This window comes from Brachypodium distachyon, chromosome 4, assembly GCF_000005505.3.
Source record: "Brachypodium distachyon strain Bd21 chromosome 4, Brachypodium_distachyon_v3.0, whole genome shotgun sequence".
Taxonomy (NCBI): Eukaryota; Viridiplantae; Streptophyta; class Magnoliopsida; order Poales; family Poaceae; genus Brachypodium; species Brachypodium distachyon.
Window position 1 is genome coordinate 25,852,775 of NC_016134.3, and position 62,836 is coordinate 25,915,610.

At 46.4% G+C, this 62,836-nt stretch overlaps 3 protein-coding genes, 4 long non-coding RNA genes and 1 pseudogene across 9 annotated transcripts; 6 read left to right on the plus strand and 2 right to left on the minus strand.

The window, feature by feature from the left end:
* Nucleotides 1-6,521: 6,521 nt before the first annotated feature.
* LOC112272502 lies at nucleotides 6,522-8,203 on the minus strand. The gene is made up of 2 exons (XR_002966416.1): nucleotides 7,790-8,203; nucleotides 6,522-7,700 (listed from the first exon to the last, which is right to left on the minus strand). It is a non-coding gene; the product is annotated as an uncharacterized LOC112272502 (long non-coding RNA).
* LOC100820937 lies at nucleotides 6,704-11,658 on the plus strand (annotated as a pseudogene).
* A 2,054-nt stretch (nucleotides 11,659-13,712) lies between these two features.
* On the plus strand, nucleotides 13,713-15,689 carry LOC112268952. 2 transcript variants are annotated; one of them, XR_002960535.1, is made up of 3 exons: nucleotides 13,713-14,632; nucleotides 14,703-14,961; nucleotides 15,032-15,689. It is a non-coding gene; the product is annotated as an uncharacterized LOC112268952 (long non-coding RNA). The 2 variants fall into 2 exon arrangements; XR_002960536.1 differs by having other exon boundaries at nucleotides 14,703-14,795; nucleotides 14,901-15,688.
* A 103-nt stretch (nucleotides 15,690-15,792) lies between these two features.
* On the plus strand, nucleotides 15,793-18,201 carry LOC106866779. The gene is made up of 4 exons (XR_001407658.2): nucleotides 15,793-16,316; nucleotides 16,417-16,498; nucleotides 17,161-17,270; nucleotides 18,103-18,201. It is a non-coding gene; the product is annotated as an uncharacterized LOC106866779 (long non-coding RNA).
* A 3,801-nt stretch (nucleotides 18,202-22,002) lies between these two features.
* Nucleotides 22,003-25,714, plus strand: LOC100821535 (probable non-inhibitory serpin-Z9). Of its 2 annotated transcripts, none has more exons than XM_024455324.1 (3): nucleotides 22,003-22,752; nucleotides 23,161-23,937; nucleotides 24,834-25,714. In XM_024455324.1, exons 1-2 carry the CDS (start codon nucleotides 22,093-22,095, stop codon nucleotides 23,929-23,931), a joined length of 1,431 nt encoding a protein of 476 aa, XP_024311092.1. In that variant the 5' UTR covers nucleotides 22,003-22,092; the 3' UTR covers nucleotides 23,932-23,937; nucleotides 24,834-25,714. The 2 variants fall into 2 exon arrangements, with proteins under 2 accessions (XP_024311092.1, XP_003576152.1); XM_003576104.4 differs by having other exon boundaries at nucleotides 22,006-22,713.
* Nucleotides 25,715-28,955: 3,241 nt separating this feature from the next.
* LOC100821845 (serine/threonine-protein kinase-like protein CCR4) lies at nucleotides 28,956-32,840 on the plus strand. The gene is made up of 2 exons (XM_003576105.4): nucleotides 28,956-29,366; nucleotides 29,436-32,840. Exon 2 carries the CDS (start codon nucleotides 29,717-29,719, stop codon nucleotides 32,225-32,227), a length of 2,511 nt encoding a protein of 836 aa, XP_003576153.1. The 5' UTR covers nucleotides 28,956-29,366; nucleotides 29,436-29,716; the 3' UTR covers nucleotides 32,228-32,840.
* Nucleotides 32,841-37,951: 5,111 nt separating this feature from the next.
* LOC112268842 lies at nucleotides 37,952-38,444 on the minus strand. The gene is made up of 2 exons (XR_002960335.1): nucleotides 38,386-38,444; nucleotides 37,952-38,298 (listed from the first exon to the last, which is right to left on the minus strand). It is a non-coding gene; the product is annotated as an uncharacterized LOC112268842 (long non-coding RNA).
* A 16,298-nt stretch (nucleotides 38,445-54,742) lies between these two features.
* LOC106866783 lies at nucleotides 54,743-55,975 on the plus strand. The gene is made up of 2 exons (XM_014902583.2): nucleotides 54,743-55,529; nucleotides 55,630-55,975. Exon 1 carries the CDS (start codon nucleotides 54,801-54,803, stop codon nucleotides 55,527-55,529), a length of 729 nt encoding a protein of 242 aa, XP_014758069.1. The 5' UTR covers nucleotides 54,743-54,800; the 3' UTR covers nucleotides 55,630-55,975.
* The last annotated feature ends 6,861 nt before the right edge of the window (nucleotides 55,976-62,836 follow it).

The window sequence follows — 62,836 nt, forward strand, 5'->3', positions numbered from 1 at the left end:
ACGAAACAGGGACGTGAAGAAGCGAGCAGTCGCGTGAGAACGCTCCCCAAAAACCTTTTCGACCGTCTCCCGGGCAGGATCTCGAAGCTCGGGGTTCCGGAGGCCTGCTCTCCCGGCGATCTGTGCACGCAGTCGACGGGATGGAGTAGTAGTTGGTGGCGAACAGCGAGATTGGATCGTGGGCATCACGGCTAGGGTTGTCGTGTGTTGCGTCCGGAGGCCGCGGTCGTCTTATTATATAGGCATGCAAGCGAACTTCGGTTTGGTTACGTGTCCGCAATGGATTCCGACTGACCCAGCTCGAACTCGATCCACGAAACGCGACGCGACGTGCGGCGAGGCGAGCGGAGGAGGAGGAGGAGGAGCGCGCGTGGGGATTTCTCTTGCTCACTTGCTCAAGAGGTGAGAACCAACATACCTTATATATTGGTCCAACACCCCCTAAACTAGTAAGGTGGGACTATTCTCACTTCCTCATCCCACTACATGAATGGGCTTTTGAGATTTTCCAGGAATTAATTTCAGATTGAGCCTTGGGCCTAACCCAAAATTCCAACAACGAACCCTGTGGCCATGGACGAAGCTGGTCTTGGTTCGGACGCCGGCGCGCCTCAGCATCAGATTGTCGATGTAGTCCTCGATTTCATAGGAAAGTTCACGGACCTCATCCATCCAGTATTTCGCCATCTTCTTGGGGGGATCTACCATTGACTGCTCCATCAGGGCGGCGCCTATTTCTTCCAGATCATCCCTGAGGAGCTTGATTCCGACCTTCAGTGGATTTGCCAGACGGTACTGGAGATTCAGCAGTAGATCGAGCTTCCAGAGAAGATGGCCCATGGCACCCAGGGAGGAACTCATCGGAGCATCGATGGCGACCATGGAAGAACTCATTTCTCTCTGTCTCTCCGACGAGAATCACTGCAGGTGCAGACTTTATGGGAAGAACAAATTTGCCAAGATAACAAGAAATTTATAGTGATTGGCCGAAACAATCGAACAAGACAAGCTCTTTCATGCAAGGTTTGGGAAACTCCGTACCTCTGTCCAACCAACCACCATTTTCTCCGGACTGTGAGTTTGACTTCTTCTTCCTAGGACTCTTCTCCTTGCCAGAGCATCTCGGGCTTCTCGGCATTACTTCAAATCTATCGTCGTCTCGTTGCTCACGCCCCTCGAACGAGGGATGCGGATCCAGACATCCGGTGACATGCTCGAGACACGGAACGGCCGGCCGTGCCCGCAACATATGTGTCATGGGATGTGGAATACTCTCTCTATTTGACAAAAGTTGCCGATTTTGTTTCGTTAAGACAAATCTTTGACCAACAAGTACACTTTTTATTTATCAACCACATAATTCATTAATAGAAAATCAAGTTACATGAACAAACATAATGTGGAAATGAAAAGAGACTATCCATGGAAATGAAAGAACTCAACGGATAGAAAAATACAAAACTATTCATTGGGGTTCCTGCACTTGCTGATGACAGCGACTCCCGCCAACCTCCAACGCCGTCCAGACGCGCGCTGGAAGAGACAACGAGTCTCCACCATTGACAGATCCAAAGAAGCATCATCGCCAACGATGCTTTGTGAGTCGATGAACAGGCCCGCTGCAATCAGCAAGGCACATGTCGTTGTGGCATGTCGACCAGGGGACGTCCCCGTGATGCCTTGGACTCAGATCCGCCGCATCCCATCAACGAAGTTGGGGAATAACGACAGACCCACCACCTCCTGACCAACATCCTCGCTCCAGAGCAACCACCTCGCCCCGGCTTCCGGCGTCGTCATGGAAAACAACGAACGCTAGCGACACCCCGAGAAACAAATCTCGCACGATCGGAAGAACGGCGAGAAGACCAAGTTGCCGATCTAGAGAACCGACAAGCACACATCGCCATCAACTCCGAGACGCTGCCATGAAGGTCGCTGCCAGTGTGGGAGTAGAGTTGAGGCAGATTTATTTGCCTGAGCGCCGCTCCCACCACTCCAACGACGCATAGCAGAAAAACCCAAACTCTAAACATTAGGCCAAGACGAGGGATGAGGTCCCCTCTCCATCCTGCCGCCGGAGCGGCAAGCGGAGCAAGAGGGGGCGAGGATTCACCGGCAGAAGCCGCCGCCCTTGTCGCCTGTGAGAGAGAAGAGAAGAAACCGTCTCACGGGAGCGGTTCACAATTACACTATTAATATGTAACCTATATAATACAAAATCATGATTATTAGAAATAAATTTTAAAGACGAATCAAAACACATATGAATAGAGTTATTATTAGTCAAAGCCTTGTCTTAACGAAACAATATACACCAACCTTTGTGAAATGGAGAGAGTAGGAGCAAATAGCCTTCCGGAGCTCAGGTGTCTCGTTCATTGTGGTGGAACCAACCCACCCAGGTTCAAAATCCTAGATTTGACATGGGTGTCACATTTCCCTGACCAGGATTTAAGCGACAATATTCTTTCAGTGGTAGGTGACGTACCTGTCAATAGCGAGGCGCCTGCGGTGACTTCGTCAATCTCTCAAAATCTGCCGGCTCGGTTTTGTATTGTGTTCCTCAAAGAAAAAGTAAAGTTGTGCCGCGCAGAACTAAAATTGTCACTCCCACAGGTTAAAAAATTGTCGTTCCCTTGCGATCTCATAAACTAAACGCTCACTCCCTAGCCTTATAACGTAACGGGATAAAGTTGTCAATCGTATAGAACTAAAGTTGCCACCTTCACAAACTAAAGTTGTCACTCTACATAACTAAAGTTGCCATCCTACATACCCAAAGTTGTCACACCCACGAGACACGTGGCACGATCCCAACCACAGTCTTTCCGATCGGATGGCTAACACAACATACGTTTCGGGACACTAAAGAGCGAACATTCGCTTATTATAAATGTTGATCTGTCGTTTCTTACCTATCTAACTATCCACTGTCGAAGTTTCAACGATGCATCCAATAAATTTCATTGATACACACGTCAGGTATTTACTAAAGGGTTTTGAAAACATTTTACATCTATATGTTTGTAAATAGGAAATACCGTGTATCCGTCGGATATGAAGTGTAAGGGTATGGTATGTAGTTTTAAAAACCAGAACGAACCAGTGAGGCGCTCGGTTTCGGTTTTTAGCGGTCAAACCGCCGGTTCCCTGGTTTACTGCCTTTTTTCAAGATATAAAATATTGTTCATATGTTTCAATTTGCAGTGTAGAATGTGAAACATTAATTAACCCCACAAATGTCCATCTATGCTTTTTCTTGAGTCAACATTAATAATCTGCACGACTACTAGCCCTGGACAATTATCTAGGCTTCATCCAACTTCGGATATCATCCATTTTTATCTACATGTTGCATGCAGCCCACTAGCCTACACTGTTCATCTCAGGAAAGTCCATATCGTCATAGTATATCCTAATATAACTTACCGGACATGATTATAGAGCCACACATGATGCATACGACGCTGAACTTTCCAGTCCTGCACCGCCCTGCTATCCCGATAAGTTCTGATATATTCCGCATTCGTTTCCGCGTCCGAGTCCACATGCACAGCATTTCCGCATCCAATAATAATACGGATTAAGATATGGTATGATGAGTACTATCCGACTAAATTCAATCCGGTTTCAATCTTAATATTGTGAGACACATACCCTTCTACCCACCAATTTACATGTGGGTCCTACTTGTCATAAGTAAAGATGTTATATACTCCCTCCGTTCTATAAAGAATGACATATTAGTTTTCATTAAGACAATGTTTTGATAACAAATTACTATATCAAGATGTGTTTTATATGACATAAAATTAGTATTGTTAGATTTGTTATAAAAAATACTTCATGATACTTGTGGTTTCATGACATATAAACCACACTTTAATACAATAATTTGGGATCAAATCATTGTCTTAATGAAAACTAATATGCCATTTTTAAGAAATGGAGGAGAGTATCACTTAAAAATTAATCTTGCAGCACCAAAGTTCAAGGGCATCATTGCCGGCCTGAACAGCCCAACCCCCGACTCGGCCTCTCTTGACTATCTCATTCCCAGCCGCGACGCACAGGTGCACAAAGCACCCTCGTCTCATCTCCTCCTTTCCAAAAATCCTAGTTTGATCTTGTAAACATGAACCATTTCTGATTGCATGAAGCTGATGTAGTACTGTTATAATGGTGAAGTATCAACTATCTTCAATTTTGCTACCTTTCATGCAGTTTGGTTGTGCATGTGATGTATTCTTATTACATGCTCCTGCGGGTAAGGGTTATCTGTCAGGTGTTGTTTACCCCGCGGGTAGAGCGTATGGCAAACAATGTTCACCCATGAGCGGGTGCTACCCGGGTGATGGGTACAAATTTCACTAGAGGGTATGGTATGGGTGAGCTCCAGCCGTCCCAAACCCTTTGATGCCATCCATATTCATGGATATATTACTGAAATTTCATTGAAAATATATGATTTCATCAGTTTAGGAAGGCAAGGATATATGCATGATACGAGCGGCCATGTCGTGCAAAACGGCGATTTCCACCAATCAGAGCCCGCCACCCCACATGCTCGGCCGTCAGCAGGGAAGAGCAAGAACGGGAATGGGATTGGACTTTGCTATTTTTGTACTAACACATTTTTTTGTTTGTACAAATTATTTAATGGTACAAACAAATTCAGAATTTTATGAAAATTTGAGGATACTCTTAAGATGGGAAAATCCAATTTTAGTAAAAGTTTCAAAAGATTAAGAGCAAATTTGAAAATCTGGCATATATTTTTATTGGTATATGGCATGTGAATAATATATGTCATTGGTTGGTATGTCATCGGTATATAATATATTTACTGGTATATGATAAAGGAATGGTACGTGATATGTGTTATTGGTGTATGATATATATATGATGTATGAATAGTATATTTCTTTCGTATATGATATACGAATGATATATGTCATTGGTATATGGTATATCAAAATTCAATAATGGATTTTCAATCTTGCTCTGAAAATTTTGGAACTTTATTGAAGCTGGATTTTCCCATCTAAAACTACCTTCGAATTTTCATAAAATTCGGAGTTTGTTTGGACCATTAAATAATTTGTACAATTAACAAAATGAGTTAGTACAGAGAAATAGCAAAGTCCAATCCCATTTCCATTCCTTCTCTTCCCTGCTGACGCCCGAGCACTTGGGTGGGGGGAGGGGGGCTTTGCTTTGAACAGCACGTGTGTGGGTTGCTCAGGTTGTGCCTCCAACTAGTCACTGGAGTCGCGTTCGTCGTCAAGCTCTTCGGCATAGGGCACGCGGCATGTCCCAGAATTTTTCTTTCCTTTTTGAGGGAATTCCATATTGTCATTCAAATTTTGTCCAGATGCACAAATGTCACTCAAAATTTTTCTGTTTCAAATGTGTCACTCAAATTTTGCATAGGGTACAAATATACCACCACCATGAGTTGATATTATATGGTTGTGCTTCAATCAAGGCTGGACTTCCTTTTCGAAAAATTCGAATCCACGCAACTAATTTATTGCAAAGCGAGGAGTCATTATTCAATAGAGCCCCTCCCCAAACTCAGAAGGGTAGGATGGACTTTCACGTTTTTCCTTCTGAGCATCCTTTTGCTCTCCAGTCACCTAATCTTTTCTTCCTCTTGCCTCCTTCCTCTCTGGCAAGGTATCTGCTGCCTCAAGTAATATTTTGACGATCTGTCCGGTGAGATGTTCGGAATTGTGTCTTCTACGACACTTTGAAATTTCATCACGGTCCAACGGTGAAATCTCTGGCCAATTACAAAACTCCACGTGTTGTTTGGATTACTCGCGGTTGTGCGTGACAACACGAATGTCTAACTTGTTCGCATGTTTTCAGCTGATTCAAGCATTGTTTCGATGATTCCTTCGGTGGAATTTGCATAATTTAGTCTACTACAACAATGTGAAATCTCCCGATAACTTCAAAACACTGAGTGCTGTTTGGATTTCTCACAACCGTGCGGACATCACGAACATCTGACTTGTTCGCATGTGTTCGCGCTGCCTCAAGAAAGATTCGCCAATCCCTTCGGTGATATTGTACGGAATTTTGTCTACTACAACAATTTGAAATTACATCGTGATCCCATGATGGAATCTCCAGAAAACTTCAAAACACGGAGTGCTGCTAGGATTTCTCGCGGCCGTGCGGGACAACATGAACGTCCGACCTGTTCGCATGTTTCCCGCTGCCTAAAAAAAATTGTTGATCCCTTCGGTGGGATTGTGCGGGATTGTGTCTATTACGAGCTCGTGAAAGTTCGTCGTAAACCAACGGTGCAATCTCCGGCTAAATCAAAAACACGACTGTTGTTTGGGGTCAGGTGCAAAGAAGAGAAGAAAATATTATTAATGCCAATCGTGCCAATTTTCGGAGTGATCTGGACCGTACTTGTGTTTTTTTTAAGAGAAGGGGTGTATAGAATCAGAAATGCAAAGTAAATATTTAGTGGTTTTTGTTGTCTTACCATCGCTAAGCAGTAGATTTTAAAACAGTAGATTTGCATTGGAGACGGTGATGCTTATGTAGGTGCTTACATTGTCATCTTTCTTTAATGTCTGCATAGGCGGGGTCTCAATTTGTTGTTACTGCTTATTATGTAGGTGTTTTACATTGTTCTCTAGGACGTTGATTCCAATCCATATCCATTGCACTAAAAACACAGATGCAGTGCGCTAGCTAGCTGATATCCCCAGTTCCCATCCTGCTCAACCCTGGGTCTGAAGAGAGGTGTTGAGATAGGCGGGAGAGGGAGATGGAGGCCACCCTTTTGAGCGGATTCATAGAACTCATCCTGCCCAAGCTCTTGTCGCTGGCATCGGCGAGATACAATCTGCAGAGATCCATCAGAGACGACATCAGGTTCCTTGAGAAAGAGCTCTGCATGATCCATGGCGCAATCGACGAATATCACCACCGGCTGCTCCCCTCGTGGAGCGGCGGCGGCGGCGGCGGCGGCGGGGGTCAAGGAACGGTGCTGAGCCTGTCCATGGGAGAGCTGCGCGACCTGGCTCACCACATCGAGGACTGCATCGACCGCTTCGTCTACCGCGAGCAGCAGGAGACGTCGTCCTGCTTCCTCCGCCGCGTTCTCCGCTACCCGAGGGAGATGCAGTCCCGGAAGCGGCTGGCCACGGATCCGCGACTCCTGAAGAAGGTTCTGGAGGAATCGCACCAGCGGAAGGAAAGGTACGCAGCCTTTGCGGTTGCCGGTCAGTCTTCCTCTTCCTCTGCCCAGTTGGAGGAGCCATCCTCCTCCTCCTCCTCCTCCTTGTTTGCGCATAGTCCGCGCATCTTCGAGAAGGATCTGGTGGGGATCGAAGTTTCCCGGGACGAGCTCCTGGAGCAGCTGGAGGAGGGCCAACGGAAGCAGCTGAAAGTGATCTCCGTCGTCGGATTCCCTGGCTCAGGGAAGACTGTTCTTGCGAGAGAGGTGTACAACAGCTGCGTCGGCCTGCAATTCAAGGTACGGGCATGGGTATCTGCTCCGGACAGGAGCTCAAGAGAGGTGCTACTCAAGGTACTCGACGAGCTTGGGTGTCTGCGGGTACGCGATGCCTCCGATGTGGGCTTGCTTGCTGTGGATATCAGAGAATACTTGGATAAGAAGAGGTGAGTTTCTGCAAGTACTTGTTAACTGAATCTGCTATTTGCAGGTCCTGAAAAAAAAAACATAGTGCTCATTGAGCTCAGTTAGTTGACCTGACCCAATCTGGTCTTCCGTTAATTTTCCTCTGACATCACTTACCACTATGCTTAGTTGCCAATTGCCTGTGGTTCAAGTTCTGCACGCCTTTGCTTGCCCCATGGCGAAAGCAAACAACTTCAGAGCTCAAACCCCTGGAACTGTATCTACAATTCACTTACCACGAAATAATGCACATATATGCAATTCCAAGTGTCTTTTAAATATGAAGGGTTTCTTTAAGGGGTGCGTTTGCTTGCCTGGGTGCGCTTGGATGGGATAGGGATATCCATTTTTTTTATGAATGCCACTCGTTTGATATTGAGGGCATCCAGCAAAAATGAATATACTCCAAATGTCCTGGCTGGCCATATCCGAAAATTTTGGCCGGATGGGCTCATCCAGTGGCGCGTCCTCCGCAAGAAGGAACCGTTTTTCTCTCCCCCCCCCCACGCCTGTTCTTGCCGGCAACCTCCCCCAACGGTGCCCCTCCCGCAGCAGCCCTCCCCCGCTGCCTGCCCCGCCGCTCCCGCGACCTCCCGTGGCGCGGCTGCTCCTCCCCGCGATGCCGCCGACCCATCCCGCGACGTCCCTCCCGCGGCGGCCCTCCCCCGGCGGCCTCTCCACGCGACGTGCTGCTGGAGTGCTTCTTGGCACAACTCCAGACCCGATTCCCGGCAGCGCCGGCGAGAAGATACAGGTCCGCCTCCACGTTCCTGCCGCATGGAGAAGAAGATGAGCCGCTGCGTTCCTGCCGCCCGGCGAGAAACGAGCCTGCGTGTCCGCGAGCTGCTCCAATATTTGGCCGAGAATCCATGGATTCCATGGAATTGCTACATGTTGCTGCTACTTTTGTGCCTCGCAACTTCCAGTGGATTGATTTTCATGGATTGTTTTTCTCTCATCTCAACTTCTAGTGAATGGATGGAATCAATGGATTTTGCTAATGAATTTATCACTTTATTATTTCCTCAACTCGTGCGCAACGGCTCTGCTTCGTTCGATGCCCTGGGCGGCGATGGCTGATATTGTTAATTACTGTTGATTTCACATCTATAGCCATAATATGTGTACTGATCTCAAATTAATTTTGAAATTGCAATTATCAATATCATATCCATCCATCTTTTGTCCATTCTATCAAACAAAAACCCGGCTCATCCAACTTAAACAACCAAACACGAAAAATGGATATCCCTATCCATGCCATCCATGGCTATCCCTGTCCATCTTAGCTCGCCCGCACCCTAATTCTGACTGAATGCTTCTGCTTCTGTTCTTCATGTGGATGAAGATTGAGGGCACCTCTTTCTACATGGATTATGAAACCATTTCCCTTTTTAAAACAAACAGATCTTCTGCATGTTCTAAGCACACGATGAGAATAATTCCCCAATTTATAGGGTAAATGGTCTTTACTGTAAACATTGATCGTTGACAACAGACGTTTTGTCTGCTCGGCACATTTGACAATCTGCGGTTGCGAAATGACTGTACTAATTATTCATTCCCAATACGTGTTTCAGGTATTTCATTGTAATCGATGATATGCGAACAGACCAGTGGAGTACCATGGAATCTGCCTTCCCAGCAGATAACGGTGTAAGCAGCAGAGTAATGGTGACAACCACTATGCAGTCAGTAGCTAATTCTTGCAGCTCTGAGAACGGATATGTGCACAAAATGAGAAGACTAGGCAAAAAGCACTCAAAACAACTGTTCTTGAAGAAAGCCTGTCCGAAGGAATATTCAGGTTACATGGAGCCAGATACAGCAGAAGTTCTGAAGAAATGTGATGGCCTACCACTTGCTCTTGTTAGCATGAGCCATTTTGTACGAAAAATGGGTTGGCCGGTGCTATCCAGATGCCAAGATGTATGTAGACAGCTAGGCCGTCATCTGGAGAAGGACGACACCTTAGAAAGAATGCGGCAGGTGCTTACCCATAGCTACGCCAGTTTGACTGGCCATGCTCCCAAGGCTTGCTTGCTTTATTTTGGTGTGTTCCCAAGTGATCATCCGATCAGGAGGAAGATTCTGATGAGACGGTGGTTAGCTGAGGGATTTGTAGATTCACAGCCTTCATCTTGTGCGAACTTTGACATGCTCCTAGATCGGAACCTCATTGAGCCCATCAATGTAGGCAACAATAGCAAGGTGAAGACATGCTGAACTTACGGCATGATGCGTGAGTTCATTTTGCACATGTCTGCTTCCCAGAACTTTAACACCGTACTTTGCAACGAGGCAGTGGGGTGCAAATATGTCCGCCGGCTTTCTCTACATCATAACAGTCCTACATATGGAATTTGTTTGGACATTGATCTATCCCATATCAGGTCTCTTACAATCTTTGGGGAGGCTGGTGACTATAATTTTGATCTCCACAAGTATGAACTGCTGAGAGTCCTAGATCTTGAAGAATGTACGGACTTGGGAGATGATCATGTCAAGTACATATGCAACCTGCTGCTTCTGAAATATCTGAGCGGGAGTGCTTTTACGCGCATTCCAGAGGACATAGAGAAACGGAAACTTTTGGAGACACTAGATCTAAGGAGAACCAAGGTGGAGGCACTGCCCATAGAAGTTATTCTGCTACCGTCTTTAGTTCATCTGCTAGGGAAGTTCAAGATTTCAGACAAAGTAAAGAGAACGAGTGACCTGCAGAAGTTTTTATTGTAAGGACAATGCAACTTGGAGACACTAGCAGGATTTGTCACTGACCAAAGCCAAGGATTTGCACAAATCATGAATCACATGAAAAAATTGAGGAAGTTGAAGATATGGTGTGAAAAAACTGCAAGTCGCACTAACTTGTCTGATCTTCAGCGTGCCATTCAAAAGTTCATTCGTGATGAAAAGGAGGACAGCAATGAGCCCCATTCTCTTTCACTTCACTTCGACGGACACTGCTGCGAAAACATCCTGAATTCCTTAGAAGCACCACCCTGTTACCTAACATCACTGAAAATAAACAGCCAGTTGCTTGAATTGCCTCAGTTTGTCAAATCTCTGCGTGGTCTCAGAGAATTGTGCCTTTCATCAACTAAATTGACAACGGGTCTACTCGAAGCTTTGACCGAGTTGAGATCCTTGCAATATCTTAAGCTGATCGCGGATCATCTCGAGGAATTCGTCATTAGAAATCAGGCATTTCCAAGACTGTTGCACATATGCTTTGTACTGCAATGTCCCACGTTACCAAAAATCGATGAAGGAGCTTTGTTGTATCTCGTTTCACTTCAGTTGATCTGTAAAGACCTAGTTGGTCTAGCTGACATGAAAATCAAGCGGCTTCGATGTCTTCAAGAAATCACTCTTGACCCTAGAATCACTCCAGAGACAAGACAAGCTTGGGATAAGGCTGCAAAGGAACATCCAAATAGACCAAAAGTTTTGCTGCTCAAGACTATTGATCCAACCGAAAGTGAGCATAAAGAACATTCAGTTGACGCAGAGCCAGTCGAACGTGATACGGCACAAGCTTTAGTTTATTCAGAGCAGCCAGACCAGGTGGTTGACACTCAAATGCTAGTAAACAAGGGATCAGGATCCCTTGCCATGACAAAGAAACGGAAATACTCTGCAGGCCAGCCTGGTTCAAATGATGAATTGAGCTCTTCTTTCGAAGATATGGGAACAGCACGATGCCTTCTTGTACCCATTAATCCTGGTCTGTAACACTGGTCAGTTAAGTTCACCCCTGCGTTCACCTGTCCCTGTTCTGTTTTGCTTCTAATGTTCAGCAATTTTACCTTTTCACAAGCATCTAGATCTTAGTCTTTTGTTCAAGGTTTTGGTTACCGGGCAGTATTTTCTGTCACCGCCCGATAACTGCATATTCTAGAAATGGGTTTCTCGATGAAATTTTGAATGCAAGGCACACATGAACTCGTGACCCTTGAATTAGGAGAGATAGTTCTGTCGTATACCATTGCAGAATTATATGTGTGCAATACATAATGATCTTTTAAAAAATAAAAATAATTTAAAAATCATGTCCGGTAAATGGCCAGGATTTTCCGGTTAACGTTGCTGCCACATATCCAGATCATGAGAATTTATGAACTTGATGTCATTTTTATTGTTTTCTAATTTTTATTATTTATCTACATGCAAGAAGTTCTAAGTTTGTCCAGAGTCAAAGTTTCTTAAAGTTTGAGCAAGTATATACTATGAAAATATATATCATGATGAATTTAATTGAACTAATTTAGAGTCGTAGGTGTTGGTATATTTTTTATAAACTTGGTCAACGTTTTAAAAGTTTTACTCAGAACAAAACTAGAACTTTTTACATTTAGAAACGGTGGGTATATTTTTGCTCAAGTTCAAACAGCAAATAGCTCACAACTGCCCCAAGAATTGCTCCTTCGAGACCAAAAAAACAGAATGAATACTGGGCCCTTAACTTTGAAGTCAAGAACAAACCTTCAATAGCCTGACGGTGATCCAGGCGAGGTGACTTGATTTCCTCTTGGAAAGGTCCAAGATTTATGTAATTCTGTTGTCCCGACCCCGATCGAGGCAGCTTTCCTTGGTAATAGTTGTAACAATGAGACAGACAGGAGGCGGCCAGGAGACCCTGAAGCGTGACTTCTTTGCCATGTCAACGCATGATGCGATGATTTTTATGAGATGGGATAGTGGGGTCCTCAAAAGATAGCCACATCATGCCCCGACATGGTAACGAAGCCACCAATTCATCTGTCAGGTCAGGCCAAATCTGGATTTGACCGTCCTAAACCGTCAAATTTACCTGATATTAATAGTTGAGAGATGAAATCCGCACAAAAAAGACGAAGTTCATAGGAAAACGTTGAAACGTCTAAGTTTTGTTCTGAGTAAAACTTTTAAAACGTTGATTTGATTTGATTCAGTACATTTTTTTGCTCTTTGATTTGATTCAGCGGAATTTCATAGGAAACTTAGACGATTCTATTTCTAATTAAAAAAATAATCCTACACGGCATGTTTGATTTGCAGGTTTGAAAGCATAGAACTTTTTTTTTCGTTCTATGTTTTCGAAATCCTACTAATTAAAGAGACCCTAAATAGTGTATAAAGACGTTTGTGAAGTAAACGCTGCATTTCTACCACGGAGGAGTAGAAAATAAACCGTCGTTTGGCATAGAAAACATCGAGACGGCGCCAGCGAGAAGTATTTTTGAAACACGAGAAAGCAAATTAACATGCTACGCCCTAGTAATTGAAAATCAACCGATCGATAGTGGTTCTTTTCCTAAAGTTTTACTCCTAGCTACTACTCCTTTTCCGTTCCATAAAGATAAAGATTGACATGGCTCTTGTTAAAAGTGGTGCCAATCTTTACGGAAGAACGGACGAAATGCGCTACTTATGTAGTAGCAAGCCACTGAAAAAAGAAACTTAAATCTAGTTTTAACCATCCAGCAATTAATCGATCCTATACGCCGGTCGGGCCGTCGGTAGACGGACACGGAGAGATCGATCATCGCTTGATGCATCCTCAGCACCGGGGCGAGGAGTTGTAGACGGAGAACTCGAGCGCTTGTCGGCGGCGTAGGTGAACGTCACCGGCGCGCACCTGGCCGCGATCGGCCACCCGTTGCCGACGAGGCACAGCCCTTGGTCTCGATCTCCTCCTTCTCTGTTTCCCTTGCCGTTGCCGGCGTGGTCCGCCACGACGCGGATCTTGGTGCCGTCCAGCAGGGCGCCCGCGGCCGCCATGGCCGCCGGGCTGCAGCGCAGCACCACGCCGTCCTGCGGGCACGCCGCGGCCGCGCACGCGTTCTCCACCGTCACGGCCCGCTCCAGACGGGCCGAGACCACCCGGCCCGTCAGCGCCGTCGTGATCCGGATGTCCTCCGGCCCACACGCCGGCTCCTCGGCAGCCCGGCCTGCAAGAAGAAGAACGAGAACAATCAGCATATATATGTTCTTCAGTGTAAGATTAAGCAGGTTTATACATATGTATTTTTTACATGTGTTGAGAAGGGCGGCGGCAAAGAGCGCGAACAGGAGGAGGATGGCCTTCGACGACGACGCCATGGATATCGATCGGTCAGGAGAATGGCAAATCAAGAAGAGATGCAGGAAAGATATCTCCTGAGGTACTGTGTGGAATTATTTGCTGGTGGCCAGAGACATATAAAGAGCTGACACACACGGCTGCTCGATCGTAGCCGCAGACGGTGCAACATATAGCAGACGCATATCCCGGGATTGGAGCATGGAATTCATCTCCTTCCCAGCTCCTGTCCGTCCTCTCCAGCGAAAATTAAGGATGCGGTGATCTTAATTTGATCGGCATGGACGGGACTCCCCAGATCATACATACCTTTCTAAATTGCTCTTTCCTCTTATCATAGCATCTTTTTTATGGTAATTGTCTTCGCTTCATTTGATCGGCATGGACCGTAGTTTGTCTTCCGGAGCCAAAATATCTAGGGTACTAGTTTCCGTTTTGCTATACACCAGGCGCCTGGTGTTTTTTTAAAAAAAACAGGCAATTTTTGGACCGTGCGATCGTTGCGCCAAGATCCGTAAAATTCTGGTTGTGTTTTCATTCTTTTTTCTTTTTTGCTCGATAGCTTCCTTCTGCATTTCTCAGTCCGCCTCCCGTGACCCCGTCCCAACCACTCCTTCCTGGTGCCTCACTCCGGCGCTGCACCGGCCGCCGCCGTCGCCTCTGCTGCTCCATCCTCCGTCTCTTCTGCTGTGCCGCACTGACGCGGGCTCGTTGCCGCCGCCGACTCTGCTGCGCCATCCCCCGTCCCTGCTGCTGTGCCCGGTAAGCTGGTGCTCCACTTGTGGCCGTGTTCTTCGTCGGCCGTTTCTGTGCACTTTGCTCGCGTTTCACGGTGCTTTCTGCTGTTGGACAGAGGAGAGGTCAGGGGAGTTCGTTAGCGGCAGCTCCTCGTGGTGAGTTTCTGGCCTCGTTGAATACGTATGGAGCGGTCACGCGGCTGATTTTGCTTGCTTTTATCACCAGGTTGGTGGAAGGAGGATGTGGTGAGGTATTGGCTGCAGAAGCTGTTGTTCGTTTCTCTTCAGTCACCTATCATCTGGTTCATGGCGGGGCATGGTGAGTTTTTGCCTTGCTCGTACCCTTGTTCGATGTATGGGCCTCATCGATTTTGGAGTGTATGTGTTGATTGGCGTCATGAACTATAGCTTGTGTTGGCTGTAGATGGCAAGGGCTGTGATGCGCCTGGTCAGATGGATTTGTACACTTACTCCACTCGTTTCTGGTGTGAAAGGTTGTCTTCTCATGCTGAAAGATTCAGACTTTTTGTTGCCTCTAATGAATGATTGGGGCAGATATGATTTGTGTTTGTTTTGGTCGTGGCGGGGGTTGTAATGTATCCTGACTTTTCATATTCAGATTTCTTAGTGGAGATTTGATTTTTGTGTCCATTGTGTTGTTCATGATATGTTGTGGATCTGTCACTGTGCTTGCAATGGTTTTTAGGTAGTGTTCATTTGTTCCCTTATGTGCTGTGAAACCATTTAGGGGTAGTGGATCTGTCTCTGTACCACCATTTAGTTGCCCTAGCTGTTCATTTTTTCTTGAAAATGCTTTTAGGTACTGCCAATCTGTTCACCAGGGAATGCTCGTTTTGTTATATCTGAAGTGATTTAGCTCCGGCAGTTGGTTTATATGGGGGTTTCATGATTTAATTTAATTTATTTTTATTCCTTTAATGCTTGTTATCAGGGATGACTGTAGCATATTCTGCATGAAGTTTATGGAGTTGTTCAGTCGTCAAGTGCTGCTGCACGACAAGATTTCTCATAGGAACATTTTCAATTTTCGCGTCAAAATTGCGAATGGCATGCTCATTTCTTCAACTTAGTCCATAATGTAAAGGAAATGGTTCTTCAGTTGTCTCAATAGTTACTACTTTCTTATCTGGAGTCTGGTGTCTTTTTTTGCTTGTGCTTGATTATTCTATCATCTAGAAACTGTTTATTATTCTTTTTTCCGTTTCTGTAGATTGACTTGTCTAAGCATCTAAGGGGGCGGGTTCCCAATTGAACATAATCATCATCATTTAGCCCTTATGTTATCTGTCTAGATAATTTTGTAATTAGCTTGATCCATGTTTGCTCTAAACAGTATCTCTGAATTTTGTAAGGATAATGAACGTATGAATGGCTCTGAATGTCAAGTTTGTGTTGTCCATCAATTTTAGCAGCGGTATATAATCTTTTTGCAATCCCAATATCATCAGCTGCCATTCGTATCTTAAGATCTATTTTCCTTGCTTTTAATATCAAGTTATGAGTTCCATTTCCAGATTGCAACGCCTTTGGCCGTTAATTGCAGCAACTTTTCTAATGCAATCACAGACATACCTAGCTGCAGTTGTTAACCAAAGATCTTTTTTACTTGCTTCTCCTAAGCAGTCCTTCTTGCATTGTTCTAGCTATCTCTTTTCCATTTTAAGGGTTATGATGGTGATTGCTGCTTCACTTGCTAGCCACTTTTTTTCCACTGGATTTTTCTTTTGCTTTTGCTCGGTTTTGGAGAAGCAAAAAGACAACATCGTTGAGGTGGTTATCGATCTGTACTTGTCTGTGGCGAACTCTAGCTGACTGTCCGGTGAGTTGTTCATTTCCTCTTTTTTTCCCGGCAAATAAGTCTACTTGTTCGCTTACTCGAGCTTTATTTTTTATATCAATGAATTTGCTTCCCGGTGCAGGGTGGACGCTGCAAGGCGAAGGCTGTAGAGGTGAGGGTTCCCATCTCTTGCTCTATTGTGGCGCAATCTATTGTCTCATATGGTGAGTGCTTCATTTTCCTTGTCACTGCAGTAATGGTAGTTCTAGCTTGTGTCATCTAGCTGTTGTGTTTCATGCTTCTCTTGCTATGCTTTTTTGTTTGTGCATATGGGAGTATGGATCGTAGTGGCTACTTGTAATATGGGATGTACTTAAGATCTAACGTCATAATTGTCTATAACTCTATGTGGTCATTGTTGCTTTCTCATTTTTCTATACAATGGCATGCAGGAAATAGAAATTGGAACTACAATGTATTTTCAACAGCAAATAACATGTATGTAATCCTTGTTTGATAAGCATCATTGCCATAGGAGACATAATTTTTTTTTTGTTCTCCATACAAACCGCAGAATATAAGTTAGCTAGTGCTCTGTTCTGAATCCATATACTTTGCAGTTATTAAATTTTTTATTGTAATTTTTCTGAACTTTGGTACTGCTCCCCCGACTTGAAACTTGCCTTATCTTATCTTAGATTGTCAGCTTAAAGTCGTACTAGCAGCTTATATATATATTCAATTGCCTTGCAATCATGTTTCTACTTGATTGCACAAACTTAATAGTGCAATCACAACATTGGTGGTTTGCAATTGCACTCATGTTATTGTCCCATCCTGCTAGGTTATTAATTTGTCGTTTTGTTCTACACTTCTTTGGTTGCAGTGGCCGGCACGAGAGGCTTGATCATGTTCAAAATGTGTTATATAGTGAAACAGAATGTGGTTTTGGGTTCTATTCTCACTGGCTGGATTTATCATGAACGTGAGCAGCAGGTATATGTGGGTTTCAGTTTCTGTCTTTTTATGTCCCTTTCTGCATTTAAATTTGCATTTTTGTAAACATTGCAATCACTACGCAATTTTGTTACAATTGTTGTTGTTTACCCAATGTTTTGCACAGGGTCATTTCAGATTCAATAACTTCTTTTCTACCCTTTTAACCACAGATTCTGACTATGAATTGTACTTCTCTTTATAGCGCAATCTAGATTGTAAACAGGTGCAATTGCAGTTTCTGAATTATCAAATTCAAATTCCAGCATTAAAGGTTTTTGTGTTGCAGTTCTATCCGTTTAAATATGATTTGCTCTTTGCAATATAGATTATAAACAGGTGCAATTGCATCTTGAGTTTAAATCCATTTGCATCACAATTTAATTGAATTGCATTTTATTCCGCACTCTTTTACTTCAATTTTTTTGCACTCTCTACCAAACTTCAATTGCACAGTTAAAACATGTGCAATTTCTATTGAACGCAGGCGCAATTCACCAATTCTTTATGCATTCATGCCTTTTTTAACTCCAATTTTTTTGCTTTTCCGTCAATTTTAATTGCATGTAAATCTAGGCCCTACTAGATGCAATTAACCAACTAAACACTCTTATACCATAGTGCACATCAGCACTAACCCATTTTGTTGGTTTTGTTAACTTCTAAACCTCAAAAACTTAACAACTCTTCTTATATATGCTAAACCTATTTTTTGCAATGTCCACCAGCTTCAATTGCACAGTTAAAACAGGTGCAACTTATGTTAAACACAGGCGCAATTCACCAATTCATTTTGCATTCATCTAATTTTGACCATCCTTCAATTTGGCAGGGGAGGTGCGGAGTTAATAGTGGTGCTTACGGACCAGGTGCAACTATGTGGGTTTGCAACTCTTTTGCATTAGATACATGATGTGCAAAAGACAATTTCTCATTTGAAAGTTCAAAAATTCTGATGGGAACATGTCAATTTTTGCATGTTTTCTTACTTTTGCCTTTTTTTTTGTCCGTCCGGTCTTTGCCTGGAGAACCGTTCTTGGTGTGCGTATATTTTGGGCATCCCTGCCCTTATCGTGGGCCGCCCCCCTGTCTCTTTTCAAAATTCATGCCACCGCTGATTTTGTCCATTCCGGCTTGTCCTTAGGCGAAAGGGGGTAGCGGCGTGCTTTTGTTTCCCTCATTTGATTTGAGTCTGGCAGAGGAGGGCATGGGATGGGATTGTTTGTGATAGGTGGTTTGGCATTCAGGAGATATGACAGATCGAGCGCTGCATGCAGTGGAGTTGCGATGCTGTTCCAATTTATGTGCTGTGTGCGGCGGGGGTGTGGTGATTCAGTTTAGTTGGCTCATTTTTGCGGTGGAGGTGCGGTGATTTGGTTGGCTGAATTTTTGCTCCTATGTTTCTATTCTTTTAGAAAGGGTATGGAGATTTTTGTCAATGTGTGATTTATAATTGATGTCAGTATATGATTTTATCCTAGGTTGCTGTCCGTATGTGTGCTACTGAATTTTTGTGCCGTGAGCAAAATGTTTCTAATCGCTTTGTGTGGTCGGTACTGAAATTGCAAGGTATAGATGTGTTTGTGCTGCACCTAGGACCAAGTTCTCTCATGCATTTTTATTTGATGATTTGTTTTCCTTTTCAAAGAATAATTTATGCATGTTTTTTGCTTCCTTCCCTCAGGAATGTCTCTGCCACAAGTTTACAAGCATTAGTATGTGTATCAGTGTTTATTTGGCTAACAGTGTCCAGTGTTGCCTGATAGTCCAGTGTTGTTTTGTTTTGTTTAGGAAAGTTCCATGTAAGTATAATGCTCCAATGAATGCAGAAACTTTTAGCAGAACCGAAGGTTAAATCCATGATACTACATTGGGATCAAGAGAAAGCTTCAGACATGTTTAACTCTTTTGACATCATTCTTGCAAGTGACTGGTATGTTATAACTCTTATCACTTTACTACTCTTGAATACTAATCTATCAACCACCTGTGTGAAGTGTCTTTCCATGTATCCATGATATCCTGTAGTATGGAACTCTGAGTGAGCTTCACATTACAAAATGCTTGTAACCAGCTAGTGTTATTGTCTAGATGAAAACGTGAGAGCTCCTTTTATTGTGAGGAAAACTCCTTTAGAAAATGCATCTTAAAAATGTTTGTTAATTGCATCTGCCCTTCGACCGGACCCTTCTTTGATATGAATTCGATCAAAATAAAGAAATGGTTATACTTGTATTTCCCCATCTGAAGAATCACTTTTCAGTGCAAGCAGGCTAGCTGCAAGTCAAGTCAGACACCAAAATAAAAACAACAGGCATTGACAGATTTTTGTTATTGTCATATTCACATTTCACCTGTCCTGCAGCACATTTTTCAAGCACTTCCATCAAAGTCTTGCCCGGCTCGTCAAATCTTTGTTAAGCATTCAGAAACCTCACAGGCAATTTTTATGAGCCCGAAGAGAGGTGACTCACTCAACAAGATCCTGGAAAAACAAATTAGTGTGTCTTTCTTTATTTAAGTCATCCTATCATATCTTTGTTGAGTATTTTGGCTCTCTTTATTTCTGCCTAGAGTACTTGCATCATATGTAGTTCATTTCAGGCATTTCTTGGGGGCCAGATCTACGTCTGTTCAAAGAGAAGCAGGTTTCATATCCAGGTGTTCTTTTGTTATTGGCGCCAAAAAGCACGTCCAGGCATTCAACGTGTTTGTTGGCTCGCACCAAAACTGACTGTTTTTTTGTTAACTGGCAGGCGACTGGTTTTTAGCAAAGTAGCAGGCGCCTGTTTTGTAACAAATTCTGAGGTGACTGTTTTGTACCAAAATTTCAGGCGCCTGTTTTAATACACAAAAACAGGCGCCTGTACATTAGGCAGACCCTACTAGTTTTGTGTAAATTAAGTGTCGCAATTTTGCGTAAGTACACTTGTATTTAAACGCATTTTATTAGGTACATGTGTTTTTAAACATATTTTATTAGGTACACGTGTATCTAGACAAAGTTGCGACACTTAGTATGGTATGAAAAGAGTACTACATGAGACGATAAGTCTATCTGCAACGGATTTGAGGAAAATGTTTGCCTCGACTGATATGGACATGCTAACCATGGATACGACCATTAGAACCCTAATTGTTGGTGTATCTAATAACAATTATAATCAGGTGAATTCAATTACAAAATGTTTTCAATATGTTACTTGCAAAGAGGCGGAGCTACTATCTTGTGTAATCTTATTATGTAGGCATCTTATTGAACTTTACAAGTCCAAAGTGAAGATGAAGTGTGATAGCTTGCAAAGGGAGATTCAAAGTGAAGCCTATCAAGTCTACTTTCCAACAAATCAAACGGCACATGATTCGGAGCTTGCTAGAGAAAGATATCACGAGTTAAAGTTGAATCTGATTCGGGTCGGAGCTGTCAGGAGATCCGAATTTGTTTTAATCACCCAGGTCGCATCCGGAGTCCAAATCAAGCAAACAAGTACTTGTTGGAAAGGTAATTACAAGACCTTTCCAACGGATCTGGCCCCATCAAAAGATTCGACTCGTGCTGACCGTGGTGGACAAAACAAGCTGACGGATCTGTTTTTCTGTTTCCTAAAAAGTTGTAATTTGTTAGGAAAGTTAGAGATAGAGTTGGATTTCGGCCTCCTTACTCAAGATGGACGAAAATATCTCTCCCTCCTCCTTTATATACCCCATGAGCCCCCCTAAGGAGCCTTGGATTTTGATTAGATAAAGTTTAGCCATCTTTGCTACTTTCGTGTAATCGCGTGTGTCGGTTAGACCACCTGTTTTACCGTCGTCAAAACTCCAACTTATCGTCTCGTTGAGACATTGGTTTGATATAATATATTCGCAATTTGAGATTGCATCCGCTATTTATCTTGTTCTTGCTTGTTCTTCGATTGCTTGGAGGAACAAAGACCTTCGTGGTCAGGTTGATTGTGCCCCGCGTGATCAATAATCTTCTGGAGTTGGTGTATCGATTGCTAAGGCACTGCCTCCTAGACCGTAGTCGGATCGTCAACGTCACCTCCTACCCAAATCGAGAGTTATCAATCTCATCGAAAGATCGGGCCACCCCGACCCACATCATCGACAAATTAAAATGAATCTTATTTTTTTTAAGAAAGAGTGATTTTTCGTATGATTTCTTTTTAGAACAACGAATCTGGCTTTATTTGTTCAACGAACCAAGTACAATTGACCGAGAAAAACTAAAACAACAACAAAGATTTCGGATAAACCAAAAGACCTTTGAAAACCAACTTCTCTAGCTGCGACATTCGCATCTTACAATTCTCCAAATTTCTGGTGACAAAACAGCAATAGACCAATTCTGCATTAGTTGAACTAACATTTTTAGGTTTTATAGAGCGGCATGAGCCGCTCATCCCATCGGATGAAAACTTGATATTGTTGAATGCGTGGTGGCCGGGGATACACCCTCTCACAAATCATGTTGTCAAACCATTTGTGTAAAAAAAACCATTGAGTCGAACCGACGAGCAAGATAACAAAAATCACAAAATTACGAGCCCGTGGATCCACCAGCCTAACAGTGAATCACATGGAGCCGGAGACATTCAGTTCCTGCGTCACCGACGCTGTCGTCCAGGATAAAAAAACCTAATTGGTCCAATAAGTCTTACGAAGCCCATACCCAAACGGGCTTATATTTAGACGGCCTTTGTCCATAGGGGCGGAAGTCTGGATGGCCCTTTTTGATTGATCGTTGAACCCTAACTAAACCCCTGTCTAGGCAGAGGGCGACAGGCGCCGAGAGCAGAATCTTCTTCCCCTCCGTCCCAAAATGCGGCAGTTCTCCTCGCTCGCGGCGAGAGCGCTCCGCCGGAGCACCGCCCCGAAACCCCAGACGCCGAGCGCGGGCCCGAAGCCACACAAGCGGAGCTCCGCCCCGAAGCCCAAGCCCAAGCCCCACCCTTCCTCGTCGCCCCCCTCGCCGGTCCCCGACACTCCGGTGCCCGTGCCCGCGCCCGGCCCGCCGGCGCCCGCGCCGATGCCGACGAGGCCGTGGGAGGAAGCCCTGGACGCGGCGCAGCGCGCGTTCTGCCTGCCCCTCGCCGGCCGCGTCCTCGCCGCCGCGGGCACCGGGAACGCGGCCGTCTCGCCCGCGGGCGTCCACGCCGCGCTCTCCCTCGCGGCCGCCGGCGCGCGGGGCGCCACGCGGAGGCAGATGCTCGCCACGCTGGGATGCGGCGGCGGCGGCAGAGGCGCCGCCGCCGACGCCGCCAACGTGGCGTCGCGCGTGGTGAAGCGCGTCCTCAAGGACCGGGCCAAGTCTGGTGGCCCGCGGCTCGCGTTCGCTTGTGGCGTCTGGGCCGACGCGTCGACGAAGCTCTCAACGGAGTTCGTGGAGGCGGCGGGTGGGTTGTACAGCTCGGTTGCCAAGACCGCCGACTTCAAAGACAAGGTCTATGTCACTCCATCTTGTAAGAGCTGCACGGTAGCGGTAATTGCGGACAATGTTCATCAGCTGCTCGGTGATATGCTTGCATCATGAGTTAATGTTATGAATGTGTCAAACATCTGAATTTCTTTTGATGCTTGTTTGACTGGCTGCCTTTTTATCTTTGCTTGAATAAAATTGTTAATATGCATAAGAGATCTTGCATCGGAGGCCTTTCATACCACTATTGCATTGAAAAGTATATAGTATTGCTGGGTAGTATTGCTGTAAGATCCTTTTAAAGAGTTCCTCTCTATTTATTCCGAATTTGAGCAGTAAGACACTACTAATCTTTTCCTGTAAGAAATGAAACTCAGTATATAGTATTTCTTTAGGTGAATGCTGTAATTGAGATGCGTTTTGGTTCATACTTTTGGTATTCTTCACATACTATTTTCTTGTTATTTGCAGCCAGAAGATGCTGCTGAGCAAATTAACTCATGGGTCAACAAGTCCACGAAACAAACCATTACCTCACTCCTTCCAGATGGATTAATTGACCAGAATACAGGGCTTGTACTTGGAAGTGCACTGTATTTTAGAGGTAGATGGCTGGACAAGGCTGATACAGGGAAGACTGCTGAAGAAAAATTCTATTGTCTGGATGGAACATCTGTCGTAGTTCCTTTTGTAGAGTATGACAGAACTCGTCTTTTTGCTGTGCATGATGGATTCAAAGTTATTAAGCTTCCTTACAAGCAAGGAAATAATGAACGGAAGTTTTCCATGTACATTTTCCTCCCAGATGCTCATGACGGCCTGTTTGAGTTAACCAAGAAGATTTTCTCTGAACCAGCGTTTTTAGAACAACATTTACCGACAGAGAAGTGCCATGTGGGGATTGGGGTGCCCAAGTTCACAATATCTTTTCAGATTGACATGAAAGATTTTCTGAAAGACATGACTCTTGAATTGCCATTCCTACGTGATGCAGATTTCAAAGATATGGTCAGTGAAGATGACTCAGGGGAACCTTTGTTTGTATCTGATGTACTTCACAAAGTGATTCTGGAGGTAAATGATAATGAGATAGAAGAAGCTTCTATGAAAAAGACCATAGGCAAGCCTTTACCAAGAGATCAATTTACTGCTGACCACCCTTTCTTCTTTGTCATTCGGGAGGAAGTATCTTCTGCAGTTGTCTTTATGGGCCATGTGCTTGATCCTTCTTCACAGTCGTAACATCAGGTTTGAGGCTAATATCACCAAATTACGATTATTTTCTGCATAGTCTCTAACTTTGCTGATCTACCTGATCTAGACTTTAATACATGAATAATTCATGTACTGTTTGAGTGTGTGTCATTTATAGTTTTGTGCTGTCATTATCACCAAATTACAAGTATTTGCTACGTGATCTCTAACTTTGCTACCTGATCAAGACATAATACGTGAATTGTCAACTTGGGTACTCAATTTATAGTTGCAAGCTGTCAAGTAATTATTGTATTCGATTTTGAGTTTACTTTAGTTATGTATCTTCGCTTTGGTGCTAAACTATCTGAACGCATTGTTACAGTATATGCTGATTACAATATAGTTCAATATGCATACTTTGTATTATTTTCTATGCATGCGTACAGTTTATAGCAGAAATTGTAGTTTCCGGGTGTCTACTGTCTACATTTGCTCTTCTCCTAGTCCTACGTTGGCTTGTGAAGTATGGTAAAATGTATTCATTGGTATTGAGTTTATGACTCTGAGAACTGGGTGGGTGCACAGTGGCTTCACTGCTGTCCAGGGTTCGGACCTTGTTAGTAGGTTTCTTCCCCTCTCTGGTCTGTTCTTTTCTTGTTATTAAGTTTATGACTTTGTAAGTACTTCCAGTTTGAAAATGCCAGGCTTTAGTGCTTTACATCTAACTGCTGTATCAATACTTTCTTCGAAGATATTTTTCATTGATTTGGTTGCCTGTAAAGTTCATATAGCAGAGTGTTGTTTATCAGTTTATGTGCCTTTTTAACTTCCAGGAATAAGCTGTTACTTATATAGAGCCCATTGTATAAATCTGTTTACATTTCAGAAGAAAAAAGCACCTCGCTATGAATATTTTCCTTTGATGACATTTCTTTGGTTATCAACAGGATTATCTGATCTTTCTTGGTGCATAAAGCATAAGTGTGTGAATTGGTGCATTCAACACTTGTTTTCCTCACGTTGATGAAAAGAGAAGAATTTCCTTGCCAATGTGTATAGGAAAGGAAATAACGGTATCATAAGCTCACCAATTAGGATTCTGTCTGCACTAAGAAGTCAAGAACCCTGAGGGACAGTTGTCACCTGTCTGAGAAGCACGAGTAACCCACCGACCAAATAAGACTAAATCAAACTTTTCTATAAGAAATGCTCAGATGTGGGAATGCCCTTTGAGATGACGAGGCGAGCCATTCCCAGAGTGGCAAGCAAGCTGGTTCTTCAGCTCTCTTACGCTTAATGCGCAAGGCAATGGTTGCTTCTTCAGCCTCAACGATGGCTACACTCTACTGATAGTGTCGGTTCCCTGTTCGGTTTTTTTTTTCTGGATGGCTACACTCTACTGACACTGTTATATGTGCGTCGATAGCCTTGTGGCTGTGCAAACATGATTTGTGCGTGCATCTGCCGGGTTGCTATTTGTCCTGCTCGTCTGTAGTGGTGATGCAGACCTGTGATGAGGTTGGTGGCCTTTCGGCCTGGAAGAAGAAAAGGATGTCTCCAACGCTCTCCAAACTGCTCCTCTTTCTGCCTTTTCTCTAACTACTAGTTTGTCCCTTGGTTCTGTACCTTTTTGCTGTTCACAGCAATCTGACAGCACAATAATTTTGTTTCCACTAGAAAAAAAGAAGTCCAAGGATTTAGGGATCCATCTTTCTATCATTTGGTGCTTTCCGTCAGGCAAATTGAGGGTCCAACCCTGCAATTTGTGCAATTGTTACAAGTTGTTGAACAACTATATATTACAAGTACAGCAGGGTTTCAGAATTTATACTGCATGCTAGTTTAATAATCCTTGGACACATCAAATGCGTCTTCTTACACATGAATGCGACGTTGTGTCTAACTCTTTGCGTCCGTGGCAGATACAGCAGCGGGCCGCACGTTTGTCCAAACGGGAATACTATGTTCCTATAGACTATAGAGAAAGAATGTAAATCTGTGGCCACAATTTTATTAACTAGATGGTGTCCTGCACGTTGTTGCGGAAATTTTTAGTTAGCATACGTGAGTGAAATTAAGTAGCAACGAAAGAGTATTCAAAACTAAAACTATATATGAAATTGTATGATGATTCTTTACTTAGTGAGGATAGCTCGATAAAAAATAGCATGCATGTACAAAAAATATGAGTTTCCCACTAAACTGATGTGAACATATTAATGACATGATGATGTGGCATGCTTGCATGTTGAGAGAAATCAAGTAGTGGATTTCTTCTACTTAGATATAGAAGATTGGACTGTTAAGGTGTGCTATAGCTTTATGCAGTGTGCATTTTTTTCCCGCAATCACAGGAGCCAGGAGGCCAGTCTGGCCAAATTGGCAGAATAATACACATACTTCCAAGTTCAAACCAACCAGATGACCCATGGTGCAGATTCTGTAGGCTCCATTGCTCGTGCCTACTACACGACCCAGGTGTATGGGCTGTGCTTTTTTGGCCTAGCTTCAGTAAGACACGCTTCTGTGCAGCTGGAATAATGGAACATGGGACCGAATTAGGTAAGATCCACACCTGGAGGTGCCGAGGATCTGTTTCGAAGGCAATGCTAATTTCTGATACTGACTGACAGCATTTTGAAAAGTTGTACTCCTTCCGTCCCATATTAAAAGACTCTAATTTGTCTGAATATGAACGCATTTATACCAAAAAACATTTACATACATGTAATACGAGTAAGTTGCAATTTCAAAAGTTGCATCAGCCTCCTCAGTCCAGTCTGTCTCGGCAACTAGTAGCCCGTAGCTGCTAATGGCATGGGCACATTCTCTGATTCCCACAAAGATCTGTCAGGGCAGATGTTCAGGGTAGCAAGTCAACAACCAACATTCTGCTCTGGCTCCCATGTTACTTCTCCTTTTGAGGTAGGTAATGAGTACAATAATGGAATTTTCCCATGAGGATCAACCAAAAAACAGTGATCGGTTGAGTAATAACGGTATGGCGCCAAATCATGACGGAAATTCCCCCCAAAAAAGATCAGAAATAGCACTACTTAATTAGTTCTATATCGTGATTTTATTTGGAATCATTCCCTTGTCCAATCAGCGATATTGAGGGTATAACCAAACAATACCTGCTACCCAAAAAGGTACCACACCAAAGTTCTTATAAAATGTCAAAAAGGAAAAAATAAATAGAAAAAGGGGCATATTACAGGACCCTTGATACACTTTCAACAAGCTAAACAGGAAGAGCTAGCTAGCTTTGTTGAAATCCACGAAATAGACCGGGCCGGGGCGATTTAACTCTCTACATCAGTCCATGCAGAGCAGCAGTAGCATAACAATGATGTGATTTTGGTGCTGTCGCATCCTTCTTGATTAACTTTTCCTCCTAACTTTACGTTTGCAATTTGGCCGCGAGAGGATTGACCTGATGATCGAAGGCTATCTAGCTTAGCTAGGTCAAACTTATCATAAACTTGTAGCCTAGTACGAGACAGAAACCAAATGGAATCAGACACTACAACTGTTAGAACAGTACGGTGAATTGGTGAGTGGCCAATCGACCCATCCACCTTACCAAAGCCGACACGGCAGCCGTCTCGATCCCTAGGTTAGCTAGGCCAGTAGGCCTTCCCCAAATAATTATGCTAACCCTTTATTAACAGTATTAAAGCTTGATTGTGTCTGGGCTTCGCTCGAAAACTAGCGATTCAGCCCAAGCAGCCACGTAATGCCTAGGCTTTGCTGAAAAAACAGCATCCATTTTTTTCTCCGTTCAAAAGGTTTATTGCTGGAGAAATACATAAACACTTCTTGGTGTGGTGGTGTAGTCGTGAGTAAATGACTTAACCCACCAAGGTTTGAATCTTGATGCTCACAATTGTGTTTTAGGGTTTCCATATGAGAACGGGAAATAACATGAGACAAGGGCTAAATTATTAGGAAAAAAGAAAATAGGTTTCGACACACCATCAAGTGGAGATTTTGATCAAGTTAATTCCTCTGTGCCAACTTCAGAGTTCCAAATGTAAGATTTGCAATTTCGTTTTGTTCCGCCAAAACAAACGTGCATGAAGGCCCTTTGAATTAGAGCCAGAGGATGTAGCTATTGAGATTGTAGCCATGATTTTCTTTTGGTTCAAAGGAATGGTTCTCAGGCAAGTAATTTTCTCATGCAACCTAGCTATATTGATTCATTAATTTGAGCAGACATCCGCACGCATCGCTCGTCCACCTGCTCCACACGAAATGCCTAGGGCCCAAAATATATCATTCTTCGCTACTGTAGCATCACACAAAAAACATGTAGCATCTTAAAAACAAAAAACTAATGCACGGTTTTCTTCGTATCATTATCTGCGCATGCAGTTGCTTCCAATCAAGGTGCTCGGTCCATTTGATTAACGAGGAAATAAAAGGGACGTGTCTAGCTTGCGACTTTGCGAGAGCTAAGCCTCGGACTGACGGGGCACACACATGTCGCCGTCCTTTAACCCCTGTCGCCAACAGCAGCTAGCAGCAGCACACAATTAGCCAAGTCGTATTATGCGTATATGACCCTCGCCCGTATTAATTACTGCGGCTGCTAATTAAGCATGGCCATGTTTTTATTGCGTTGTATTTGATTCCAATTAAGTTGATCATAGTTATTATAGCTTAATTTACAAGTGCATGTGTGCTAAACTAAACCAAGTTGAACACTACCATAGACCATATAGTCCATAGTGCCATGCATGTAGTAGAAGATGATGTGCTAGCTAGCTGGGGTTTAATTCCCATTTTTCCATTCTTCTCGTGGGAACGCGATCTTTATCTTTATAAGACGATGTGCTCCACTCTGAAATTCTCAAGCTCAATCTCAATCTCAATCTCACTGTCAGCATGTGGCTGTGTGCATCCAGAGGTCCAGGTCAGGTGTCACACTGTCGTCTAAGTTACCTAAGAATCTCACTCACGAGACATCTCTGTTCTTTTGTTCTGTATATATAAGCTGTGAAAACCTGCAAAGATTAATTACTTTTCCATGTACACGTGCAAGCAAAACAAAAGGTGCTGCCAATACCATTCGTTGGTGGATAAGTTAACCATGGCGCACGCCTCCTCGGCTGACCATTCGCTGTTCCTCCCTCAAACCAATTATCATACACTAAAAGATACAATAAACAGAGCATTGAAAAAAAAAAGATCAGATCGATTGGGTTCGTTAGCAGATGCCTATCCTGACTGAGTGGGGGGTAGCTTAGCTAATCGGCTCATCACTCGCACTCACAAGTGTACCAACTCTTTTACAATCTTCTCGTGGGGAATTCATTTTCTCCCCAATATTAATCCTGGGTGGCGGCAAGCAAGGAAGTGAGCAGGCACTTTCATCTGTCCAGAATTGAGGCGAAATCTCCATGCACAGCACACACATCCAAAAGGCCAACTGCACTTTCTCCCCAGTCTGTTTGTTGTTAATCAGATGGTGGCAGGTAGTTTTCTTCCCCTACAGCAATCAAACCAGCAAAGCAAATCCCTAATCTCCCCACATGCATCTGCAGTGTAATCCTGTCTCGGCAGCAGCATGATGAGCAAGAGAGAAGGAGAGAAGGCTAGACATTTGCTTCCACACTTTCCAAATGCTCTAGTAGAATTCTTCTAGCTCATCATCAGCAGAATTAAGAGAAAAGTTGGCAGATTTGGTTCATTTCGGCGGCTAATTAAGGGAAGCCAGGATAGAGCTAGGGAGCAAGATTGTTCGCACACACTGGCTTTGCCGCATGCTTACCATGTCCACCCGCTTCTTCTTCCTCCTCTGCTTCTCCTCCTACCCTGCTCTCCGATGCGGCCGCGCTCTCAGCCCCATGGCCGCTGCCGGGTCCTCTTCTTCGTCGTCATCGTCGTCTTCCTTCTTCTCCGGGTCCAGCCAGGAGCGGCGTCGGCGCTGGCGACGTTCGCCATGGCCAAGGCGGGCGACACGACCGTCATCTGCGGCCTCCTGCCGTCGTCTTCCTCCCCGCTGCTGCTCGACCTGAACTGCACGGCCATGGCGGGGGTGGCCCACGAGAAGCAGGAGACGTACCCGTCCACGCACCCCTTCTCGGCGCTCGCCGGCGGGGAGGACTTCCTCTGCGCCGTCGGGCCCTCCTCCGTGCGCGCCGACGCCGTCGACATGCGCTGGTGGGAACTCTCCCCCAAGAACTCCACTGCTGGCCATGGCGGAAAGGGGAGCTCCAAGCGGGTGTACCTCGGCCCGCCGCTCCGTGCTTTGGCTTCCAGCGGGTACCGCGTCTGCGGGGTGATGGCCGGCGGCGAGCTCCACTGCTGGCGCTGGCACGGGAAGCTGGCAATCCCCGCGGAGCTGCGCTTCGTGTCCGTCGCCGTCGGGAAGGGGTTTGTTTGCGCCATCGTGGATGGCGAAGCCGCCGGGACCCCTGTCAGGTGCTTCGGGAACGAGGAAGACGAGGACGCAGGCAAGGTGCTCGACGCCGTGCGCGACGCGCCTCGAGGCGGGAGCTACGACGTGGTGGCCGCGCACGGCAAACGCGCGTGCGCGCTCTCCACGGGCGGCGGCATCTCCTGCTGGGGCGCCGACGCGCCATCGCTGGGCTGCGACAACAACGGCACCAGCGGCGGCGGGTACGCGGCGCTGGCGCTGGGCGAGGGCGGCGTGTGCGGGCTGCGCACCAACGGCACCATCCGCTGCTTCGGCGCCGCGTCCCCGCCGCCGGGCGACCTCGCGGGGCTCCAGTACATCGACGTGCAGGCGCAGGGCGACGAGTTCTGCGGCGTGCTCATGGCGAACTACTCGCTCGTCTGCTGGGGCGGCCATGGCCATGGCGGCGATGCCGGGCTCGGCATCACCACGAGCCGCGTCGTGTTCGACCGCGTGCTCCCGGGCCCGTGCGCGCCGATGTCCACCTGCCAATGCGGCGTGCTCCCGGGCTCCGCCAACCTCTGCCCCGCCGGCCGCTGCATCTGCGTCGACTGCGCCTTCGAGCTCAACATCGCCGTCCCCAAGCCAGCATCCCTGCCTCCCGCACCAAACCCCAACAGGAAGAAGAACATCATCTGGATCATCATTGCCGCTTCCGGCTTCCTCGTCCTGCTCCTGGCATCACAACTTGCTCTCTTCTTATGCTGTCGTCGCCGCCGCCGCGAGCGCCGGCGCAAAGAAGACGAGAACAACGACCTGGGCGCGCTCCAATCGCTCATGATGCCGCGTCTCGGTTCAAGCCGCAGCAAAGGCCCCGGAAGCATAGTGGAGCACTTCACGCTCGACACGCTCCGGGCTTCAACAGACGGCTTCGACGACGAGCGCCGGATCGGCTCAGGCAGCTTCGGCTCCGTGTACCGGGGAACACTCCCGGACGGGCGAGAAGTCGCCATCAAGCGCGCCGAAGACCACGCCAAGAAGTCCTCAAGCTCGGCGGCTAAGCCGGCAAGGCGCCGGGACAGGGAGACGGCGTTCAACTCGGAGCTCGTGGCCCTGGCACGCGCCAACCACAAGAACATCGTGTGTCTCCTCGGCTGCTGCGCGGAGGCCGGGGAGCGCGCGTTGGTGTACGAGTTCATGGTGAACGGCACTCTCCATGACCAGCTCCATGATCGGACGCCCATGGCGGCGCCCGTGCTCTCGTGGCGCGGGCGGCTAGCAATCGCGCTGGATGCTGCCAGGGGGATCGAGTATATGCACGTCTACGCCGTGCCGCCGATCATACACCGTGATGTTAAGAGCGCGAATATACTTCTTGATGAGACTTGGACCGCCAAGATCGCCGACTTCGGGCTCTCCTCCGTCCTCGACCCCGCCGGCGACTGCAACGAAGACAACAACAACAACAATGGCGCCGATGGCGGGAACAATGACCTTCAGCAACAGCAGCGGGAGAGGCCGGTGTACACGGGGGGCACGGTGGGGTACATGGACCCGGAGTACTACAGGCTGCAGCACCTGACGGACAAGAGCGACGTGTACAGCTTCGGCGTGGTGCTCCTGGAGCTCATGTCCGGGTGCCGCGTCGTGCAGCGCTACGCCGAGAGCGTCACGCCCAAGAACGTCGTGGAGTTCGCCGTGCCCTGCATCCTGGCGGACGACGTGGCCCGGGTGCTCGACCCCAGGCTGCCGGCGCCGGGGGCGAACGAGGCCGAGGCGCTGGCCTACGTGGGGTACCTCGCCGCCGACTGCGTGGGGCCCGTCGGATGCGAGCGGCCCTCCATGACCGAGGTCGTCGACGCCCTGGAGCGCGCTCTGGCCGCGTGCTCCACGGCGCCGGTTTCGCGCTCCGGCACCGCGCGCCGCGTGCTTTCACGCTCCGGCACCGACCAGTTTGACCTCACTGACACCGACTAGCTGCAGACTACAGTGGCCGGCCGCCATTGACTCTGCCCGGGGCCGGCACGCACGCAGAGTGACTAACGAAATGTCTGCATCGGCATTGCGTCAGCAGCCACCCGGGGAAGTCGGCATTGGACACATCACGCGCGGCCAAACACTTCATCGTGCTGCTCTGGGCCCTCGAGAACGAGAGCATCAGAAAGGGGGAGAAGGAACGAAGAAACCCCAGTTGAGTGAAGCGGATCATCTTCTTCGATTTCTTGGTGCGACGATCTTCTCGCCTTCCTCCATGATCGGGATCTGGGAGCAACGACCGGTCGTTAACAACTCCACAGCGACGTGCCACCGGTTCATTCAACGTGCAAGTGAATTGGGGCGAAAATGAGACGAAAAAGACAGGAGGCACCATGGAGAAAGAAAGAAATGAAGCATTCTTTCTCCTTACTTTTCGTTTCTTCCTTACAGCGTGCACGCATTCGTGCTACATTTGTTCTACAGTACTCTACCTTTTTGTTCTTTACTCTTTGGTGGTATCTTTCGGCATAAAGATTCTTTATTTATGGTGTAATTGTGTATAGACTATTCAATCATTCACAAAGAGGGGAAATTTCCTAGTTGCTCTTGCTTATCACTCGTGAAGATTTGCATCATGTTTTGCAATCTTGTAAAATATTCTGGCGGAATTCTGTGTTCCCGACATGCCAAAATGGGTGCCGTGAGGTCGGCACACGATGCCAATATAGTGTGGAACAATTGAGTACGTCCTTGAACAAAGGTCTCCCTGCTCATTTTGATACGGTCAAAGGGAGAAAGTTGAACCTTTTTTTTTTGCAGTGCGTGCTGACCTTAGCTGAGAACTTTCGGGTGCAGGTCACTTTGCCAGGTTAACACCACATCTATGGTAGAGCTGGTAGTTACTAGCTCACTGCTCGGTTTTCTGTTAATGGGGAAACATCTCCTCGAGTAATTTTTTAATGTATGGGAGACAAAGATTAGTTTTGCTGCTTCTTTCTGGAACATATGCATGCCATCTAGCTGCAGGAGCAGAGCAACGGTTTAGTCAGAAGAAGCGGATTCTTTTATGCCTACCGAAGCAGCTAGGATCCTTGTTTTAACAGCTAGGAGTAACCTTTTGCTGTCAAAAAGAAGAAAAGAATCAGCTAAAAAAAAGAAGCTAGGAGTATTCTTTTAGTAGCACAGCTTCTAAGTTAATCGCCCTGCCTAGTTCTGAGATCCAATTGTAGCCTAGCCACCGTCAGCTTAAGAAAAACCACGTAAACGCCGTCTCACAGATAGTACAGCAGGAATGTGCCGAGGCGTCATTTAGCGATGACGATGTCCCTAGTCATCAAAGGGTGAAGATCTTTAAACAAATCTTCACAGTCAGTTGCTGCTAATAATCATGGTTACAACGAGACAAAGAGGAGGTTAACGCAAGCGACTTCCACACGCCAATCACCATGCCATAAAATACGAAAGGGACCAATTTGGTAGAGCGTGCCAGAGATACAGGGATGTCAACACTACTTTTTTTTTAAAATATAAAAAAGAGCTGAAACCTATTTTACCATGAAGAAAGCGCACAAGCAATGGGTATAGCTTAACTGCGAGAGAAAATCTATGAATCGTTGGGGATATGGGGTTCGATTCTCGCATTTTTGTTTAATTTGAAAATAGTATTCTACTCTCCATGTTTTATTTAGATTGGTGAAATAATTATTTTACTTCACTGAAATATTCAATAGCTCAATTGGTAGAGTATAAAGTATGCTTCTTTAAGGTACACGGTTTGATTCCTCGCATCTCCATTTTATGAAAATGCTATTTTTTTTATTCTCTCCATATATTTATCTAAAAATCTGTTATGAAAGAACTGAAAATTATTTTACTCTGAAAAGTATATTCCAAGGGAATGTAGCTCAATCGATACAACACAGCCTATGCATGTTTGAGGAATTGCGTTTGATTCCTTACATCTTCATTTATTTAGCTCTGCAAGTTTTAAGGAACAAACACTATTTTACTTCAAAAGAAGCAATCAAGGGGACATGGTTCAATTGGCAGGGCACAAAATATGCACGTTTGAGGTATCAGGTCTAATTCCTAGCATCTCTACTTTATTTAAATATTATTTTCCTTTTCACCCTATTTTGTTGAGAAAGCAATTAATACGAAACAACCAAAAACTATTTTTGCACCGAGATTAATGGGGATGTAGCTCAGTTAGTTGAGCACAATCGATGCCAACATTTTAGCAATATTAGGGAAAGAGAATGACAGTTTGGTTAGGATTAGATAAGGGAAGTTGGATTTTAGTACAATCCTTTGTTTTGGTGTGTGGTAAGAAATTCAAACGTGAATACAAGAGACAAGTCCCTTCCAGTCTTTGCTTGATAAGAATTGACAATTAGAATTAGCCTAGAGAGGATAAGTTGTGATCAGAATTGAGATCGTTTCCAAAAAACAATTTTCTTCTAGTTTCTATCCATGTTTAAATATCAAATATTATTTCTCTTTCCTCCATGTTTTATCTAAAAATACTATTTACAAAATATGCAAAAACATATTACTTTAAAATAAGAAATGAAGGTGATGTATTTCAACTGGCAGAACACAATCAAAGCATGTTTGTGGTATGGGGGTCTGGTTCCCAGCTTAACCATTCATTTGACGCAAAGTGTAAGACTTGAAACTTGATGGATTGGTTCCACACTTCCACCTCAAGGAACCTAACCAACCGAACTATCGTCGTTTAATCGAAAATAGCAATGATAAAACAAGTAAAGACTATTTTTCCTTCAACGTAGCAACCAAAGTAATGTAGCCCAATTGGTAGCATTTGATTCCTTGCGACGTCTTCATTTTATTTTCAAAGTTTTATTTCTCTTCATGCTTTTTATTGGAAAAGCAATTACTCCGTATGAGATTGCCAACATATATACTTTTAAATTAGTAAGTACTAATAAAGGTAATGCAGCTCAATCTCGAAAAATAAATAAAGGTAATGCAGCTTAATCAGCAGAGGAGCAGAATTCAATTCCTTGCTTCTCTTAGATTAATATATTTCCCCTCCTCCCTGTGCATTGATCCAAAAAACAATTACTAAACAGTATTTTTAAGGAAAGCAGCAGGTGATTAACCACTATTACTAAACAGCGTTGTTTCCTTGCAGAATTAGCAACCACAAAAAGGGGATTGAGCCCTCAAAAAAAAGGGGATTGGTACGAACATTCGATATATTTGCTCACTGCTCAGTTCTGTTAATGGGGAAACGTCTCTCCCGGTAATTTTAATGTATGGGTGAGGGGGATTAGTTTTGCTGCTCTTTTTGGAACAGGCATGCCCATCAAGCTGCAGGAGCAGAGCACCGGTTTTGTCGGAAACAATGCATTCTTTTATGCCTACCGAAACAAGCTAGGATCCTTGTTCTAATAGGCAGGAGAATTTCGCTGTCAAAAAGAAGAAAAGAAAGAAGCTATGAGTATTCTTTTAGCTAGTTCTGAATTCCAATTGTAGGCACCGTCAGCTTATGAAAAACGCCGTAAACTCGGTCCCACAGATAGTACAGCAGGAATGTTCCTCGGGACCATTTAGCGATGACGATCCTTAATCAAATCTTCCCAGCTGCTGCTAATAATCATGGTTACAACGAGACAAAAGAGGTGGTTTAACGCAAGCGACTTCCACACGCCATGCGATAAAATACGAACGGCCCGATTTACCCAGGAGGTGGAGACATTCAGAGCTCTGTTGGTAGAGCGTGCTAGAGACACAGGCATGTCACTGTATTTTATTTAAATCCATATAGAGTTGAAACCTATTTTACTTTGAAAGTGTACAACAAATGGCTATAGCTTAACTGCGCGCGAGAGAGAGAGAACCTATGAATCGTTGGGGATATGGGGTTCGATTCTCGCATATTTGTTTAATTTGAAAATTAATATTATTTTATTTAGAAAATAAATTACTTAAATATGCATTTTACTTAAATAATATAATTAAGGGGATGTAGCTCAATTGGTAGAGTACAAAGTATGCTTCTTTGAGGTATGGGGTTTGATTCCTCGCGTCTCCATTTTATGAAAATATTATTTTTATTATCTCCATATATTATCTGAAAAGCACTTACGAAAGAACTGGAAATTATTTTGTACTCTGAAAAATGTTATCCAACGGAATGTACCCAATCGGTACAACATAGCCTATGCATGTTCGAGGAATTGCGTCTGATTCCTCACAACTTCATTTATTTAAGTATTAGTTTTAAGCTCTCCAAGTTTTAAGGAACAAAAACTATTTTACTTCAAAAGAAACATAAAGGGGACGTGCTAGAGCACAAATATGCATGTTTGAGTTATCACGTCTAATTCCTAGCATCTTTATTTTATTTGAAAATTCTTATTTTTCCTCCCTATTTTGTTGAAAAATCAATAATTACAGAACAATCAAAAACTATTTTACATCGAAAGTGGCGACGAAGGGGAATAGGGGATGTAGCTCAATTGGCAGACCACGATCTATGTCTGGTCATGTTCGGCAAGGATAGGAGATAGCAGAAGCGAACTGGGTTTGATTCCCTTTGTCTTCATTTTATTTCGAGAGTTTTATTTCTCTTCCTTTTTTTTATTGGAAAATCAATTACTTCTTTTTTCCTTCATAAAAAGTGTCATCCACTTAATACAAAATGAGCGACGCTTTTAATGGATTGGATAGAGTATAAGACTGCCTGCATATCGGAGCAGCTTCTTTTTTCCTCCGAGAAAAAAGGAGATGCAGCTTAACCAGCAGACGAGCAAGACTCGACTCCTTTGCTTCTCTTATTTCAATATAATTTCCTTCTCCCTGTGACATCCATCGAATCGAACAAGCAATTTCTAAGCAGTTAATGATAGTATTACTTTCAAAGTAGCGACCACAAAACAGGATTGGTAGCACGTATGCATGGCATCTTCACTTTTAATTCTGTATTCTTTCTTGCAAAAATGAAAAAGGACGAGTATAGAACACGATCGGCCGCTCTCTAAACCCAGCGTTGTGCAAAAGTTGCCAGCTGCCGGCGAGAAAGTTGCCACTGACATGGACCAAAACTGCTACTGCCACATAACTAAACTTGTCACCTTACTCTATACATTGTATGGAGATAATAAAAATAATATCTTCATAAAAAATCATTTTAGCTCAAGAGAAAAATCAAGGGGACGTGGCCATTGGTAGAGCACTGGGTATGCTCTTTGAGGTACATGTTTGATTCCTTGCATGTCCATTTTATTTATACGTTTTTTTGCTTCATGTTTTATCAGAAATGTAGCTAAAAACTAGTTTACTTTGAAATTATAATTCAAGGACCCAGCTTAACTGGGCATTATAATTTGTTTGAGCGTGTTCGGCAGTATCACGAGAAGAAAATGGAGTCTAAGGGAGGTACCTTTTGGTGCGGACTCACTTTGCCGGGCTAACATCAGATCTATGGTATAAGCTCCTGGTCAGCTCACTGCTCAGTTTTTTGTTAGGCCTTGTTCGTTTAAACCGATCCCCGCCTCAGTCCATGAAGAGTAGGAGGGATTGTAGTTCATTTTTTCTTAAAACCTTTTCAATCCCCATCACCAATCAAGAGGAATTGAAAGGTAGCCGAACCAAGCCTTGAGAACCTGTTTGGTTCTACCCAAACCTCCTCAATCCAGAGGAAATGACAGGGATTGAGAGATGTTGCAGTTCATCTTCTCCTCGACGAATGAGACGTCACTACTTAAAAAACGGTTATTAGTGCCTGTCACTAACTTCTTGCCTGATGAATAACCCATCAGTGGCGGGCACCAAAGACGACCGACAGTGATATAGTTTTTGGAAAAATAAAAAAAATAGAAATGGCCCTCCCTGCCCTCCCATTCATGGATTCGCCTCCGATGTCGCCTCCATGGGAGGAGCCCGAGAACCAAGAGAGTGAGAGAGGCGGGGCCGAAGAGGGCTACACCGTCGGCGTTCACCGCATCACCGGAGTGTTCCACCACGCCATGGCCTTCCTCGAGGATGAGCTCTACGCGCTCCATGGCGGCACCATCTCGCCCGGCGGGTGCATGGCGTGTGGACTCCATGGCGGCGCCGGTTGCGAGGGAGAGTGAGTGAGTCAGTGAGAGATAAAGTAAGCGACGGAGTGAGAGGGAAGGAGAGAGTACCAGCGGCGACGGGCTCGGGGTCGTGGAGGATAAGGAAAGAGAGAGAAGATTGAGAATTTGGGATTGGGATGGTGTGCTTGTACAGGTCATCGATCCGCCCTATTCCGTTTCCACCAATAGCGTGAGAGCACACAAATCAATGACTTTTTCAGATTCCAGCTACTAGCAAACCATCAGTAACGGGTGACATGGTTACGTCCGCCACTAGTGCCCCACTTGTGCATTTAGAAAATAGGAAAAAATATTTTATAACCAAAAAATTGTAAATTTTTTTGGCAATATTGTTTGTCATGACAAGAAGTATATTTGTGCAAAAAGTGGATACATTATCATGAACTATGGCATAGAAATGCACAATACTTTGGTTATTTGGCTTAAAAACCTAAAGTTCAACTATGAGAAATAACAATATTGTACTACATAGGTCGTTTTTCAAATGTTACCATATGATATTATTGTTTCATTTTGTTAAGCAAGAAAAAATAAGACTTCAGAAAAAAGAAACACAGTTTTCTGATTTTTTATGAATTAGTTATGAATTTTTCAATCTCCAAAGGTCTCCTGGGTCATCAGTGGCGGGCCTAGATGCAAAGCTCGTCACTGATGTGTGTTTTTGTAAATTTTGCAATTTTTCACATGTGTCCATCAGTTGCGGGCTTTTTGTGCCCGTCACATGAGGAGTCATCAATGACGGATTTTTTGTGCCCGTCACTGATGAGCAGTCATCAATGACGGGTTTTGGGTGCCCGTCACTGATGAGGTGTCATCGGTGGCGGACGTGATATGCCCGTTATTGATGATGGTCATCAATGACGGGCGAGTAAGACTCGTCACTGATGACGACTTATGTTGTGTTTTGTAGTAGTGCGTGCTGAAAACGTCTCCTCGAGTAATTTTAATGCATGGGTGACAAAGATTAATTAGTTTTCTTTTATTTTTGAGGTAAAGCGAACGGTTCTTTTATGCCTACAGAAACTAGGGAATCCAGGATCCTTATTCTAATAGCTAGAGTATTCGTTTGCTGTCAAAGAAGAGAAAAGAAGAAGCTAGGAGTATTCCTTTAGTAGCACAGCTTTAATTGGCCTACGACCTACAGTACGTAGTCCTGAATCCTAATTGTAGCCACCGTCAGCTTAAAATAACCCGATGTAAACGCCGTCTCACATATGTGCTGGGGCGGTGTCATTTAGCAATACACGTACGTGTTCTAGCGATGACGGGCTCTCCGGTCATCAAAGGGTAGAAAGAGATCCCTAAACAAATCTTCCAGCTGCTAACAATCATGGTTACAACGAGACAAAAAGGTGGTTAACGCAAGCGACTGCTGCCACACGCGCCATGCGATAAAATTAAATACGAACGGAACAAATTTACCCCGAGGGTGTATACATTTAGAGCTCTGTGGGTAGAACGTCCCAGAGATTTTTTTTTCCAGTATAAAACAAAGTTGAAACCTATTTTACTTCGAAAGTGTACAATAACAAATGGGTACAGCTTAAGTACAAGTAAGAAAAAAAACTACTCAATTGTGGGGGATATGGGGTTCGATTCTCGCAATTCTCTTAATTTGAAAAATTAATATTCTCCTCTCCACGTTTTATTGCGAAAATAAATTACTGAAATAAGTACCTTACTTAAACAAATTAATCAAGGGGATGCAGCTCATTTGGTAGAGTACAAAGTATATATGCTTTCTTTGAAGGTAGGGGGTTCGATTCCTAGCATCTCCATTTTTATGAAAATATTAATTTTTATTCTTTCATATTTATCTGAAAATCGGTTACGAAATAACGCCCTCCAACTTATAATAAGTGTTTCAGATTTAGCACAATTTTGTATTAAATTTGAACTAAATTTGCGACACTTTTATTATGGATATCCAAGGGAGCGTAGGCCGATTGATGCAACGCAGCCTATGCAAGTTTGAGGAATGGCGTTTGATTCGTCACATCTTGGTCACAAGGGAAGTTAGTTTCCGTTCCAAATTAGCGACCAGTATAGAGAAAGGGATTGGCAGGTAGAACGATCCGAGCATGCAGAGCAGCAGCGACAATCCTTTTGTTCTAACGCGAAAGGAATCAGCGAAACGACCGAGCAGACGACGACGATGCACGCATGCATGCTCGCCGTCGCTTTCCGGCGGAAGAATTATAGGACTCCGGTCATGCGAATTAGTGCCGAGTCCAGGAGCAGCTACACCTGCTCCGGTCCACGCGCGCATGCATCATCGCGATCGCGCACTGTGTGTGGGCCAACAGCCTGCAGCTGGCTGCTGACTCGGGTTAGTCAGTCGCCGACGCCTCCGCGATCGATCTGGCGTCCACAGCCGCCGCGTGCTCTCGTCGACGGAGATCTGGTCGTTCGTGGATGCATGGATGCATGCGTGTCTCGTGGCGCCGCGATCAGTCGGACCAGAGGACCACCGAGGGAGAACGTTATTGACCAGCCAGCCGCCGGACTCTGCAAGCCATGGTATATGCCCCACTTGCCCCCCCCCCCCCCCCCCCCAAGTTTTCGTCCTTTCAAAAACGATCAAAGCAAATACTCCGTATCACAAGTCCAACAGTTTTTTCTTTCATTTTCTGTTTAAATGTACTCCCCCGTTCCGTAATTTTTGTCAAAATATTACATGTATCTGGACACCTTTTAAGAATACATACATCCACTTTTGGAAAATTTGAGACAAGAATTATAAAACGGAGGGAGTACGATAGTTTTATTAGATTTTTAATTACGGAATAAAAAACCTTTTTAATTTGCACGGAGGATGTAGCCCAACCGGTATAGCACAAAGTATGCTTCTTTCCCGTAACAGAAACCACATCTTCTTCTTCCCCAAGAAGAAGCGCGCCTGCAAAGCCCCTCGCGACGTCTCCACCAGCGCGACAGTTGTTCCCCCTCGCTTCCGGCGGCTGTTTGGCCTGCCAGACATGCAGAGGTCCTAGGATCTGCGGCGCGGTGGAGTGTTTAGTCCTTTTTTCTAGATTTAGGTGTCCGCGGACGGCCGGCATGGCGGAGTCGGCAGCTGCTGTTGGAATAATGTCCTTCCCACTTCTTCTCCATCGTGGTGGTGTCCTCTCTGGTGCAGTCGCGAAGTGCGCGTGGGGTGATGTGCTTTGTTCTTTGTCGTCCTTGCTTTGTGGTGGCTCTCCTAGAGGCGGTGTCCTTGTTCTTCCTTTTCGTCCTGCGATGGCGAGGTTGGTTGAAGCATGACCGGCGAGGCACGGGGTGTTTCCCCCGCTGTCATCGAGCCTTATTCGTCATCTCAAGAAGGCGGTTCTCAAAGCTTCTTAGCGATGGTGTTTCGGGAAGTGCTGCAGGTCTTCTCCTTCTCCGATGGCGACCGCGATGACGATGTTCGACGAAGTTCTAGTATCCTCTTAGTTTCCTCTGTATTTCTCTAGGGTATGAATTCAAGTTTGTTTGTAAAAAAAAAGTATGCTTGTTTGAGTTATGGGGGTTGATTCCTTGGATGTACATTTTATTTAAATATTTTCACACTCCATGTTTATCTCTATTTTATTTAAACTAGTGGAAATGCCCGTGCGCTGCCACGGCCCAACGCACACGCCACGACCACTTAAAGATGATCCCGTGCACTATCATCATTCAAATTCTGTACCAAATTTTCACATTCTAACAAGAAAAGATCCAATACAAAAGTTCAAAACATAGAGCAAATTTGTATACATCCAAAAGTCTGGAACCCATAGAAAGAAGATGCTAGTTTCCAAGCATGCAGTCGAACTATCAGTGGATGCTAATTTTCAATCACAGCATGCACATGGTAATCATTCGGTGTATGGTAGAACACTAATCTATCTATTATCCATAGCAGCTACCATCAATCAGGTTGGGAGTACATCCCAATTAGCATTGAATTATCCGTCGATTAGTGCAAAGCACCACAACAAACAAAAACAACAAGGACTCGCCGGTTGATTGAGCTATGGCCGGCCACCTACTGGATCTCATGCGTGGATGGCGGATGACGGCCGCTTTCTGGATCACGCGTTGGAACTGTGGACAGCGGTCGTCGGGTGGATCTCGCGTGGGGTCGGTATGCTTGGAGTGGCCAAGGCGCGAACTGCAGCGAGAAAAGCAGTGATGTCCAGGCGAAGGAAGGAGTAGGAGGTCGGGGGAGAGAAGGGAGGCGGGTGGGGTGGGGGGGGGGGGGTAGCCAGAGAGGAAGGGGGCTGCGGCGGTGGGGGCGATGGAGCAGGTTGGGTGGGGCGTCGGGACGGGATCGAGCAGGTTGGGCGCAGGGGGTGTCCGGGTCGAGAGAAATAACGAGCGGTGGCAGATTGGCCGTAATTTTGATGACATGACGTACGGCGGCGGTCGTACCATCACCGCCAACTCCAAATTAATATATTCGTATAGATACTATCAAAAGACCGCTGCGTTGCTACGGAACAACAGAAAATTATATCAAAACTTCAAATCAAATGTTGATGTGTTTCATGGGCACATATGTATATAACAATTATGATATGTTTATTTTCTAGGTTATACTCTAGTCTCTTTCTCTTTTGCACATGTCTTATTTCTCTATCTTGTGTGAAGACAAAGTGACACATGCTCAACTCTTTTGCTCTCTACCTCCAGGTTATCACTGTTCTCACATACACCATATTTGAAAAGTCATGTGTGAGCGTTTTTTAACTTTTTTGCTGAATTCATGAAGTGATTCTCAATATAATCATGAATAATGAACATGTAGCAATGATAACGTTTATCACTTCCATCCGTCCAAGCCGCTTGACCTCCCATGTGGTGATGATTTAACAGCAAGCATCGGTATATCGATCAAGACAGTAAGCAGCAGCAGCCATCATATAAAGCAAGCGGCAGTATAAAGCAGCCTTCCTGTTCTCCTATTACTCCTACTCCCTACTTTATTTCTCAAATCACTTCTTCCAATTTCTCTCGTTCTCCCTCCGACTATCCTCTCCATCCACCCCGAGTGCAAACTCCTCTCCCCGTGCCGATTCATCTCGCCACTGAACATTGCGCGGCCGCCCGCTTGTGCGCCCCGCCTCCGCCCATAGATTCTCATTGCCCGTCCGCTCTCGCGCGTCGCCTGCTCCCAGTTGCTGCCCGGTATAGGTGTGTGCCCTCTCATAGCTTTGTTCGTCCGTTCGCCGCGCCTGCGCACCGCCCACACATCGCGTCCGACCACTGGTCGCCGCGCGCCACTGCCCGTCGGGAGGGCCACCGATGGCTCGCGCCAACGCAGTTCCTGCTGCCTTGCACAAGGCCACCGCCATCCCGGCCTCAGGCTCATCCCATCGCCATCCAAGTCACGCGGGGAGACACCGGTGCACACGAGCCGGTGGAGGCGGCGGTCGGGGGCGCGACGTTGCCACGGGTCCGAAGTCGCCTTCCGCACACGGACGCCGCCAACGCGCATGACCTGGTGGAGACGACCAAGAGCAGCGGCGGCGCTGGCGAGATCCGGATCGGGTGGGGGTGAGATTCGTAGGATAGGAGGAGCGAGGAGGACTTTGTTGTTTTTTTTTCTTTTTTGGGCGGTACGTGTTTTTTCTGCTTGAGGACCACAAGAGCTGGGATTAAAAGGCGCGTGGGGACAGCTCGTAATTTAGTGACATACTGCGATGACCGTACCATCGTCACCAACTCCAATTTAATATATTGGTATAGATATGTTGTCGCTCCATGTTTAATCAGAAACACAATAGCTAGCTAGCAATTCATCTATGCTGAGGACACAACCTATTGGACACCAATGATGTGTTCTGCGTGTCCTGAGTGAATTTAGAATGTTAGATTTAGACGTGTGATGGTCCAGATTAAATAGTCCAGATCGTCTGGGTCAAACTTTACTCGTGTTTTTTTTACGGTCGTGGTGACCGTGATGATATTATTTTCCATGTCTCTATGCGTTTCCGGGAAAGAAAGGAAAAAAGAAGCAATTACTGAAAACAATTAAAATTTGCTTAATTACTTCTAAATAAGCAACACAGAAAGAGACTGGTAGCTAGATCGAGATCCTGGATCTCCATTTCAGTTTTGGAATCTTTTCTTGAAAACAAAACTATCCGAGCAGCAGCAACGAGCGCACTTTGTTCTAAAGCGAGGGAATGAGCTGACGGCAGAGGGAGCCTGATAGATTGAGACCTCGTGCGTTGTTGCACGCGCTTGTCTCGTTGTTGACGTGGGATCACTCCAGGGGAGAACATTCTTGTTGACTGGCCTCTGAAAGCTGTTTTTTTTTTTGAGTGGACTGGCCTCTGAAAGCTGAACATGTCTGGTCGACGTCATGTCGGTCTGGGCTGCCAGGGCAGCAGCCCCTTGGTGCCTGATCTGGGCCTGTTTGGAGTGTTGGGCCTAAACCCTGGTGTTCCGGCGGGGCTAGGCTTTGAAAGGAGGCTTGTTGCGACGGCTGTAGCAAAGATGACGGTGGCCAGTGAGACACGATTGGGGCGTGCCTCTTCGTAGTTGACCATATTCCTTTGATTTTCTAGATTTGTCTGGCGGTGCTAGCTTCTGGTCGTCGACACAGCTGTTGTTCCGGGGTCTCTTATGTGTCTACTCACGGTGAAGTTGGAGCCACCGGCTCAAGGGGCTATTCGTCCATGACAATGGCACCTGTAAGGCTGTATGATCCACCGGGTGCCTCTTGCGACATGACTGTGACGGTGCTTCGCGAACGATGGTGTCGTTGTGCGGTCATCTACAGCACACAAGGGTAGTTCTTCATTCCTGCGAAGGTTTTCATCGGATTCAAGGATGCCTTGTCCTCCACAAGTTGTCCGGGCTGTTTAGCACAGGTCTGCCCGAGCTTCGTGCTGCTGTTGCGACGAAGGCTTCATTGGTGGTTGTCGATGGTAGAGACAGAGTCTCTGTCTCCAACTCGAGGAGTGATGGTTGTGCGTGTCCTGAGTGAATTTAGAATGTCAGATTTGGACGTGCGAGTGGTCCGGGTCGTCAGGATCAAACTTCACTCGTGCTTTTTACGGCAGTGGTGACCGTGATGATATATTTCCCGTCACTCTATGCGTTTCTGGCAAGAAAGAAAAAGAAAGCAGTTACTGAAAACGATTCATATTTGCTTAATTAACTTCCAAATGAGCAACCACACGAAGAAGAAGGGATTGGTAGATCGATCCCGGCCGCATTTCCATTTCGAGTTGGGGATCGTTCTTGGAAACCAAAACTATCCGAGAAGCAGCGTGGCCTCACTGCACTTTGTTCGGCGAGGAATCAGCTGACGACAAGGGCCAGACAGAGCGAGCCTGATCGATCGAGACTTCGTGGTGGTTGTGCGATGCGCTTGCCTCGTTGTTGACGTGGGATCAGAATTCAGGCCAGCAGAGGAACGTTCTTGGACCGGCCTCGGAAAAGTTTGAACGAACCTGCCTTTCTTAGTTTTTTCTCAGTCAGGCGGTGGATTTGGTTACCAGGGCAGCAACCCCTGTTGGAGTGTTGGGCCTCAATCTTGGTGTTGGCCGTGGCAGGATCCAACGTGGAAGGAAAGGATACTCTATTAAAAAAACGTGGAGGGAAAGGCTGCTCTATTTCCGGTTCAGTTGGCTGCCCGGTCCATTTCACTTAACCGACCGCCAGAGGCGCCGGTTCTGGTTTTTTCCGGACGAACCGCCGGTCCGGTTCCTAAAATTAGACCTTGTAGTATGCGTTGCTTGTTCTTGCGACATGATGTGATGGTGCCTCGGATAGTAGTGTCGTTGTGCGGTGATCTCTGGCACACGATCCGTTCTTTTTCTCTGTGAAGGTTGTCACTAGATTCAAAGATGCCTTGTCCTCCACGTGTTAGCCGGCTTTTGGGCTTTGTCACAAGTCTGCTCAAGCTTTGTGTGATTGTTGCGGCAAATGCTTCGTCGATTGTTGTCAACTATGGAGGCAGAGTCTGAGATTCTAGAAAGCCAAGGTATTCTGAAACCAATCCTGGCCCTAAGCCCTCATTTGATAAATTGTAATATTATCTCTGACTTAACTATTTGGACAATCTCTTCCCACAAGTGACTCATAAGGTAGCCTCCAATTAACTCCTAACAAACCTATCTATCGACATGTAATTTGGACTCGTAGGGTCTCCGAATCAATTTCGGACGGTACAAGCCTTTTTTTTCAAATATTATATTCAGGTGGGGAGCCTCCCTCCCTGCACGACTAATAAGGTAGCCAGAGTTTCTAATTCGAGGAATGATGTGTGATCAAGACGACTTGCGGGCAAGATTAATGACAGTCCTCCACTCAATGGTCCACGTGAAGTGCATGTGTGTATATAGGTCGGCCAATAGTGTTGTTGCACATTTTCATGTTTCACGACGGTTTATCGATTGTTGTAAATTGTTTTGCTTGAGTTTTTACCAATTATCTAAAAACTTATTAAGTAATCTGATGAGGCACAACTTTTGCCGTGTTTCAAGAAAATAGCAGTGACATGGCTAGCTATCTCAAAAAAACGTAATACTTACATAACTACTGCATTTCCTGCCCTATACTCCCACCACCAAGCATCGAGTCCTTGTCCATCACATGGCAGAAGAAGGGCTGGAAACTAGAGCCTGCGTAATCGACTGACCAATGTTGCTACTGCACAACTGTTACCTTTAGTTGATCTAATACACTCCATATATAGGTGCGAATTGTAGATGTCTAATGAACGGGGCACCGTTCAGTTCCAAACGAATCTATTCCGTCATTCTACCCCCGGCCCGCATTGCAGCAACAACCGGCTCTTGACCTTATTTGAGCAACTTGCGTCTCAAGAAGGTCCACATTTTCGCTTGGCTCATATGTTTTGACCTCTTGAACACAAGAGCAACTAATTTTTTCTCCGAAAATGGAAGCTTTCTGTGATCTCACGGGCTTTGGCCCAGCGAGAAAAGCTCCCAACAGGCGCCCGCCACGCGTCCATTCCTGTTCGCTTGCCATCCCATCTTAATTCCGCTTCCCCTTCCTTAAAACGTACTCCTGGTGCTGCTGCGTCCCAATCCTTAACACCCAAAATCCTTCTCTCTGTTCTGCTCCCCTCCTTCGTCTACCTCAACTCAGAGAGAGAGCGGCCGGCAGCCATGGCGGGAGGAGGGGTGAGCAAGGAGCTGGGGCACACCCTCCTGCAGGCCAAGTGCGCGTCCAAGACCATCCGCCACAACCGCGACCTCCTGCTGCAGTTCCAGATCCATCTGCAAAAGGACAACGACGAACGCCGGCGACGACGCGGCGGGGAGCGGGGGATCGACGTCGACGAGCTCGTCTACGTCACCGGCATTGAGGCCGGCGCGCGCTACCTCGGCTCTGGACAGAGATCCAGTGCCTTGCTGTTGGCAGGGCACGGCGTGCCTTGCCCCCTCCTATCTGCCGTTCATTCCAATCCAACGGCAGCTGGTCTTCGTAGCCCCAGAACGAGCGCACGCAAGGTAGCAGACTTGGAAAAAAAGCTTTGGCTTTGCTCCGGCTGGTACTGAAGAACCCGACGCTGGCATCCCCATCCGCCCCTACTCCGACAGACTGCTCCGCCCCGCGCCGCCGCTCAGACAGATTACTCTGTCCATAGTCCACCGGCTACCTCTGCTCTCCCTGCAACCCCTCCTCGACAACATGCATGCTGCCGGCAAGTTCCAGAGGCCGCTCCTTGTTGTTGGACTCCAACAGGCACTCTTGCTGATTTTCCTGATGTGTTGTGCAATTGAGTGATGTGTGTTGTCCTATTTTGACAGAATTCTTACTGACAGAAGTGTTGAGGTTTGGCTTGTGTAATCTGTTTCAAAATTGTTCAGATTTTACTTGTGTAACAGATACCAGTGCTTCAAAACTGAAAGTGTTCAGCGTTTATTTGTGAAATTGTTCAGACTTTGCAAAATTGAATTGTTCAGATTTCGTTTTTGCAGGTGATTGTTAATTGAATCTCCTCCATTTTGCTGGTAACTGTCAACTGAATTTGGTCTTTATTTATTAACTGAATATCTCTGTTCTGATCTCCAAGCCTGTAGTTCTCTCCTTCTCAAGTTTTCTGCGGTGAAGGAGCCCTCGGGTGGGAACTTTGGGGGCAGCCGAAGGTGATTGCAGGTGGAGAGAAGCGACCTGGCGGCGTGGGGCGGATGAGCGCGTCGGAGTGTGGGCGGAGAGGCCTGCCGACGGCCGGCGCCCTTCCCTGTGGCGGCGGCGGTGGCCGGCACCCTCCTGTTCGTCCGTGAAGCAATGCCGTTTTCCAGTATGAGTGGCAGCGCCGGGTTCTTCAGTACCAGCCGCCGGCGGAGCAAACCCAAAGCTTGGTACCTTCCTTTCCCGCGGCGTCGGGGAGCAACATCTCCCGTCCGAGAGCCCGCGCAATTGCGCCCGCGAAAGGATCCCTGTGAAGCTTTTTTTCCAAGCCTGCTACCTTGCGTGGGCTCGTTCCGGGGCTAAGAAGACCAGGTGCCCTTGGATTAGAGTGGACGGCAGATAAGAGGGGGCAAGGCACGCCATGCCCTGCCAACGGCAAGGCACTGGATCTCTGTCCCTCGGCTCCTGCCTCAGAGGAAAATGCTTCGGTGTGTTTTGGGTGCAGAGGGCCGTGGCTTTTAAAGTTGGGGGATGGGAAGCGAGGAGAAGAACCTGGATAGAGGACACGTGCCATGCTCCGATTGGCTCATGCCACGCTGGGCACAGCTTTGCAGGCGATGGGGTTCTGCTGCAGTCTGGGCCCGCCTGCAAAAGCCTCGGCTAGTCTTTTTTTTGACAGCCAAAAGCCTCAGCTAGTCAGCTTTGCTCACATTCTGTTGCGTTCGTGCTCCCTCCGGTGTGGACAAAACAGATCTGGAGGTGGAACTATTTCACCAACCCAACGGTTAAGCGTTAAACTCTTTAGCATGGTACCTCTTTCTAAGGCGCATATGTCAGCGCCAAGCGAAGCCAGTCCGGACCCCACCCGCGACCATGCAGGGTCTCAAATTTTACTAAATCCTAGCATAAGCGTAACCCTTGGGCGCTATGCCAGCCACCTTCGCGCCCAACAGGAAGGCGCTGTGCCCTCACTCTCTGTCACTATCCCACAGCTACACATACCAAGCTAGCTAGCTAGGCTGCCATCGAAATGGATTAAACTACTAGCATATCTCCAAACATGCATGCAGCTACACATACAAAGCTAGCAGCTAGCTACCTGAGTCTAGCTCGCACACAACGCAGGGCCAGCCGAGGGATCAATGTGTCATGCATGTAGTAGTACATGAAGAAGAGTGCAGCCTCTCCTGCATGCAATGCAACTGAGATCATAGCGACTCCCACACAGGCGCTAAATGGTGCTACATAGTTAGTGTGGGGTGCAGGCTGGCCCCACTTGCCATGCTGGCAGGCGCATAACGTCTTAGGGAGAGGCGCTATACTACAGAGCTTAACGCCTAACTGTTGGGAGCTATGCTTTCGTGTTAAATTTGTGAAATAGTTTCGCGACGAGTCCATTGTGTAAAATAGTTTCGTCTCGAGGTCTATTTTGTCGAAATCAACCTCTCCGGTAAAAAAGACAAGGCAATTTCAATTTGTACCAAAATACTAATTGTGTGTAAACGTGCTACTGCAGTATGTGTTCCGTCATGTTTAATTTAACATTTGTAAATTTTTGCAAGTGCGCAGTTAATTGCGTGCGCCGGATGGATCCCATGAGACTCGTAGACGTCCATGCAGTTGTGTGCGCACCGGATCGAACAAAGGATCCAACGCACACGCAAGGCGACAGAGAGGCACCTCTCGTTTCCCGTGCTGCGATTGCACAGAGAAAGTTTTAGTTAGCTACTCCCGCCGTCCCTAATTAATTGATGCTGGCTTTTTTTTTGCAAAACCCCCCTTGTAAATTTGCGAAATAAACATACGGTCCAGGTTCTATTGGAACTTTTGTGAAAAAACCCTGTAAATTTTTGAAATTTACATGCAGTCCATGTTCAATTGAAGACATGGACTGCAGGTTTATTTTGAAAATTTACAAGAATTTCTTTGCAAAAAGGCCGGCGCCAATTAATTAGGTACAGAGGGAGTAGGCAGCACGGCTGGCGCTCGCTCGCTCTTTGTAAATAACCAAGGGATTTTGGGTATACTAGTATCTTGATTAATTAAAAAGTACCACACTTCATACCGAATGGTTATTTAAACTTTTGTAGTAAAGGTAAAATAAAACTAATGCCACTATTTTCCAAATAAAATAAAAAATGTACTTCCTCTCTGTAGTAAAAATCAGAAACACTTACGGATCGGAGAGAGTATATATAGGGGCGGACGCACCGATACGGCATGGGGCGGCCGCCGCCACACCTAATTTCTGGCCCACAAGCCCAATACAGTTATACTGGCCTCAGCCCAAGCCTCAACATCGACTCTATCCCTTGTCTCGATCCGATCGCGCAACTAATCGATCGTCCAGGCCGCCATAATACATCGACTCTGTAAGATTTGCAACATCAACTTCTAAAACTAAAAGTTCAATTTTAGATGTAATTCCGAAGGAATTGTTGACAATATACTCGCTCCGATCCATAATAAGTATCTCAGATTTAGTACAACTCCGTACCAAGTTAATACAAAATCTGAAACACAACACTTATTATGGATCGGATAAAGTAGATTATTGTGAAGTCCATGTTCATGTTAGTTTCATCTGTTGAGGAATTTTGAGCGCCAGTACCTACAAAGTAATATATATTTGTTGTTTAGGTATTTTGAGCGCCTGTACCTTCAAATTACTCCCTCTGATCCTAAATTCTTGACTCAAATTTGCCCAAATATGGATGTATCTATTCTTAAAAAGCATCTAGATACATGTAATATTTCGACAACAATTTTCGATGTAATATTTCAACAACAATTTCCACCATGCAAACCAATGCATCTTTCGGTGGCCTTCCTCATCTCCCCACCAGTACCTTGACACGGCGTCTGATATACCTTTGCAAATTTGTTTTGGGATTTTAAAGACTGGCATGGCGTACGATGGTATGGCTTGAGCCACAGATTTTAGAAGAACCTCCTTTCCGCCGGCTGAGAGAAGTCTCTCTTTCCAGCCCATTGTGCGTTTCTTAACTCTATCAACTAGAAACTGGAAACAGTCGGACCGATCAGCACCAACCAATGGTGGGAGACCAAGGTATTTATCCGTCAAAGCTTCTGTCATAATATCCAAAGTTTCACAAACACTTTGCCTCTTTTCTGCCGGTGTATTCGGGCTAAATAAGATGCTTGATTTTGCCACACTGACTAGCTGACCCGAGGCGGCACAGTAATCATCCAAAATGCGCTTCAAACATTGTGCATTCCTCTCATTAGCCCCCATAAGGATCAAAGAATCATCGGCAAAAAGAAGATTGCTGACGGCCGGTGCATCTCTGCACACTTTAACACCCTGCAGTTCGCCACTGGCTTCAGCATGCCGAAGCTCCGCTGAGAGTCCTTCCGAGCACAGCAAGAAGAGGTATGGCGACAATGGATCGCCTTGACGCAAACCCCGTGAAGGTTTAAAGCTATCCATCTCAGAAGAATTAAATCAAACACGATATTCAACAGAGGAGACACATGCCATAACTAATCTGATCCAATCTGCGTGGAACCCAAGCCGAACTAAAATACCTTCAAGGAAAGACCACTCCACGCGATCATAAGCTTTGTACATATCCAATTTAACAGCACAGCAGCCCTTACTTCCTTGTTTCTTCCCTTTAATGGCATGGAAACATTCATAAGCAACCAGGAAATTATCGGTGATAAGACGGCCAGGGACAAAAGCTCTCTGAGCAGGGCTAATAATCTCTGGAAGAAGACCTTTCAGGCGAGCGGCGATCCTCTTCGAGATCACTTTGTAAACCACGTTACAGAGAGTAATTGGCTTGAATTGAGTGATGCTTTCAGGGGATGCAATTTTTGGTATGAGCACAATCGCGGTCTCATTCCAACCAGCAGGAATTTGGCCCGAATTGACAGCTACCAGCACCTCGTGAACCAAGTCGTCTCCTAACATCGGCCAGAACCGTTTATAGAAAACAGCATGTAATCCATCCGGTCCAGGGGCTTTCAGATCACCTATATCAAACAGGGCTTTCTTTACTTCCTCGGTCGTATATGGAGCAATAAGAATATCATTCATGGCCTCCGAGACACGACGTTGAACTTTCTCAAGGACCCCATCAGGAGAGGCTGAAACACCACACTCAAAGAGCAATGAGAAATAATTAGAGATTAAAGTTCCTAATTGATCCATACCTTCCTTCCATACCTTCTGATTTCTCTTTTTACAAGTAGTAGCTGAGTTATGAAAGAACGAAGTATTTCGATCTCCTCGTAGAAGCCAATTAGCACGCCCCCTCTGGCACCAAGTAATCTCCTCCTGCTCTAGGAGGTTTTCGATCATGAGCTGGATCTCTTTTTGGCGCCACCGACTTTCCTCAAAATTCTCCCCGCGTTTGAGCTGCTCAAGTTCTTTCTTCAGGTTTTTAACTCGTTTCTTAGGACCTTTCAAAACCGACCGGTCCCAGCGATGGAGTTCGTTATGGACCGCTGTCGTGCGAGAGGCCAGATTAGGAGCATCCCGTGACGCACAGGCAGACGCCTAGGCCGTGCGAACGACCTCCTCGACCCCTTCCTCCGAAAGCCAGCGAGCTTCAAATTTACGGCCGCCCGACCGGGCTCTTAAAGAAGCCCATCAAAGAACTCCGTGCTAACCAGCACCGGTCTATGGTCAGATCTGAAGTGCCCTTCATTAACAACAGCAAAGCCTGGGAAAAGATTAATCCACTCGGCATTTGCAACTGCACGGTCAAGCCGTTCTTTAATATCTCCTGTGAACCAAGTAAAACAATCCCCAGAGAAGCCCAGGTCATCCAATTCACAATCTGCTAGGCATTCACCAAAGTCATTCATCATTCTGGTCGGTCTTGGATTACCACCTTCCTTCTCATGGCTGAAAAGAATTTCATTGAAGTCGCCCATGACCAACCATGGCATGGTGGCACGCGCCCGGAGGTCACGAAGACAGTCCCACGATAAGTGACGGTCATCCCATCCCGGTTCACCATAAAAACCCGTGAACCTCCAATCCGTGCCATCAATACCCGAGAACACAACATCAATATAATTGGGAGTCATGTACTGTAACTGTATTTTATTAGAATCCTTCCAAAAGAGAACAAGTCCTCTAGCTCTACCATTCCTGCTCACAACTAGTTTAAAATCAAAACCTAATTTACGGCGAATTTTCTCAGCCTTAACTTCATCGAGATGTGTTTCGGCAAGGAACAACACATCCGATCTAACATGCTCCCGGAGATCCACGAGCGAGCGAACTGCCGCGGGTTTATTTAGCCCGCGGCAGTTCCAACTTAGGATTTTCATTGCTCCCGACGGGACTCCTCGGAGGAGCCCGCCGATATATCAGGGTTTTCCACATCATCTCCTTTCTTCAAACGCTTCTTATTCTCTCCCTTTTGAGGCGTACCCTGGTTCCTTCTTATTTAAAAGCCACGGCGGTGTTCTTGTTTTTTCTGATCGTATAATTATGTAATGGTCTATGCACGATCGAACCAAATTGCATGTCTTGGAGATGTTATTTTCTAACTAGTCATGTTGATCTCGATCTCACACTATATCTCACAATCATTATAAATTGCTTGTCTGTTTATCAGCCCAATTGTGGATGTTAATCATGAAACTCGTAGACGACGGAACGAATGAATGATATGCAGCATGCATGCTAGTGCCTGAGCGGTGCGTGCGCGGGCTGCGCATGCGAACTATTACACTTTTTAGGAATAAATACATCTATTTTTTGTCAAATTTGAGACAAGAATTATAGAACGGAGGAAGTACCGTACAACGAAACAAGTACTGGAAGATTCTAGAGTAGATGAGTAGATCAGGCTATCAACACTTCAAACTATAAATGTAAAAAAAGACATGTCAAAGAAAACTAATTCCCCTCTTTGCCAATTAAAATAAATAAATGTCTATATGTGTGCTAATGCAATGTCCGTTGCACAAAAAAAAAATACTCCTGGAGTATGATTAACCGGTGTCATGATAGATGTTCAACTTGAAGGAGTTCTCCTGGAGGCCTTTATTGGCAAAAAAAAAACGGCTGTAGATGTGAAGTTTGTTTTTCACGATACCCTTTCCCCAATACCGTCGCATCCACTTCTTTCAAAATTCAAATATTTTCAAATCACCTTTTTTTTTTCCTTTAGCCCCTTTGGTACAAAGAGAAATTGACTCGTAGCTGGCAGGGAACACGCAACAGAAAGGAAGCAAAAGTTGAGCGGCTCTGTGATCAATCGGAGAACTGCACGTGTCCTGTCCAGCTTCTTCTCGCTTCCCCGTAGCCTACTTTAAAAGCCACCGCCGTGCATTTTCTCCTTCCCTTGACCCAATTAACTCAGAGAGACAGAGAGAAGCCGGCGGCGGCGGCGGCGGCCATGGCGGATGTGAGCATGGCGGATGTGAGCAAGGAGAAGCTGCGAAGCATCCTGGCGCAGGCCGAGGCGGCGGCGAAGAAGATCCGGGCGCAGCGCGTCCACGTGCTGGCGTTGCAGTTCCTGCTCGCGGACGACCCGCCAAGCGACGCGGCGGGGCTGAAGCGGTTGAAGGGCTTCGTCTCCGGCGTCATCGACAAGTACCACCACGAGGGCCTCGAGGCCGGCGCCCGCGACCTCACCTGCGTGCTCAACATGGCGGCGGCGAGCGGCGCGAGCCTCGCGCTCAACTCCTCCTTCCCTGTCATGTCCGAGGAGCAGCTCTATGAGGCCCTGCTCGCGCACGCGCAGGAGATCCCGGCGGGCTCGACGGCCTTCTCCCGGGTCGAGGCCGCCCTCTTCGCCGTCAAGCTCGCCCAGGAGTACCTCCTCCCGCGCTGCGTCGAGCACCTCGCCCAGATCACCAGCCCGGATGACACCGCCGGTGAGCCCCCACAGGCCGGCATCGGCGGCGAGACCGGGCAGCCGGCCGAGGAGAAGGTCCCGCAGGAGTCCGGCGGCAGCCTGGAGCAGGCCAGCGACTACGTCGACCGGGCGCTTATCCTCGTGAACCTCGCTGTCCAGCACGTCGATCTCGCCGCCGCCGTCATGTCCAGCTTCGTCGACCCTGCAGCTGAGGAGGACGACGCCAAATCCTCGGACGATTCCGACGAATTCGTCGTCATCACTTAGGTGCGTGCGTTGCGTACGCTTGGCGCTAGCTACTGCCTTTGCTACTAGTACTACCTGAAGATCCATTCATCCAGCAAACTAATTAACGCATCACTTTCAGTTCACTTGGGGCACAATGTCGATGGCCGGCCAGGAGGAGGACGCGCATCACCAATTTCACCTGATGGATGGGAGGTCAAGCGATATGAAGGGGGCTGGGATCCTTTTCTCTTGTCTTGTTTGATTGAAGCCGAATTCATATGAGTCCATATTATAAGTTTATCTACGATCTCCATCTATGTTTTGTGCAACCTTGCAGTCCAGTTAGGTTAATCTCGTTTAATTTCTGGAAAGCCGAGCCTCTATCTTATAGCTTCGTTTGATATCGTATCTGCATCTTATGTAATGGACGATTTAACCAAATTACTGCATTCCAAGACTGGGACATTGGAGATGTTTCTTTCAAAGTATTCATGTTGATCTGTGGTATTATTCATTCTGATCTCTTAGCTGATCTCTGATATTTAAGCAGCTCTCATATATGTGTGAGTCCTTAGTTTATCTACGATCTATCTATCTATGTTTGATGCAACGTTTCAGTCGAGTTAATTAGATTAATCTGGTGTTGTATATATCGGCTATATGCCCATATCTTAGCTTCACGTCATGTCATTTCTGCATCTTAAATATCTAATGGACGATTGAACCACATTTCATTTCAAGATTGGGAAATTGGAGATTTGGTTTTCTAAGTACGTATACATGTTTTGATCTGTCTTGTATTATTCGTTCCGATCTCTTGGTATAGCTCGCAATCCACATAAATTGTTACTCACGAAACTCATAGACAATCGAACGAATGAAGGTACACCCAAAGCTGACAACTGTATTGTATATCAGGCTATCAACGGATCAGACATCCATGTCAGATAAAAGAAATAGTAGTACAATATACGTAAGTACTGAGGGAGTAACTGTGGTCTGCCCAAGTAGCATACAAAAAAACATTCCACATAATTTTTTATTGTTTCACTCAATGGTGAGTTGGTGACCAATTAACATCTTGATTATGTTCTCTATATTCTTTTGGGTAGCCTTTCTACCAAAACTGGTCATAAATGCAAATTTCTCCAAGATATATAGTGCAACATCCACATACTCAAAATTCAAACACTTCTAATTTTTTTGCTGTCGAACCCCTTTACTACAAACAGAAATTGTCTTGTAACGGAGGGAACACGCATGCAACCGAAATGGTCAAAAGGAGGCAAGGATGGGCCTGTTGCAGGTGGGCCCAGCCTTTCACCGCATCCATCCATCAAACCATCCATGAAGCCCTTGCACTGTTTATTGAAGCAGGATATCGTCATGCATGAGTCCTTATTGGTCGATCTTTCCATCTATACTAATTATGCAAACCTTTCAGTTCAATTAGATTACTCCTATATGGAGCATCTTGTTTAATTTCTGGACGGTCGACATGGCTATCTTTGGGTATCTAATTTATGTAATGTGACGTCCTATATATATCTGCATCTGTTATGTGTGAACAATCTGAATCGAATTGCATGTGGAAGATGTGAGAGATTGGAGAAGACCTCAATTTTTTTCACCGGTGTTCTTGTTCTTTCGATTGGAGGGGGAAGCCCAGCGTTGTGTTGTTTGATTGAATTAAGCAGCTATCATGCATGAGTACTTAGTTTATCTACCATCGATCTATCTATATTCTGTGCAACCTTTCAGTCCACAGTTAGGTTAATCTGCTGCTATATTTATTTTTGCTTCATTTGACGTATACATATTTTTGCTTCATTTGATCGATAACGTATCTGCACCTTATGTAGTGGTCGATTTAAACAAATTATTTGCATGTCAAGACTGGAACATTGGAGATGTTATTTCTAAGTAATCATGTTGATATGTGGTATTATATGCTCCAATCTCTCATGTTGATATCTGGTAGTTTTCACGTATGCTGATTTTGTCGGTGTAAGCACCAATCCTTTTAGTTCCTCCTTCCTGAAATGCAAAGGAAGCAGTAAAAAAGAACATCAAGGCTACTCAAGTGCAAGTCCATAGCTGTCCCTGCGGGCATGACATGACTTCCATGACCTTAAATAATGTTTTGTTTTTCCCCAATCTTGTACCACTATATGTGTTGTAGTAAAATAAAACCCTTATATGGACCGGGTCGTAAATCCTACGTGGCGAATACTAAGTCAACATTTCTCAGCACGAGTCAAGACGCCAACGTGGCGTGGTCAATCTTGCATGACAAAAGAAGACAAGTCAACAAGTCAAGCCTCTCATGCCATGGTTAAAAGGAGAATTGAGCTTGAATAGGGGGTAAAAAAAGTGTGAAGAGGGGACCCTTGGTGCACACAAAAGCTATGGACCAAGAAGCTTTTAACATTTTGCCCCCACTTTTCTCTTTCCTCGAGGTAGCCATGGTCTTTTGTCATGGACCCCTAGGTATAAATACCCCCCATTGGGGCATGTACCATTCACTCTCACTTGAATAAACTCAAGGAGAGGAGGCTAGAGAGGCTCTTTGAGAGGAGCTCTAGTTTCGGGATCTCGGTAGGCCTCGTTCGGCCCGAGCCCGAAGGAGAGGGAATCGGATTAGAATACTAAGGGTATCTCGACCTCGCTACTTGGGAAGCCTCGCTCAGCCCAAGTACGAGGCGACCCCTTTCGACCTCTCGCTAAGTGATTCGGGGAACCCCGATCGATCCGGAACACTTTGGCTAACGATTTCCTCGAAGCCTCTCCTAACATAGGACTAGGTTGTACCTGCAGGGTTGACCGAACCTATTCAAAAAATATCGACGTGTCAACTTGTCCAAGTGTACGGCGACCTTCGCTATAAGGCCGGCGTACACGCCTTACTTTTACGCTCTTGTGCCATCGAGCTTTAGCACCCCTTACTCTAATTGTTGTCGAGAACAACAACAGTGGCGCCGACCGTGGGGAACCCTCGCCGCAATTGAAGAATTAATGGCCCCGGCGAAGCCTACTTCATCGGGTGCCCAACTTGCCGTGAAGTCTACACGGTTGCAAATGAAGAAAGCAAGTGCCTCGGGGGCTCCCGAGGAAGAAGGAATCCTCACGAATCCGGACGTCGCCGCGAGCATGGTTGCTACGATGGAAGTCGTGGTCGCTCCTCCGCTCTCGGCCATCCCAGAAGGGACCGAGGTGCTCGAAACCGTCGTAGGCGGTCCCTCGACACTCACCGACGTGGTGGCAAGGATCGGCGAGCTGCCTACGGTTGCCGACCCCGCAGGGGATATGGAACTCGGCATGCCTCGCTTGATGGGCTTCGCGCCACCTTCCCTACAACCGGTAGTGACCTTGCCCTCGGAACCTACAAGAGAAAACAATGTGGCGTCAGGAGGATCCGTCAGAAAACCAAGGAGTCCCAGCCTACGACCTCTCCAACACGGGACTGCCTCCGCTGGCGCTCGCCGCGATCGCCCATGGAGCTCCTTGGTATCATCCTTATTGGGGGCTTCCGCCGCAAGGCGCTCTCCAAGTCGCGCACGCTCAACACCAACCTCGCTTTGCGAGCGCCCCGCAAGCGCCCCTTGCTCCCCCCGTCGGGGTCGAGCAAGGTGGCAACCAGGTACCGCCTCAAGCTGCGCCTTGCGGGAAATGAGACCCCAGCGTGCATGGGAATGAGCAAGTGACGGAGTCCGGAGCTCGTGCCGGCGGCGAAAGGAATTCCCGTAGACGCTCCGACCCCCCAAGGAAATGCCGAGATCATTCTCCAAGCCACCCTTCTAGTGACGAAAGCGACTCCGACGAGGGAGGACCTCGCCGCTGAAAGAACCGGAAGGACCGGCTGACCTGTAACCCGCTCATGCGGGAGATCCAAGACGCGCCTTTTCCGCCAAGGTTCAAGCCGCCTAGAATACGGCCGTTCGACGGGGAGTCAAATCTTCTTCCATTCTTGGATGTCTACTCCACCGCCATACGCGCCGCCGGGAGAGGTCCTGTTGAGATGTGCAACCTCTTTCCGCTCGCGCTCACCAGGATGGCGCAAACTTGATTTTATAACCTGCGGAAGAACTCCGTGCACTTGTGGGAGTGCCTCCAAGAGGTCTTCATCGCCAACTTTCAAAGAACCCGTGCAGGCTCATGAGCTATACGCCATGAAACAAAAGTCGGGGGAATCCCTCCGAAGTTTCTTCCATCGCTTCACGAAGGTACGAAGCCAAATCGTCAACCCACCGTCGACCACCGTGATCGACGCATGCATGCAAGGCCTTGTCCAAGGATAAGTAAATCGGGCTCTAAGTCGCAACCCTCCAAGGACGACCGAGGAGCTCTATCGAATCTTGCAAGAATACGCCCGAGGCGAAGACGGGGACATTGCCAAGAAGGACGCGCCACGCGCCACTCCCGAAGGAACTCCCTCATCTGACAAACCCCCTGCGCCTGCTTCATCTTCCAAGAAGAAGAGGAGGTGGGGGAAAAAGGCCCCCAGCGACCAAGCCCGAAAGATCTTCGCCGTCGAAGGACAAGCGTCGTCTCAAAAGACTTGGCAACCCAAGAAGCCACCTCGTCCCACCGAGGAAGGAACCGGAAGATGCCTCATCCACAACTCGGCAAGCCACAGCTCCGAAGAGTGCAACACTCTCATCGCGGCTCGTGAAGAGTTCCAGGCACGAATGCAAGCCCGGCGCAAGGATGAGAAAACAACAGAGGCTCCACACCCCGCCAACATCCTCGTTGCCGACCCGGCACCTCAGGAGGATAACCTCCCGTTTTAGGAACCCGCGCATCACGTCGGAGTGATACTCGGGGGCTCCGCCACAGACCGAGGATTGAAGCGGCAATGCAAGGAGTATGCTCGCGAAGTCAACGTCGTAGGAACCTTCACCCCAAGACCACCACCAAAGTGGGCAAGCGTGCCAATTGTCTTCACCGAGGAAGACACCAAGGGGATACGCTTCCCACACGACGATGCCCTCTTCGTGACAGCGATCGTCGCCAATTGTGAGCTCAAGAAGATTCTTGTGGATGGCGGAAGCTCCGCCGACATCCTATATCTAAGCACGTTGAAAAAACTGATGGAACCACAGGGGGGATACAAGAATGACTCATTGCAACCATTCCTTTATCCTCTCACCGGCTTCATGCCAGGGAAGTCCTTTCAGCCACTCGGACAAATTGAGCTCCTCACGACCTTTGGAGAAGCCACGAATTGCATCGAACCGAGCTCGTGCGCTTCGACGTGGTGGATATGGAGGCCTCTTTCAATGCCATCCTCGAGAGGACGACGATAAACCGTCTCTGCGCTACCATCCACCACAACTTCTTGTGCATGAAGATCCCGGGCCCAAAGGGCATGATAACGGTCCGCGGCGAGCAATCTTCCGATAGGAAGATACTCTACCGCCATGAGACCAAGTGCGCCGAAAAGGGAGAATCATCCAAGAGTATCAACGTGCTTTCGAACGCGGGAGCATCCGAAACCGATCACCCGGAGTGCTACATCCCTAAGCCCCTCCCCGAAGGAGAACTCAAGGAAGTACGCGTCTCCCAAGATGACGCCACGCGCACGGTGAAGATTGGGGCCGATCTCCCGAGTAAACTCAAGGAAGAACTCGTCGACCTACTTCGGAAGAATTCCGATCTCTTCGCTTGGTCACCTTCCGACATGAGAGGAGTCCCGCACAACGTCATGGAGCATCGCCTCACTGTGAGACCCGACAAAGCTCCCGTAAAACAAAAGCTTCGGAAGCTCTCCACGGAGCGAAGCGAAGTCATCAAGCGAGAAATCGCCAAACTCTCCGATGCCGGGCTCATCCGAGAAGTTTGGCACCCCAAATGGTTAGCCAATCTAGTCTTGGTGAAGAAAGCCAACGGCAAATGGCGAATGTGTGTCGACTTTACCGACTTGAACAAGGCGTGCCCCAAGGATGACTACCCGCTCCCTCGGATCGACCAACTGGTCGACTCCACGGCGGGATGCGAAAGGTTGAGTTTCTTGGATGCCTATTCAGGATATCACCAAGTCCACATGGCCAAGGAAGACGAGGAAAAAACCAGCTTCACCACTCCCATCGGCACCTTCTGCTATCGCAGGATGCCTTTTGGTTTGAGGAACGCCGATGCAACTTTTCAATGCCTTGTCAGCCTCATCCTCAAAGAACAATTGGGGAGGAACGCCGAAGTATACGTTGACAACGCCATCATCAAAAGTCAAATTGCGAAGACCCATCCCAAGGACCTGTAAGAAACCTTCGACAATCTCCACAAGTACGGCGTGAACCTCAATCCGGAGAAGTGCGCATTCGGAGTTTGAGGAGGAAAACTCTTAGGCTTCCTTGTCTCCCAACGCGGGATCGAGGCCAACCCGGAAAAAATCCGGGCCATCCTAGAGATGGAACCTCCTTACTCCGTCAAAGATGTGCAACGCCTAGCGGGAAGAATGGCAGCCCTAGGACGATTCGTCGCCCGGTCAGCCGAGAAGGGTTTCCTTTCTTAAAAGCCTTGAGGAGCCTCGACAACTTTGAGTGGACCGAGGAAGCTCAAAGGACCTTCAAAGAGCTCAACACCTACTTGTCGACCCCTCCACTTCTCACGAGCCCAAAACAGGGGGAGCCTTTGCTCCTGTACCTTGCCGCGACCCCGATCGCCGTAAGTGCAGCACTCGTGAAGGAAGAAGACGGGTCACAACGCCCGGTATACTACGTGAGCGAAGCTTTGGGAGGAGCAAAGGGTCAATACACCCAGATCGAGAAGATCGCGTACGCCCTCCTCCATGAAGCGGCAACTTCATGGGCCACACCATCATGGTGTCAACTACCTTCCCACTCAAGGAAGTCTTCGACAACAAGGAGGCCACCGGAAGAATCGCCAAATGGGCAACGGAATTGGCCCTTTTCTCGTTGGAACTCACGGCGAGAATGGCCATAAAATCCCAAGTCCTGGCCGACTTCGTGGCCGAGTGGCACTAGTCCCGCCCGAAGAAATCACATCCAAGACCGAGCCCCCCGAACCACATTGGATAATGAGGTTCGATGGCTCTAAGCACCTCGACGGTGCGGGCGTTGGAGTCATACTCATCAGCCCCGAAGGCAAGATCTTAGAGTACGCCGCGCATCTTGACTTCAATGCCACCAACAATATGGCAGAATATGAGGCGCTACTTCTCGGACTTCGATTAGCCAAGACCATGGGAGTCCAACGCCTTCTCATCCAAGGAGACTCCCAACTGGTGATAAACCAAATGGACAAGTCATATCAATGCCTTGATGAAAGGATGAAGAAATATATCAAAGAAGTTCGCAAGATGGAACGGTATTTCCTGGGCATGGAGG

Bases quoted from the DNA above. Each gene is read 5' to 3' on its own strand.
- LOC100821535 (XM_024455324.1), top strand. From the start codon at position 22,093: ATGCGGCAGTTCTCCTCGCTCGCGGCGAGAGCGCTCCGCCGGAGCACC. The intron at 22,753-23,160 runs GTAATTGCGGAC...TGTTATTTGCAG, and splicing joins GTAAGAGCTGCACGGTAGCG to CCAGAAGATGCTGCTGAGCA.
- LOC100821845 (XM_003576105.4), top strand. From the start codon at position 29,717: ATGCGGCCGCGCTCTCAGCCCCATGGCCGCTGCCGGGTCCTCTTCTTC.
- LOC106866783 (XM_014902583.2), top strand. From the start codon at position 54,801: ATGGCGGATGTGAGCATGGCGGATGTGAGCAAGGAGAAGCTGCGAAGC.